This window comes from Bufo bufo, chromosome 3 (assembly GCF_905171765.1).
Source record: "Bufo bufo chromosome 3, aBufBuf1.1, whole genome shotgun sequence".
Classification (NCBI taxonomy): Eukaryota; Metazoa; Chordata; class Amphibia; order Anura; family Bufonidae; genus Bufo; species Bufo bufo.
The window spans coordinates 86,693,664-86,765,752 of NC_053391.1; the positions used below are offsets into that span (position 1 = coordinate 86,693,664).

Genomic DNA, 72,089 nt, shown 5'->3' on the forward strand with positions numbered 1-72,089 from the left:
ACCCAGTGGCAAGTTTGGTTTCGCCACAATAACCCTAAGGAAGCTCCTGTCGTCATCATAGTGTCACATTCTGGGGGCCAGGCAGACCTCCGGAACATCTTGCAAACAGGAAACAGGCAGATTACAGAACAGAACCAACAGAATACTTTATTATACATGTAATAAATGAACATGACAGTAAAGGATAAGCAGGTTAGGCAATAGTGGTAGCACTACCACTGAACCAAATGCAGACCAGAGGCAAATCCCAGAGGGCGATGAGCCAGTGAGCTCTGTTCTTCACAGAGCCCCTGGTGGTGGGGATGAACTTGGCCGAGGGCTCACTGTTTCCACCTCCAAGATGGTCCGGTACACTTGGCCACTACCAGCAGAGAACCACGCTGGTGAAGCACCAGCGGTACAAACAGACAACAGATGGACTGGAACCCAAACAAACTCAGGACATGGATCAGACAAGACAAACGGGAACTAGCACACAAGCAGATGCCTGGACCCTATGCGGAACGGAAGCATGGCGGTCACAGGCAGAGCTGCACACAGACAAGATGTCCTCCCTCCGGAGAACCCAGGAGCCTTCTCACAAAGGCAGGACATACACTGACAGAAATAGCTGCATAACGAGGGCACCTGATAAGTTACACCCAGGAACAGACCAGGGAATGGTAACCCCACCAGAACCAGGAGTAACAAGAAGCATAAAACATAAAATACAAGTGTCACTTCGCACCAATCGCAGAATGCTGCAGCAAGCACGCCTAAAACGACAACCAGCATACAAAGGATAACTGTAGCCAGTACGAGGCTACAGGCAGCCAGCCCACACAACAAGGAGTGACAGAACCGCACTGTGACACAAACACAATGCATCCATACTCAGACCCTGTTCACACACAAGGCCGCAGCCAGCACGCACGCAGAACCAGCATACATGGGAACACCCACAGCCAGTACACAAAGCGCATGCAGCCAGCCTGCACGGCACAAATGACAGGAACCACAGGGATATGGATGTGGGGAGACACACACAGGGAACAGTTCACACACAACAACACAGCTAGCACGCAGCCCCCAAGCAACCAGCATACACAGGAACCAGCCTGCAGCCAGTACGTGAGAGAGCATGCAGCCAGCCTACACAGCAACAACTGTCACAGTGACCCGCACTGTGACAGTGCCTTCGCCAGAAAGGAGCAGGCAAAACATACAGACACCCTCTGCCGAAGACAAAGACCGGAAGCCAAAACACAAAACACAGACTTGGAACAGATTACAAAAACTCAGAACAGAGATCCAGAGAACAGACACTCGAAAATTCAAGACAAAGAAAGGAACCCCAAACACGGCACAGAACAGAGTGGTCTTGGTAAAGCATTGTTAGTGTTGTATCCTTGTCCATGCCTTGCCTGATTTTCTATACCTGTTCTGTGTCTGTTGTTGTGGTTTTCTGCAGGTAGCAGCCAAGTGTACCAGGACCATCCTGAAGGTGGGACCAGTGAGCCCTCGGCCAAGTTCATCCCCACCACCAGGGGCTTGCTGGCTCTCCGCCCTCTGGGTTTGGCCTCCTGCCTTTACGGTGCACCTGGTTCAGTGGCAGTGCTACCATTATTGCCTATCTGCTAGTCCTGTCTTGTCCTGTTTGCAAAAAGTTCAGTTGGTCTGCCCGGTCCTCCGGAATGTGACACATAGAAAGTGATTTACAATGTCCCTCCCCTATTCTTGAATGTTATATGTAAAGACTTGCTTTATTCATCTTAGTTATCTGTTTATTATTTCTTAAATATTCATTTTCTCTTATCTTAGGATGACATTTTGGGGCTTTGGAACCAATAATTGGTTTTCCATAGTTATGGACTCAAGTTACAATGGTTTCAACTTACAATGGTCATCCAGGAACCAATTAATACTGGAACTTGAGGGACCACTGTACAGTAAAGTAAGATTTTACAAACCCTATTTGTATATGAAAAATCAGTGCACATGATAACATACAGTATGCAGCATACCCTTAAAGGGGTTGTGCCAAGTAATTAAAAGGGTTATCCCATGACTAATGTAACAAATTAAAATCAGACATCATATAGTAAATGGCAACCTCTTTCTAACAAAGCCAGAACCAGCCCTGTACCTCATATAAATCCAGAGATCTCCCCATGCATTGCTCTGCTAGATTTATATCAAGCTGAAAGCTCAAGGGGAGTGTCTTTTCTGATGCACCAAAGGGGGCGTGTCTCAGCTGTTCCTATCACAGCACAGGAGGCAGTTGCGGGTTAAAACTGAGCATGTGCAGCCTTCTTAGTGAGCAGGTCAAAGAAATAAGAAAAAAAAACAGCAGGTGGCGCTATACAGATACATTTTATTAAATAACTCAGTGGCTTGGCAAAATGTTAAATTACATGCAATTACAAAAGTATTCAGATCACGGTACTGGTTTGAAAACTGTAGAATATTTTTTGTGGGACAACCACTTCAAGTTATCCCCCATCCACAGAATAGGGATACCTTGCTGATCACTGGGTCTGACCTCTGGGACCCCCACAATCACGGGAACAGGGAGTCCCGTTCCAATGGAGCCACAGGTCGTGCATGTGCACTGCCACTCCATTTATTCTCTACGGGAGAGAACTAGGAGTGTCCTGTCGCTCCTGGAATGGACTGTAGTTCTGCACCGAGCAGCAGTTCTCATAAGAGATCAACATCATTTAACTGTGTATTGGAGAACTAGACTTTGTAGTACATGGTAGACTACAGGGTTAATTGCTGGCTATCTATCCTAAGTGGGATTTTAGTAAAATATTAAATTGTAGGCTCATCTGCAACACTATAATAATACAGAGCAGTATATTAGAAAAGTTCTTGCCATGTACTTTTAACGCTATGCGGGCAAATGGTCAAGATAGCTGACATCTGGCTTAGATGCTGGCGTGATAGGCAGGCACAATAATTCATGAGCATAAGTCCTCATGCACACAAAGGGCCCGGGCCCGTGCTGCAGACTGCAAATTGCGGTCGACAATGCAATTGCACCGACCATAGGGAGCCTCTATTCTTTTGTTTATATGTTGTGCTATTCCTTTATTATTTCTACTAGAAGTTATGAATGAATTGCTATCAGTCTGCAGTAAGGGTACTTGCATTACCCTTGAGATAACAATTCAATTCTGGGACATATATTCTTATGGCTTTATGTTGTGGCATTCCTTTATTATTTCTACTAGAGATTATGAATGAATTGCTAGCAGTCTGCAGTAAGGGTACAGAGGGGAGGTAAGCAGTTGGGGGTGTGTAAGTGCACAATCTGAAAATGTCAGCACTGAACGGATAGAGTGAGTCTATGCAGGTACCCCCCCCCCCCCCCCAATGGTTACCAGCCCTCTGTACCCTTACTGCAGACTGCTAGCAATTCATTCATAACTTCTAGTAGAAATAATAAACGAATGGCACAACATAGAGCTATAAGAGTATATGTCCCAGAATTTTTATCACAGGGGGAATGTAAGTAGCTATTAAAACAGGCATGTCAGGAGTGGTGAAAGGTCCTCTTTAAAGGGGTTGTCAGAGTTGTTCCAAAATCTCCCCAAAGCTAGGCGTTGTCAAAATAGATAAAAGAAGGTATACTCACCAGTTTAATACTCTTCTGCTTCCAGTGATGCCCCTCTGATCCCACCACCCAGCTTTGTTTAGGTAAAATGTCTGCATACACCACGTGACCACTGCAGCCAATCAATGTCCTTAGCAGTTTAAAAGGCAACGCCACTGAAGCCAGCAGGGGCGTAGCTATAGGGGGTTCAGAGGTAGTAGTCACTACTGGGCTAAGGGGGGGCCCAAAAGTGATTCTGGTCAAGTTACACCTCTGTCTGAAAGGATGGGTCCAATCAAGAATTTGGCATGGGGGGTGCCTCCTTTTCAATTTTTGCCTTAGGCAGCATGAAGGCTATGTGCCCCCCTGCCCCTGGCCACAAAGCACTGAGGGAAGGGGGGCCCAAGCTGAACTCATGCACTAGGGCCCATAAGCCTTTAGCTACGCCCCTGGAAGCCAGTGATTGGCTACAGTCACCTGAGAGTACACAGGCAAGTCTCCGCTGCAGCCAAGTAATCAAAGCCCATGTGCGATTTCAGTCTTACAGATTTATACCTCACTACAGAAGACGAGTTTTGTTTCCTCTTCAGTGCTTTTTGGGGATTGCTAGAGGTTAAACCGATTGAGACCCTTCCCCTGATAGACTATAGCCGTTCTTTCAACATCAATCCCTGATGGAAATGTAATATAACCTATATAAAATACTACAGTCATTATTTTTAGGGCTCGGGCTACACCGTGACACTGGTCGGGTCCAGGATAGCAGAGTAGCGGTAATCCCATAGAAATGAATGGGATCGCTGCGCGAGTCATAGAAATGCAGTTTTGCTTTTTTTAGAGCCCATTAATTTCTATGGGATCACCGCTACTCTGCTATCCTGGCCTGACCAGTGTCACCATCCAGCCGTACCCTAGAGCCGCTGCAGCTCTTACAACCCCTGGCGGGTAGCTGATTTTGCTGGGGGTTGCCAGTCATATCTTCTGCAACAGCTGGAATATAATTCTTTTAATGGAGACTTAGTATTATGAAGCGGCCATGTATGTCTGTCCATGTAATATTTGGGTGGCCCAGGTTCACCAGAGTGGAAGATGCTTTTAACATATCAGTAAAAAACCTCAAATTGGCACTTTACTGGTAACAGTACAGACTGGTAATCTCAGAGAAACTGAATCCACCATAACATTTATATTGAGCACGATATTACAGTAAATGTGCCCACTGAATAACATTTATCACACAGGTATTAATAGTTAATAGTGTAGTAATGGGCTAGACGAAAGGTCAGAAGTCACAGAGGGGTGACATAGCAGCTATTATGACATCACCGAGTTCTAGACAAAAGGTGACTGCTCAGGAGACATAGGTGTGATTGTGAAGAGAGGAGAAGGCGCACACATCACTCCCCTGCGACTATAGTTTCCTTGCTAAAAAATTATGATTCTACTGCTGCTATTTATTTGGGCATCCTATGTATCCTGCCGTCCACTACCTCTACTTCGTCTGAAGAGTCAACTACTTTCAGGAATGGAGAAAAATCTGGAGGAGACACCCGGTAAGTGTCCTCCATGTGTAAAATATGGTGTTTATAAGATGAGAGTAATGCATGCATTATCAGCAATTGTGTGACTAAGACTAGGACTACACCTAGGGGGGATTTGGTAAAGGCTGTCCTCCAGTTTTCTAATATACAAAAGTATTTTTTCTGCAAGCCAAATTTTGCATAAAAATGTGCAACTTTTTGTAAGTTGTAGCCAGAAAGTGGAGTAAGTTATAAACGACATCTATCCCAGCTCACAGTACATTTACCTTCCTGGTACATGGACAACCTGAAAACACACCAAATGTATTATGAGGCCTTCACTTAAAATTTAGCACATCTTACTCCAGCACAATTCTTATTAAGACCAGCACAGGAACTGCCAGTCTTAAAAAATCTGCGGGGTATTTAAGATCTCACACTACAAAAAAATAAATAAATCCTGTGAAATTGCTACTCGTAGGAATACACCGAGTAAAATCGGTTAGGTGATATGCTGTAAGTCACCGAGAAGTGATGTAATAACTATTATGAAATCACCGGGTTCTAGACAAATGTTCAGGAGATGTAGATGTGATTGTGAGGGAAGGTGAAGGAGAACAAGTCGCTCCCCTGCGATTATAGTTTTCTTTCTAAAATAATAGAAGTTTTGTTGATTTTAATTTGCACATCATATAGAGCACAGATCACTCAGAAATCCCTCATTATGATGTCAGTTTCTACGCTGCTCGTGAAAAAGGAAGGTTGGTTTGGGCAGCAAAGGCAGTTTTTCTTTAAGACAATTTCATTAATTTGTCCTATTCTGCATCCCTAGTTATATGAATTATTGTTACTGTTATTCTTAGGAACAATGTGGATGTTAGATATTCACAGTACTGAATTGCTCCAGGACATGGATTTCGGACTGATCGCGGCAATTCCATTCATCGTCCTCCTCGTGTTCCTGGTTTTATTTGCCATCATCTTATACTGCATGTATGTAATATTTCACTTTACTTATAACACTAGGACATTAGAAATCCACTCCTTAGATCTAAGTCATTATTACAGATGTTGTGATAGATCTTACAATCTGAGATAAAACACATAATGTCACCTTCCTAGCTGCACATTCTGTCATCACACACTGCACATAACTGCTCTCTCTATATATGTATACTATAATAATGTCTTTGTGTTTATTACAGGTTTTGCCGCAAAAAGCCAGAGACCTAAATCCATCCCAGCCATGCTCAGGCTACAGTTATAATTATTTTAAGGGCCATTTGACCCAATTTTTAAACTGTATTTTCTGACTTTTCAGGAGGACCGTATTAATATGAATTTCCTGGTCTTCCTAACATCTACACCCCCCACCCCATCCATACCCCCCCCCCCCTCCTCTTGGTTTTGTTTGTTCAGTATTCATTTTCGAAAAATTCAATAAAAATGTTTGAAAACTAAAAAAGTCCCCACTGTCTCCTTGGTCAGATCCCTATAATATTGTAGATGCGGCGTGAGAGGTGGAGGCAGGAGAGAAGCTGAAGGAGTTGGTGAACACCACTACAGACACATAGGGGGAACTTATCACCACCATGCCAATCTTCTGGGTAAAAAAAAACCTCAAAACCCCGGGTTGTCGACTTTTTATACGCCAGTGTGCCTAAATCTAGGTGCAAGGGTTCTTTCTGCTCTCCCCACACCACTTTCTGAAAAAGGGGCATGACAGGAAGGAGTCTGGATGGGGCCATTGTCCCCAACACATTTATCATAATTTAAACCAGTTTTTTTGCATCAATCATGGCTGAAATCTATGGCAGATTTCAGTTTATGTGCATGTGCTGCTGGAGGACGCAACTAATTTAAGACTAGGCCTGCGCCTCGCCATAAATTAAACACATGCTCTTGCCGCCAAGGGGATAGCAAAGATCAGCAAAGAACCAGAGAACCTGAAATGTTCCCCATATTGAAGTGGCTAGCCTTGCATAGAGAACTGCACATAAGTGGATGGAATTAGATAGTAGGTCTTGTAGAACTAGCTCAGTTGAATGTAATAATACCTTTCACTTAGCGATCCATCACTTTATTCTGGACAAAAAGTACTTTTAACTCATATGCAAATTAGCAGTTAAGTGCAATAAGGGTGGACCCAAGGCACTCTGTGCACTCTTACTCCTTGTCTTCCTCTGCCAGCCAATCCCTCTCCTTTCTGATTGACAGGGACAGATAAGGTCACTGTGCAGAAATCTGGCCCTATCAACCAAAAAGCAGTGAGAGCAGCTGTCAGGAGGAGTAAGGGAGCACAGGGTGGCTCGGGCCTGATGTGAATGGTGACAATAAACGCACAGTGCAGTTCAGTATAACCAAAAGGAAATAAATACACAAATAAAACTAAGAATTAGTGGGCAATAAGGGGCAACAGGGAGCAATTATATGAACGATTACCTATCTACCACCAATCTAGATAAACAGCCCTGTATCTCGCATGGATCCAGAGATCTCTCAATTCATTGCCCTGCTAGATTTTCTTCAGGCTGGCAGCTCAGGGGTTGTGTTCTTTCTGCTGCAGCTCTCTCCCTGCAACTTTCACAGCATCTAGCAGCAGATATAGCTGGTGGCAGTTGAATGATGGAACGGAGCATGTGTGACCATCTCAACGATATTACTGAGGTGGACATAGAAATAAGGAAAAGAACAAACAGCAGGTGGCGCTATACAGATACATTTTATTGTATAACTGAGTGGCTGGACCCATTTTTAATAACATGAAATTACAAAAGTATTCAGATGCAGATGCTGGTTTAAAAATGTACAATGCTTCTGGTTGGACAACCACTTTAATTGGGCTAACTCCTTTTTAGCTAAAAAGGTCTGTGTTATCCATTGTAAAAGTCTCTATACAGCAGTGATGTCCATGAAGAAGAGCTGCTTTGCAATGCTCACAATGACCTCCCAAGAGTTTAATACATGGGGGTCAGAAGATAATTGTAAGTTCAAGTTCGAACACAAGCAGAACTTCCAGAAGCTTCAGATTTTACACAATTACTCAGTTCTGCCACTGCCCTCTTGGCTATAGTCAGACTACGACGCCATCCTCTGTGCCAGGTTTGTGGCCTACAGTATTGTAGACATTGTTTCCTATAGACTCAGTGATCGACAACAGCAAAGCATTTCACACCAGGCTGCAAACACTGAAATATGTCATGAATCTCCAGTTTAACCCTTTAGGGACACAGCCTTATTTCACTTTAAGGACCAGGCCATTTTTTGCAAATCTGACCAGTGTTACTTTAAGTGCTGATAACTTTAAAATGCTTTTACTTATCCAGGCCATTCTGAGATTGTTTTTACGTCACATATTGTACTTCATGACACTAGTAAAATGAAGTCAAAAAAATTAATTTTTTTTGCATAAAAAAATACCTAATTTAACAAAAATTTAGAAAAATTTGCAACTTTTAAAGTTTCAGTTTCTCTACTTCTGTAATACATAGTAATACCCCCAAAAATTTGGATGACTTTACATTCCCCATATGTCTACTTCATGTTTGAATTATTTTGGGAATGATATTTTATTTTTTGGGGATGTTACAAGACTTTCAGAAATTTACAAAAAAACTATTTTTAGGGACCACTACAGGTCTGAAGTCACTTTGCAAGGCTTACATAATAGAAACCGCCAAAAAATGACCCCATTCTATAAACTACACCCCTCAAGGTATTCAAAACAGATTTTACAAACTTCGTTAACCCTTTAGGTGTTGCACAAGAGTTATTGGCAAATGGGGATGAAATTTGAGAATTTCATTGTTTTGCCTAATTTTCCATTTTAACCCATTTTTTTCTACTAACAAAGCAAGGGTTAACAGCCAAACAAGACTGTATCTTTATTGCCCTGACTCTGCTGTTTACAGAAACACCCCATATGTGGCCGTAAACTACGGTACGGCCACACAGCGGGGCGTAGAGTGAAAGGTGCGCCGTTTGGTTTTTGGAGGGCTGATTTTGCTGGACAGTTTTTTTGACACCATGTCCCATTTGAAGCCCCCCTGATGCACCCCTGGAGTAGAAACTCCATAAAAGTGACCCCATCTAAGAAACTACACCCCTCAAGGTATTTAAAACTGATTTTACACACTTTAGGTGTTGCACAAGATTTAATGGAAAATAGAGATACAATTTCAAAATTTCACTTTTTTGGCAGATTTCCCATTTTATTATTTTTTTTCCATTTACAAAGCAAGGGTTAACAGCCAAACAAAAATCATTATTTATGGTCCTGATTCTGTAGTTTACAGAAACACCCCATATGTGGTCGTAAACCTCTGTACGGGCACACGGCAGGGCGCAGAAGGAAAGGAATGCCATACGGTTTTTGGAAGGCAGATTTTGCTGGACTGTTTTTTTTTACACCATGTCCCATTTGAAGCCCCCCCGATGCACCCCTAGAGTAGAAACTCCAAAAAAGTGACCCCATTTTAGAAACTACGGGATAGGTTGGCAGTTTTGTTGGTACTAGTTTAGGGTACATATGATTTTTGGTTGCTCTTTATTACACTTTTTGTGCGGCAAGGTAACAAGAAATAGCTTTTTTGGCACCGTTTTTTTTTTTTGTTATTTACAACATTCATCTGACAGGTTAGATCATGTGGTAATTTTATAGAGCAGGTTGTCACGGACGCGGCGATACCTAATATGTATACAATTTTTTTTATTTATGTAAGTTTTACACAATGATTTCATTTTTAAAACAAAAAAAATGTTTTAGTGTCTCCATAGTCTAAGAGCCATAGTTTTTTCAGTTTTTGGGCGATTATCTTGGGTAGGGTATGATTTTTGCGGGATGAGATGATGGTTTGATTGGCTCTATTTTGGCATACATGCGACTTTTTTGATCACTTTTATTACCTTTTTTGGGAAGAAAGGTGGGCAAAATTTCAATTTCATCATAGTTTTTTATTTTTTATTTTTATGGCGTTCACTGTTCGGGTAAAGTAACATGACCGTTTTATAGATCAGGTCGTTACGGACGCGGCGATACCAAACATGTGTAGGGAATTTTTTTTTTTTTCATTTTTAATCAGTGATAAATTTGCTTTTTTCTTTTTACTTTTTTTTCACTTTTTTTTTCTTTTTTTTTTACCCAGACCCACTTGGTTCTTGAAGATCCAGTGGGTCTGATGTCTGTATAATACAGTACAGTACACTATATAGTTTTTTGTACTGTATTTTACTTACACTTTGTCTGAACAGATCTATGCCTTTAGACAGATCTGTTCAGCACCATGGACAGCAGGATGCCTGAGAAGGCGTCCTGTTGCCATGGGAACCTTCCCCGTCTGCTCGGTTGTGGCCACAACTGCGCAGACGGGGAAGGGTAAGGAGGGGGGCTGTCTGGGGGCTCTCTCCCTCTCCATCCGGGGGCTGCAAAGGCACAGCAGCCCCCCGATGGGAGAGGGAGGGAGCTCCCTGAGCTGTTAACCTTTTCCATACAGCGGTCCGTACGGACCGCGGTATGGAAAGGGTTAAACGGCTGACATCGCATCACAGATGTCAGCCGTTTATACCAGGATGTCAGCAATGTATACCAGGATGGCCACCAATGATTATTCAAGAGGAGGCGGGCGGGGGATCGTGATCCCGCCTGCCGCACGGCCCGCCTCCCGCACCGTCCGCAACCCCCCCCCCCTGCACCTCCCGCCACCATCAAATCATTAAATCATTCAGGAGTGCAGGGGGGGGGGTGAAACATATATAGTTTAGGCATACTAAAGTTTCTGATCCCCGCGGATCAGAAACTGCAGAAAGCGCAGCAAACCGCAGGTCTGAATTGACCTGCGGTTTGTTGCGATCGCTGACATGGGGGGTCACGGGACCCCCCCGGGCATTTAGCCGAGGTGCCTGTTCAATGATTTGAGCAGGCACCTGCTTCCGATCACTGCCGGCCAGGCGGCAGTGATCAGAAATACACAGGGGGTGGGGGCGGAGCCTAGCGGCGCATGGAGTAGGACGCACGCCGCACCAGCTCCGACAAGAATCCTGTCTTTTATAACTACTGCGGTGGCGATTTACCTTAAAATTAACTGGAGGAGCGGGGGACATACCCAGGCAGCGATCCGGTGCAGTAATCCGTCATCATGCCAGCGAAGAGAGGCAAAACGCCTAGCCGCCAGGAGAGAGAGAGCCGTTCTCAAGATGGCGCTGAGGAGGAGGAATGGCCTGACCTGAGGGCGGCGGTGAGTCAGGGAGCTGCAGCGCGGCTAGAGCGATTCACTCACAAGTCCCATCAGTCCCCCAGCCATGTATGGGGAGAAAGAGATGACACCCTGGCACCATTGGAGGAAGGCTTAGGGGAGCAGGATGGCCCCTGTACTGATGATCAGCAACCCCCTGTTCAGCAAGACGAGGGGGCGAGTACTAGCCTGTGCAGCATTGAAAAAGGTCTGCCAATGTTCACTGCCCCTGAGCCTACTTTGAAAGATGTGATGGCAGCTATTGCTAGTTGTAATGTCACCCTCCAGTCTATGAATATTAACATTGGAAGCCTAAAAGCGGATATATCCATTATCCGTCATGACCTGCATAAGGTGGCCGAACGCACCTCAGAAGTAGAGAGGAGGGTCTCGGATCTGGAAGATGGGGCTGTTACCCTACAGAGAGAGAGCCGGGCTGCGTCAAAGAATATAGCGGCGCTTTATGCAAAAACTGACGACCTTGAAAACCGCTCCCGCCGCAATAATATTAGGCTGGTGGGAATAACTGAGAAGCCTGAATTCCCAGAGGCCACTGAATTTATTGAAAAATGGCTTGCCGAAAAATTCCGTGATAGAGGACTCTCTGCACTTTATGCGGTTGAACGAGCACATCGGGTCCCCACTAGGCCCTTACCACCAGGGCGTCCGCCACGCCCAATACTTGCTAAAATCCTGCATTATCGAGACAGGGACACTATACTGAGGGCTGCGAGATCTCATCCTGATTTGAAAATTAACGGGGTTCAGGTGTCTCTGTTCCCAGATTATTTGTCAGATGTACAAAAGAAGAGAGCTCGCTTTGTGGAGATTAAACGGAGGCTGAGAGACTTGCAAGTACAGTATTCCATGATGTTCCCGGCAAGGCTCAGGGTGGTGGCGTTTGGAACCGCTGTGTTCTTCGAGGATTCGGATGCTGCGGTCATGTGGCTGGATCAAAATGAGCGTCGCCTTAGGATCCCATCAACTGACACCTGAGACTGATGGACATTCCTGGTCCTGAATGGAGTTTTGATGTCCCCTGGACTGTCCACCCACCGTTGTGGACATTTTACTTCTGTCTTTAGCCGGTTGCTGGAGACACTCTGTGGGTAGAGCATACGCCCTCGGTTGCTTCCCACTTTCTCAATGTGCCTGCGTATGGTATCTTGTTGGGTGCTGTGCTGCTTCAGGCGTTGTTGGGCCAGGTTCGCAATGTTGGCCCCAGGTTCACTAACGAATCTAATTATGCTGCATATGTTTATTGTGTGGGTTGGGATAGTTGTGTGGGGGGAGGGAGGGGGGAAGGGGTCAGTGGGGGCTAATACTGTCAAAGGTGCTATCGATAGCAATTTTAAAATGTTAAAACGTACAGTCCTTTTATACCTTGATGGGGGAAATGGAGAAAGGATGGGAGACTGTATTTTGGAGATTAATTTTGCTTTTCCTTGCAGCTGCTGGGAGATGGAGTTGTGTGGAGCCCTAAACTACTTTTATTTTTCTATGCATTCTTATGGGACCTGTTACGAGAATACTTAGCTGGAATGTGAGGGGAATGGCGGATGCTACGAAGAGACATGGTCTGTTCCGTTACCTATCTAGATATCAGCCGGCAATAATATGCTTGCAAGAAACGCATATGACCAAACAATCTATACATGTTCTGCAAAAGCCGTGGTTGGGTTATTTGGTGCATTCCGTCTTCTCCTCGCATTCCAGAGGGGTTAGCATCCTAGTTCATAAGAATATCATATTTGAATGTCTCAGGGTATGTGTGGATGAAGAGGGTAGGTTTATAGGAGTGCATTGTGTGGTCCAAGGGATGAGAATGGTGTTGGCAACAATCTATATATCCCCTCCATTTTCCTCGGTGCCTTTAAGGAAGCTTATGGAGTTTATGACAGAATTTTCTGAACTTCCAATGTTAATAGTGGGAGATTTCAATAATGTACTTGACAGCTCGCTTGATAGATGCCAGATCACATCTAGCGGTAGTAATACGGGTGAAACCCCGTTTGCGAGACTACTGAGGGAAGTAGGAATGATGGACGTATGGAGAGAGACCCACCCCCTGGACAAGAAGTACTCGTGTTGCTCCTCGACTTATGGTTCCCTGTCGCGCATAGATCTGGGTCTGGTGAATGCTCATATGTTTCCACTTGTACAGAACTCAGAGTATCTGGCCAGGACCTTATCAGACCACTCCATATTTAGTATCGCCCTTGACATTCCTGAGACAGCCAGGCCGGGGGTTAGATACTGGCGATTAAACGCCTTTTGGTTAACACTGATGGGTGACCCGTCCTATACGCTTCAATCCCTTAGGGAATATTTTTGTATAAATGAAGGGACTGCGTCTCCGATAGTTGTTTGGGAGGCGATGAAGGCATTCCTCAGGGGCTCCCTTATCAAAACAGTCAGTCGGATTAAATCTAAATCTAGAGAGCTTGATCTGCAGAAACATGATAATATGAAGCTAGCAGAGGAAGCCTTTGTGTTGAATCCATCTAACCTAACAAGTATGGCCTTAAAGACTAGGCAGGAGGAGTTGAGGTGCCACCTCTTGGAGGTAGCAGAGAGGAAACGACTGTTTTACAAGCAGCAGTTTTTTACTGAAGGGGAGAGTGTAGGTCATATGCTCTTGGTTTTTGCGAAAGCTCAGCAAGGGTCACAATGTATTTCTGGCCTGTTAGATTCTGGTGGTGTCCTGAGGCGTGATACTGGAAACATTTTAAATATACTGAATAATTTTTATTCCTCTCTGTATACTTCTAAGGTGACATGTTCAGATGAGGAGATCGACGCCTTTTTGACTACATTGAATCTCCCTAAGCTCTCTAGGGAAGATGGTATGTGGTTAGAGGAGCCGATTGAGTTAGAAGAATTGAGGGCGGCACTAGCTGCTATGGCTAACGACAAGCCACCAGGTTTAGATGGGCTCCCAGCGGAAGTATATAAGACCTTTGCGGAAGTGTTGCTCCCGGAACTCCTGAAGGTATTCAATTATTCCAAAGAGGAGGGGGTGCTGCCTCCGTCTATGCAGGAGGCGCTAATAGTAGTCATTCCTAAGCCAGATAAGGATCACTCTCTCCCTGACTCATATAGACCGATATCGTTACTCTCCACTGATGTTAAGTTGCTTGCAAAGGTATTGGCCATGCGTCTGTCTAAAGTGATTCTGTCTATCATACACTCTGACCAGACTGGCTTCATGCCTCAGAAATCAACGTCAATTAATATTAGAAGAGTGTTTGCCAGTATTCAACTTCCAGCTGAAAATGTTGGAGATAGAGCTATCCTTTCTTTAGACGCGGCCAAGGCCTTTGACAGCATTGAGTGGCGATTCCTGCGGAGTCTTATGGCATATATGGGGTTTGGAGATGAGTACATATCCTGGGTGTAGCATGTGTCAGGGCGCATGGAGGGGTGTCCCCCAAGTTCTGTTTGGGCCGGGGCACTAGACAGGGGTGCCCGCTGTCGCCTCTGTTATTTGCAGTTGCGATTGAGCCATTAGCCGCAGCGATTCGTAGGTCATTGGACATTCGGGGGTTCCAGTATGGAACAGTGGAAAGTGGCGATGTATGCGGACGACACTTTACTTTTCCTGGGGGACACTGGTCCATCTTTGGAAGCAGCTATGAAAATCATTGACTGCTTCGGTGCCCTGTGGGGTCTGACTATTAACTGGGGTAAATCGGCAATTATGCTGCTTGACGGGCAAGTGCAGTCACAGACAGTGCGAGAAAGAAATATTCCATGTGTAGCGACCTTTAAGTATTTGGGTATCCATATATCCCCTAGAATCCGGGACTTTGAGTGCCTTAACTTTGACCCGCTGGTTATTAAATTTCGAAATAAAGCTAAGGCATGGTGTAAACTTTACCTGTCGGTGGCGGGAAGAGCAAATCTCATTAAAATGGTGTTGATGCCCCAGCTACTCTATATTCTACATAATTCCCCGGTCTGGCTGTCGAAGTCCAAATTTGATCCAATTAATGCCACTTTTAGGGAGCTCATATGGCGGAAGGGGCAACCGAGAATTAAACTTGAAACGCTACAATATCCTAAAACGGAAGGGGGCCTTCCAGTGCCAAACCCCTGGGTGTATTTCCTGGCTGCACAATGCCAACATTTTAAAGGGTGGATAGAACTGGAGTCGAGTGAGGTGACGTGTCAGCTGTTTACTCATTGCTTGTCATCTAGTGACCTATTGCTGATCCTTGAGACTAGAGGGGCCGGGAAGAGTGGTCCAATGGGGGATTTGTGATACTTGATGCAGTCCGTGTGGAACAGGGTTAAGCTCCTGAGGGGGGTTGTCGGCAGTACGGAATACACTCCTTTGTGGGATAATCCCATGCTGCCGGAATTCCTCTCTTTGTCTGATTTTGGGGCATGGAAAAGGAAGGGTATTCTGAGGTTGGGCCACCTTCTGGAAGATAAGAAATTCATGTCCTTTGCCAGACTTCAGGAGATATATGAACTGCCTAGAACTCACTTCTATAAATATCTTCAGGTGAGACACGCATACAACTCCACATTTAGAGGTCCGACTGTGGTGGCAGGGAGAGATGCTGCATTGCACCAGATTCTGTCCAGAGGGGCGAGGAGAGGTATGATCTCCTGTATATACAAGCTGTTGCTTGACAAGTTTCTATTGTTGCATCCGCTTGCGGCTAAAGGTAAATGGGAGAAAGATGTTGGCGAGCTAACAGATGACCAATGGTCTGACATACTGGAGGCGATGCCTCTCTCTTCCTTGAGTGAAGGGCGTAAACTCTCGCAGCTGTTCATTGTCCATAGGGTATACAAGACACCGTTTTTTTTGTTTCGCATAGGGTTTAGACCCACGGCTGAATGTCCAAGGTGCTCTATGGATTCTGCAGATTTGTTGCATATGATGTGGACGTGCGAGAGGCTAGGGAGATATTGGGAGATGGTATCTAAGACTGTACAGGACGTTTACAAAGTACGAATACCGCCTGACCCTAGAGTGTGTGTGTTGGGATATGTCTCTGAACTGGCCTCTAGCCAGGTGCATAAAATAGCTATAGGTAGAGTGTTATATGTTGCTAGAAAGTTAATCGCCCTACATTGGATACAGACAGCGCCGCCAACCCTAGGCGAATTCTTGAGTACTGTTGACACGATGTTAAGCTATGAGTGGATGGTGTTTCAGAAGCGTGGCTGCCCAGCAAAATTTGAGAAATTATGGGAACCGTGGCTGTCGTTTCGACGTTTGAATAGAAATGTTTAACAGTGTGCCTTTGTAATGTGCAGGTTAGTGTGGGGTGGGAGGGGAGGGGTTGGGAGGATGGGCTGAAATTTGAGTATTACACATGGTCTGGTATCCTGATTGATATCTGCCTTCCGGAAATTATGTCTCTATGTCATCTTTGTTCGTGATATGTTAAAATGTGTATTTACATTGTAAAATGTTCAATAAAAAAGATCTGATTAAAAAAAAAAAAGAAATACACAGTACGTACAGGTACGCCCTGTGACCTTAAGTACCAGGTCATAAGGGCGTACCTGTAAGCCCTATGTCCTGAAGAGGTTAAGGCATAAAAAAGGGCACAATATAACAGACGTCACTCCATTTCTACTAGATTCTCTACAAGTGGTAGGTAGCAATGCTGCGCTCATACAATATTACACCAGGTATTACACTGGTAAGAACAGGGGACATTGTGCTGGTAACAGTGGTAATACTACTGATACAAAGCCAGAATTTTTGGCTGTGACCTTTTTAATGACAAGTAAACGGCCTATTACGAGCACTGATCAAGGATGGGTTGCATGAACTTATACGGGAAACATTTTTAGTGTATAAAAAAAGCATTCCATAACCAATAACTATACCCATTGTCACCCATTATTGCTCACTTCTGCAGTGTTCCCTGCTCCTAGAGGCTCAGAAATATTTTTCCATGGGCTAATGACTGGAACAAACATTTGTAATCGTATGAATACTGGTTCCCATAAATGTTCCTCAAAAAAGGTGCCTGATCACTTCATTAGCAAGCAAACCCATAGCATAATTTGCCAGCAGAACATCAATGAATCAGTAGGGGATGAACGGCCTTGGTAACGAAATACCCGTACAGAGGGTATGATTGCCACATGTAAACGCAGCTCTCCCCTCTGCTCAACAATAGGAAATAATTGGAATGAACGGATCCTTCAAATAATTGCCTGTGCATCAGCCCATGTAGTAATGACCAAAGGCCAGGTATAAACCACCTTTGGTGATTGTGTTCCATGAGACAGTATGATTCAGTCACGTCAAATATATGCCTCAGATGTAATATGCAATTATTTGCCTGTTTTTGCTGGCTTTTAGCAAGAAGGAAGTCCGTCAGAGCAAATACATGACTAAAACCACGTGTACATCCCATTCTACAAGATCAAAAAAGCCTTCCTACATGCCCCAGGATGGGATCTGACCCTGTCCTTCATAATTAATATGTGGCTTGTGCACAGAGCCGCAAGGCCACATTCAAACATGGAAGATTTAGCAGAAAATATGCTACAAAATACAGTGGTCCCTCAAGATACAATGACCTCAATATATACTATTTTCAACAAAAAATTGTCTCTTTGTTCAACGTATTTTGAAACTAGACTCAACATACAGTGCCTCAACCTCAGATCAAACAATCTACATGGCCTTATCTCTGGTCAAATACCAGTATTGACTGTCTAGTGGTTCCTGTTACAGTACAGTGTGGTACTACATGCCCTGTACCGCTCTTTACCTGTCTCAGAATGAGTTCCTCCTGTGTACACTAGGGCAGGGCAGTTTCTTGCTATTTTTCTGGTACACTGTGTGCTATACATAACCCTAAGGAAGCTCCTGTCGTCATCATAGCAGTGGCGGATCCAGAGCCTGGTCTCTGGAGGGGCACTTTCAGATTATTTTCTGTCCGCCGCCACAAAACAATGGTGCTTATAGAACAGACTACACAGTGTAGCGGTATACTGTATATTGTGTGGCACAGTGTAGGCTATGTGTGTATAACAAACATATTTCACATGAAAACTTACAATTACTTGACTTGGCCCTTGGGGATCTCGGACGCCACTTCCACACTTTGGCCGGGGGGCTTGGTGGAGCTGATGTTGTGTTTTATCCTAATGAGAAAGATTTCATAATAAGGATTTGGAGAAGGGGCAGAGGGATAGCAGAGCAGGGAGAGGCTGGTGCTGCTACTAGGGGGTCATACCATGAGGGAGTAATAAAGCCCACTATAATGCCCCCCCAGTAGAAATAATTCTCCTTATACTGTGACAGTGCAAAAAATACCCCCTTGTAATGCCCCCAGGTGAGCTAATGTCCCCATAGTGCCCCCATAATGTGCCAGTATAAAATACCCCTATATAGTGCCCCCAGTAAATGCCCCCATAGTGCTCCACACCCTCCTTCCTCCTAGTGCCCCCCATAATGTACCAGTATAAAATGCTCCAGTAGATGCCCTCAGTGTCCCCCATAATTTGCAAGTATAAAATACCCCTTCTTAGTGCCCCCCGTAGATGACCCCATAGTACTCCTCTCCCCCCTTCCCCATAGAACCCACCATATTGTGTCCCAGTATAAAATTGTACTGTACAGTGCACCCCATATAAAATACCCCTTCTTTGTGGCCTCAGTAGATGCCCCTATAGTGCCCCCAATCATGTTCCAGTATTAATAACAGCGCCCCCTGTGCCAGAAATAACAGCGCCCCCTGTGCCAGTAAATACATCTCCCCCTGTGCCAGTAATAACAGCGCCCCCTGTGCCAGTAATAACAGCCCCCCCGTGCCAGTAATAACAGCCCCCCCTGTGCCAGTAATAACAGCCCCCCCATGTGCCAGTAATAACAGCACCTCCCCCCCAGTGGCAGTAATAACAGCCCCCCTGTGCCAGTAAAAGTATTGTGTATATAAAAAAAAAATGAGGCCTTATATACATATCGTGGACCTTGGTCTATATCAAGGAATTCTAATTTATTACCGTAGCCCAGGCCAGCTATTCCATCTTAAATCTTGATATAGAGATGTAATTTTGCCGCTTGCCTTATATGTACACTTCAATATCCGTCCTTCCTATGTATGTTTTCTATATTTGTTTTGTTTTTGGCTCAATTAACCATTGGATTGCAATCTTACCTGTTGTTTTGCATGTATTTTTATCACGTCACATCCGTGGGAGTGAGATACTTGCTGACGGCGTCGGCCGTCCCCCTACCCACTTCGTATAAAGCGCATGTATGCGCAATGACGTAATCAGTGGCCTGAGGAAGCGCGTCTTAGTGCGCGAAACGGCCGTCGCTGCTTGCAACTATGTGTCCGCCCCGGATCCTTTCTGCTACCCGCTGAGGAAGCCACAATAAAAGACACTTTTGATACATTTCGGTGAGTGCCGCAACTTTATTCCTATTCCTCCCTTCAAGTTGCCATTTGTCTACTACATATCATTTTCTGCTGAGCACCACGTTGAGAAGTGTTTTCCACTGCATGTGGCCCGGTCTAAATACGGCGTGATCAGTGTATGCAGTGCCGCCTGATTATAATCTACGTCTCCCTGTTCAACATTACCTGTATCATGATGGCAGAGCACGCTATATCGAACACTGAAGCCACTACTTCTGACATAGAAACCGCACCTGAAACCACATGCAGTTTAATTCAGGGTCGTCAAGGGGCGGACACATTTTTTGTTACCTGCAATCAACAGGATTATGTGCAGACTTCCAGTACTAAAAGTTTGGAAGCAAAAATATTTCAACTGGCTGATAAAGAAGTCAGATTATTTTGGACTATTGAGTCATTGAAGTCCTACAAGGAAAGTGGGCGTGTTCCTAGAGGCCTACGCCTCTTCAAAGAGATCGTGCAGTATGAGGATGATCCCCTATTCACAGGGGAATGGAAAGCGGCACACCAGAGATTCTCTTTAGAGATCATGGAATTGGTATTGACACGGGACCAGCAAGAGTACACCAATGTCATAGAGGAACTAACTAAGGCAAAGGGGGAGTTACAAAAACGACTCATGGAGTCGCAATTCCTTGGATTTGAGAAAAGGCTGAACAAAAAATTACTTGCCACACAGGCGTTCATTAAAGATCGAAAGAGGGACAAATTTATCAGAGATAAAAATGATTATGAGGCTGATCGTGTCTTTGACTGGGGTAAAAAGCGAAACCGCCCCAAACGAGCCCCACGGAGAGGACGCCATAATTTCTGGGCTACTGATTCGGAATCAAGTGCCTCCGAGGGGAACGGAGCCAATCCAACTGAAGATATGACAACCCCTTTAGAAAAGGCACGAGAAGGGGGCGTGGTAGACGTGGAACAGCAAGCAAGAGGAACCAGAAAATCGACAAGAAGAAGACGTCAGGTCTCCTGGCGACAGTAGTTCCTGACGAACTCTACATCCAAGCATCCCCTGAAAATGTGGTTCTGAATCTCACAGGCTCTGAACTGCCCCAGGGCTGTATCCCACTCCTCAATCGGGGGCTGGGATACAGCCTACCTGGACAGTTCAACCTAGTTGACTTTGAGATAGATCTGTTTTTGTCTATCCGCAAGTTATACCTCAAGAGATTATTCTCTGAAACTGCCTCTCAGGCCCTCGACCCCTTACAGGGGGAGGTTCCTGCCACTATGTCCATCACTGATTTTCATCTGTCTGGTAAATTCAGTGATGAAGAAATTTCCTGCATCCATTTCCTTTCCAGCACTGAACCTGATGAATCCACAGAGGGAGTAGAACATTTTAGTAGATATACAGGGGGCATCAGGTCCGCCTTCCTTCCTCCCATGCCGGCCGGCTCACCAATTGACCTGTTCCACAAGCAAGTTTTGAAAGAAATACGTGCGCTGGTGTATCCAGCAGCACCTTCCAACCTTACGGTGGAAGAATCTCATGCTTTATTGTGGTTAGGGAAGCAGAAAAATATGGTGATTAAGCCGGCCGACAAGGGAGGGAACGTGGTCCTGATGTCGAGGGATTATTACATGGAGGAGGCCAATAGACAGCTGGGAGACAGTACAGTCTATAAGAAGCTAAGGGGGAATCCGATACCCGAAATATCTTCCAAACTCTGCCGGTTTATTGATCAGCACATACATAACGGGTTTTTACCTAAAAATTTTAGGGACAAACTCGTGCCAGCCTTCCCAAAAATCCCCACTTGGTATTTCGTACCAAAAATCCATAAATCCCTCACCCGACCTCCGGGACGTCCCATTGTGGCAGGCATCGGTTCAGCGCTGGAACCTTTATCCGGCTATATTGATTGGCTCCTTAGACCATTACTAAGGAGCACTCCGACATACCTCAAGGACACGGGAGACTTCCTCCGGGCACTCCGTGCCTTGGAGTGGCGGGAGGAATTCAGTCTCATGTCCTTGGATGTCGAGAGCCTTTATACTAGAATACCCCATGACCTTGGGTTGAGGGCTGTTGACACAGTCCTGAGTAGAAGCAATAAGAGTGCGGTTTTCATTGACTTTGTCCACAAGGCATTAGACCTTGTTTTGTCTAATAATGTCTTCCAATTTGATGGACAGTGGTACCGCCAGGTACTAGGCACGGCTATGGGCACGCCTGTCTCGTGCACATTTGCCAACCTGTACCTGGCGGTATTTGAGGAGACCTACATTTTCGCGGTGGATAACCCCTATGTGAGCCACATCAGCCTATTCTTAAGATATGTGGACGATATTTTTCTGGTCTGGTCGGGGAGCGAGGAGTCGTGTCGTGCATTTATCGACCACCTTAATGCATGCAATCGCATGAACATGAAGTTCACCATCAATTTTGGTGGTGAGGTTTTGGATTTTCTAGATGTACATGTTACGGTAAAAGATGGAGCGATACACACTTGTGGCTACCGTAAGCCGACAGCGACAAACTCGCTCCTCCACCAGACCAGCTTCCACCCAGCTTCAGTCATACGCGCAGTTCCATACGGGCAGTTCGTCCGTCTGCGAAGAATTAATGACACGGACGAAGGTTTTCTTCGCCAAGCTGGAGAACTTAGAGCTAGACTCATTAGGAGGGGCTATCCACCGCGAGAAGTCTCCGCAGCTTTATCAAAAGCGTCTGCACTTGACCGCAATTCTTTGCTCACTGAACAGAGCAACAGTATTAAACCCTCACGTTTTGCTTTTACTTTTCAATATAGTCCGGTCGCTGAAATGGTCCGGCAGACCATCAATCGAAACTGGGACCTTCTCAAGGGAGACCCCACTCTCAACAGCTTCACTGAAAACAGACCATTGGTCACATTTAAAAGGTGCCCCACAATTAAAGACAAGTTAGTCAGAAGCGTCTTTTCTTCACCTAGAGATGAAATTTGGTTGAAAAAACCGACGGGCAATTTTAGATGTGGCCATTGTTCCTTCTGCGCACTAAATGTCTGCTCTAGGCATCTACAAATAGGCAGTGTATCGCACACAGTACGGGACTTTATTAATTGCCGTACGTCCTATGTAGTATATGTGTTTTTTTGTCCTTGTAGACGCTTCTACATTGGAAAGACAATTCGCCCCCTTTTTGAGCGCATTCGCGAACACATTGGTTCTATTCGATCAGGTAGAGGCAGTCCACGCCTCATTGAACATATTCGCACGGCCCACGACGCGTATCCGCGTTGCCTCTCCTTTGCGGGCATAGAGCATGTCCGCCCCATCCCTCGGGGTGGTGACCGGCATCGCCTGCTCCTGCAGAGGGAGGCAAGGTGGATTATGCGCACGGAGGCCATGCACGCGGTAGGAATGAATGATAGAAATGACATGTCTGTATTTTTGTGAAATTCCATGCGCTCATGTTTGGAAAGGGTTTTTTTGCGACTTGTCTTTCCCATGTAGAAGCAGATCCTTTCCCTCTGTCTTTTCCAAATAACATTTTGCCTATTTAATGAGGCCTTATATACATATTGTGGACCTTGGTCTATATCAAGGAATTCTAATTTATTACCGTAGCCCAGGCCAGCTATTCCATCTTAAATCTTGATATAGAGATGTAATTTTGCCGCTTGCCTTATATGTACACTTCAATATCCGTCCTTCCTATGTATGTTTTCTATATTTGTTTTGTTTTTGGCTCAATTAACCATTGGATTGCAATCTTACCTGTTGTTTTGCATGTATTTTTATCACGTCACATCCGTGGGAGTGAGATACTTGCTGACGGCGTCGGCCGTCCCCCTACCCACTTCGTATAAAGCGCATGTATGCGCAATGACGTAATCAGTGGCCTGAGGAAGCGCGTCTTAGTGCGCGAAACGGCCGTCGCTGCTTGCAACTATGTGTCCGCCCCGGATCCTTTCTGCTACCCGCTGAGGAAGCCACAATAAAAGACACTTTTGATACATTTCGGTGAGTGCCGCAACTTTATTCCTATTCCTCCCTTCAAGTTGCCAGTAATAACAGCCCCCCATGTGCCAGTAATAACAGCCCCCCCTGTGCCAGTAATAACAGCCCCCCCTAGTGCCAGTAATAACAGCACCCCCCAGTGCCAGTAATAACAGCCCCCCCCCTGTGCCAATAATAACAGCCCCCCCATGTGCCAGTAATAACAGCACCTCCCCCCCAGTGGCAGTAATAACAGCCCCCCTGTGCCAGTAAAAGTATTGTGTATATAAAAAAAAAAAAAACACATACTTACCTCCATGTCCGCGATGCGATGCAGGCCTCTTCCGGCCTGTGTCCCGCTCTGTACGGCTCAGGCGGCGGCGCGATGACGTCATCTGATAGGCTGCCGGCCTCGTGTCTGCAGCCTATCAGAGGAAGGGAAAGGGACACGCCTCTCCCTCCCTTGCCTTAGCACAGCTATCTGTATCGCTGTCCTGAGGACGGTGATACAGATGACTATGGAGATGAACGCTTCCACAATAGAAGCGTTCATCTCCCTGTGCCCGCCGCCGCCAGCTCGAGGGGGGGGCAATTGCCCCGTTGCCCCCCCCTGGATCCGCCACTGCATCATAGTGTCACATTCTGGGGGCCGGTCAGACCTCCGGAACGTCTTGCAAACAGGACACAGGCAGATTACAGAACAGAACCAACAGAATACTTTATTATACATGTAATAAATGAACATGACAGTAAAGGATAAGCAGGTTAGGCAATAGTGGTAGCACTACCACTGAACCAAATGCAGACCAGAGGCAAATCCCAGAGGGCGATGAGCCAGTGAGCTCTGTTCTTCACAGAGCCCCTGGTGGTGGGGATGAACTTGGCCGAGGGCTCACTGTTTGCACCTCCAAGATGGTCCGGTACACTTGGCCACTACCTGCAGAGAACCACGCTGGTGAAAGCACCAGCGGTACAAACAGACAACAGATGGACTGGAACCCAAACAAACTCAGGACATGGTTCAGACAAACGGGAACTAGCACACAAGCAGATGCCTGGACCCCATGCTGAACGGAAGCATGGCGGTCACAGGCAGAGCTGCACACAGACTAGATGTTCTCCCTCCGGAGAACCCAGGAGCTTTCTCACGAAGGCAGGACATACACTGATAGAAATAGCTGCATAACGAGGGCACCTGATAAGCTACACCCAGGAACAGACCAGGGAATGTTAACCCCACCAGAACCAGAAGTAACAAGAAGCATAAAACATAAAATACAAGTGTCAGTTTGCACCAATCGCAGAATGCTGCAGCAAGCACGCCCAAAACGACAACCAGCATACAAAGGATAACTGTAGCCAGTATGAGGCTACAGGCAGCCAGCCCACACAACAAGGAGCGACAGAACCGCACTGTGACACAAACACAATGCATCCATACTCAGACCCTGTTCACACACAAGGCTGCAGCCAGCACGCACGCAGAACCAGCATACATGGGAACACCCACAGCCAGTACACACAGCGCATGCAGCCAGCCTGCACGGCACAAATGACAGGAACCACAGGGATATGGATGTGGGGAGACACACACAGGGAACACTTCACACACAACAACGCAGCCAGCACGCAGCCCCCAAGCAACCAGCATACACAGAAACCAGCCTGCAGCCAGTACGCGAGAGAGCATGCAGCCAGCCTACACAGCAACAACTGTCACAGTGAACCGCACTGTGACAGTGCCTTCGCAGAAAAGAGCAGGCAAAACATACAGACACCCTCTGAAGAAGACAAAGACCGGAAGCCAAAAACACAGAACACAGACTTGGAACAGATTACAAAAACTCAAAATACAGATCCAGAGAACAGACACTCGAAAATTCAAGACAAAGAAAGGAACGCCAAACACGGCACAGAACAGAGTGGTCTTGGTAAAGCATTGTTAGTGTTGTATCCTTGTCCATGCCTTGCCTGATTTTCTGTACCTGTTCTGTGTCTGTTGTTGTGGTTTTCTGCAGGTAGCAGCCAAGTGTACCAGGACCATCCTGGAGGTGGGACCAGTGAGCCCTCGGCCAAGTTCATCCCCACCACCAGGGGCTCTGTGAAGAACGGGGCTTGCTGGCTCTCCGCCCTCTGGGTTTGGCCTCCTGCCTTTACGGTGCACCTGGTTCAGTGGCAGTGCTACCATTATTGCCTACCTGCTAGTCCTGTCTTGTCCTGTTTGCAAAAAGTTCAGTTTTCCATAGTTATGGACTCAAGTTACAATGGTTTCAACTTACAGTGGTCATCCAGGAACCAATTAATACTGGAACTTGAGGGACCACTGTACAGTAAAGTAAGATTTTACAAACCCTATTTGTATATTAAAAATCAGTGCATATGATAACATACAGTATGCAGCATACCCTTAAAGGGGTTGTGCCAAGTAATTAAAAGGGTTATCCCATGACTAATGTAACAAATTAAAATCAGACATCATATAGTAAATGGCAACCTCTTTCTAACAAAGCCAGAACCAGCCCTGTACCTCATATGGATCCAGAGATCTCCCCATTCATTGCCCTGCTAGATTTATATCAAGCTGAAAGCTCAAGGGGAGTGTCTTTTCTGATGCACCAAAGGGGGCGTGTCTCAGCTGTTCCTATCACAGCACAGGAGGCAGTTGCGGGTTAAAACTGAGCATGTGCAGCTTTTTTAGTGAGCAGGTCAAAAAAAAAAAGAAAAAAAAACAGCAGGTGGCGCTATACAGATAAATTTTATTAAATAACTCAGTGGCTTGGCAAAATATTAAATTACATGCAATTACAAAAGTATTCAGATCACGGTACTGGTTTGAAAACTGTAGAATATTTTTTGTGGGACAACCACTTCAAGTTATCCCCTATCCACAGAATAGGGATACCTTGCTGATCACTGGGTCTGACCTCTGGGACCCCCACAATCACGGGAACAGGGAGTCCCGTTCCAATGGAGCCACAGGTCGTGCATGTGCACTGCCACTCCATTTATTCTCTACGGGAGAGAACTAGGAGTGTCCTGTCGCTCCTGGAATGGACTGTAGTTCTGCACCGAGCAGCAGTTCTCATAAGAGATCAACATCATTTAACTGTGTATTGGAAAACTAGACTTTGTAGTACAGGGTAGACTACAGGGTTAATTTCTGGCTATCTATCCTAAGTGGGATTTTAGTAAAATATTAAATTGTAGACTCATCTGTTGCTCAACAGTATAATAATACAGAGCAGTATATTAGAAAAGTTCTTGCCATGTACTTTTTTTTTTAATAGTATCTTTTTATTTATTAAATTAGCAAAAAGCATAACAAACACATCAAATACAGACAATCATCAATTGAGTCCAGTACAAATCAAATACATGGGATCAATCATAACAGCTCCTCATGACCCAAGTTCGGGACAGAAGAAAAAGATATCACGTTCAGGATGAACAGTACCCAACATATCAATCCTAAGGAAGATTAAAAGTACTGCACACGCACACACACATTCACACACGCCTTCATTGGTCAGAACAGTCTTTCAGTCATCTATGGTACTAGAGTCTGGGCTCCAATCCAGGGGTCCCATATCTTCATGAAGCGATCAGGGGTCCCTCTTATCTCATACACAAACTTATATAATTCAAGATCAGCATTAACTAGATGTACCCATTGTTGCACAGTAGGATTCTTCGGAGGTTTCTAGTTGAGAAGGATAGTTTTCCTAGCATAATATAAGAGTATTCTATACAGCTTCCTGCCAAATTTGGTTGGAACAATCTCGTTGGCTACTCCCAACAGACTAGTGAGCTCAGTACAGACGTTAGGAAAGCCTAGTTTATTATTAAAATATTTATGGATCCCTTCCCAGAAGCCATGAATAATCGGACACTGCCAAACCATGTGTATAAGGCAACCGTTTTCATGTCCACATCTTGTGCAATGAGGATACGGCAATTTACCCATTTTAAATAGCCTCACAGGAGTATAATAAATCCTATGAAGCCATTTAACTTGAATCAACTGATCCCTAGCACTTACCACTGTAGATCTCCATGTACAGCTAGATTCTTTAACATGAACATCTTCCAAACCTTCAATGTCCCTTTTCCACCTAACAAATGCCCTGTCTAGGGGGGAGTCCTGCAACGCCATCAACGACGCATACAGGTTCGACACTGGTTTGACCAAAGGAACCCTCCTAATCGCTGCCTCAACTGTACCACACTCCAGTTTTAAAGGTTCTCTACCAAACTGAGCCTGACAGGCATGCCTGAGTTGAAGATATCTATATAAACACCGCTGGAGCAAATTAAATTCCTGTTTCAAACTATTAAAGGTTCTAAATAGGCCCTTATCATATAGTTGGGTAAGGTAGCGCACCCCCCTCTGAGGCCAAAATTCAAACTCCAGTAATGAGAACAGCTCCGGAAGCACTCTGTTTCTCCACAAAGGCAAATATGGCGACCAAGTAATATCATTCTCATCAGGGTTACATTTCTGACCCCATTTGACCCACATCTGTACTGCAGCAGCCATCGATTGGGTGTAGTGTACTGTAGACCTAGCCCCCCTCCTATATGCCAAGTTCGTAAGTGCCTCATAGGACCCCAATAAAGCTGCCTCCAACACTACCGCCGGGTTACCTGAGTCAGCCCGTACCCACCACGCCACATAGCTCAGCTGTACCGCTACATAGTACATGTACAGGTTTGGCAAGGCAAGACCCCCCGCAGGTAAGACGCCTGGAGGGTGGATCTCGCTATTCTGGGAGAAGACTTATTCCATAGAAAGGGAGCAATTATTCTATCCAAAGTAGTAAAATGTCTCTTGGGGATTAGCACTGGGGCAGCCCTATATAAGTATAGCAATTTTGGGAGAAGAATCATTTTTACCACATTGATACGCCCAATCAGAGTTAAAGGAAGGTTTTCCCAAGCCTCTAGCTTTCGAGTAATGGATTGCATTGTAGGAGCAACATTCAAATCATAAAATTTTGCCACTTCTTTATGAACAATAATCCCCAAATATGTAAATTGCTCCACAATCTGAAGCTTATTGTTCACCGAAATGCGAGCTGGGTCAACATCATCAACCAGACAGAGACTAGACTTAGCCCAGTTCACACGGAGACCCGAGAAACCCCCAAATTGATCAACAACACCTAAAAGGGTATCCAAGGATTTCCCTGAATCTGCTAGGTATACCAGCATGTCATCAGCATATAATGAAAGCTTTTCTGATATTCCAGCTATTTCCCAGCCTTCTATACCTGAGTTAGAGGATATGAGTATCGACAAAGGTTCCATGATTAATGCAAATAACAGGGGGGAGAGAGGGCAGCTAGTGCCTCTACCCAAGGGGAAGGAGTCCGATGTGTACCCATTCACCCTGACTCTCGCCGAAGGGGATCTATAAAGCATTTGTAACCAGCACAAAAATTTCTCCGGAAAGCCCATTTGAGTCAGCACTGCCCACATAAATTCCCATTCTACTGAATCAAATGCTTTTTCATTGTCTAAGGACGCAAGAGCCCTCATACCTCTGTTATCATGTTTGACCCGAAGGTTAGTGAACAATCGCCTTAAATTAATATCTGTGGTTTTCCCTGGCATAAAACCCGATTGAACTACCCCAACCAAGGAGAGAATTACCCCCCGCAATCTTAACGCCAGTACCTTCGCAAAGATTTTGACGTCAAGATTCAGAAGTGAGATAGGTCGGTAAGAGCTACACTGGTCAGATGGCTTCCCCGACTTGTGAATCACTACTATCGTTGACTCCAGAAAGGACGGTGGCAACGAACCACTTTCCAGTGCATACCTCAACAGCTTCCCAAATCTACTAACCAGGTCTTTAGAAAATCGCTTATACCATTCAGCAGGAAATCCATCGGGTCCCGGGGTTTTCTTGGTTGCTAAGGAACTAATGGCCGTTTCAATCTCCAGGTCAGATATGTCTGCCGCCAGGGCTCCCCTGTCATCTCTGTCCAAAGAAGGAATATTAATACCTGCTAAGAAATTGACAATTTCCTCCGAAGTACACGTGATCTTGGGGGCATACAATGACTCATAATAGGAGGCAAACTGTCGGCAGACATCTCTGGGCTCCCTTAATAAGAGCCCCTGATCGTTCAGAATTCCCGCCACCACCGTTTGTTGAGTCTCAGATCTAGTCAAGTACGCCAAGGCCCTGCCACACTTATCACCATCTGAAAAAATTGTTTGCCTCTGATTTAAAAGTTTCTTCTCAGTATATTCAGTTAAATGCAAAGTGAACCTACGCTGCGCCTCAAGCCACAAAGTCTGATTCTCAGGGCACGGATCTAGTATATATAACCTCTCCTTATCAGCTAGTTCCGTCTCTAGTTTTATCCGTTTGATATTCAGTTCCTTTCTATGAGTTGCAATAGCAGCAATCAATGCCCCTCTCATTACTGACTTGAAAGCATCCCATTCTACCAGAGGATTCGTAGACCCTTCATTTTCTGCCCAGTAATTCCCCATTGCATCTAGACTCTCGCTCACCACGGGTAATACCTCGAGCCACATAGGGTTTAACCGCCACTGCTTATCAGTCGAAGCCAGCGGCTGTGACAGTATCAGAAGGAGGGGGGCATGGTCTGAAACTCCTCTCGGTAGATAATCACTAGACTTGATATAGGGGGATAAATCTCTGCTGACAAAGGCCAGATCTATACGAGAGAGTGAGCCAGTAGAAGCCGAATAGCAAGAGAATTGTGCATCTGTGGGGTGGAAATAGCGCCACGTCTCTACTAAGTCATAAGTATTAGCCCAATGTGATAGGACATTGCTGTGTGAGGCCTGGGGAACCCTTCTGTCCCGTATAGGATCTAAAGTGGCATTGTAGTCACCCATAATAATATAAGGCATTGCTGGAAATCCTGCTATTTTAGCTGTAATTAAGTCTAGGACCTCTCTGCGGAATGGCGGATGAATATATAGTCCCACAAATAGGTACTGCAGGCCTCTGACACAAGCATGTAAAATCACATACCTACCATAAGGGTCTAGCTGCACAGATAGTATTTGAAACGGAAGACTTTTAGCAATTAAAATAGACACGCCTCTAGCGTGGTTTGAGTAAACCGCATGATATGTGGGGCCTATCCATGGGCGCCGCAAAGCTAGTACTTTCTGGCCCTGCAGGTGCGTTTCTTGCAATAACATTATGTCAGAGTTATACCTCTTCAGATAATTGAACACTAAAGACCGTTTAATCTTATCATTCAGACCCCGAACATTCCACGAAAGTAGCTTAATTACCGCCATTTATTCTTCCAAAGATAACATCTCCATAATTTCCGACCAATGAAGGCACATTCATGCACACACACAATCCACATCAAAGAACCCCTCAACAGAGAAACCCTCTTCAACCCACCCATTCCCAACCTCCCTAACCCACCCTGCCCAAACCTTCCTAATATGGTTGAGCCTGACACCCCAAACTAGCAACTCCTGGGTACGATAACCTACCCTAACTCATTAGAACATATATACCATATAGGTACTTTGGTGATAGGAAGCAAGTATATACGTCTACCCACAACAGTGCATAGTCATACAGGGTGTTGCCACCCAGCATACCAATATGGGGTTAAACATCTGATCAATAGACAAAGTCAAAGAACAGGGATTCTAACAGGAGTAATAATGGTGCATTTAAACCAGATACTCCCCCCCTCCCCCAACCATCTTGTCAGCAAAACAATTTAACATTTAATCAAGTATTATTTGCTCCAGCTGCCAACACTATAGTATAAACCATCAGCGGTGAGGCCTTGCATTTAGATTTCTCTCAATCCATTCAGTAGCCTCTTCAGGAGCTATAGCTTTCATAATTTGAGAGGCTTCAGCAGAGGCACCAGGGACAGGAGACCCCTCACTTTCCTGCTCTGTCTGACTCATGGCGTCCATGAATCGTTTAACAGATGATGGAGCCACAGAAGAAGTTTTGCGGCCCATAGAAATAGTCCACAGACACTTTAAAGATCTGCTGGGGTTTGTCACTCATGCAGCAAATCAAGATAAGGCTTTATTAAATTCAAGTCATGCCACTCAGCCAAGTAGACTGCCAGATATCTTTACATTCCTCAGGGGGAGGGGGATAAGTACACCAGCACCACCATTAAACTTTCATATAAACTGCGGTGAACTCTGCAACTTTCATATATAAGGGCACCTAACAGGATTACCGCTGCAGGACTTCAGGATAATAGTGGAAGTAGGGAGATACAGAGCATTTCACCGATCCACTCCGTTTGCTGGGGCAGAGAGGAGCGCCGCTGCACATACACTTAACGGCAAGATGGCGCCCACCGCGCGGCTTCTTCCCGCCTCGGCCGTCGGGCTCAAGACTCCAGCAGGTATCGGCAGCAGTCCAAGGTAAGTTGTTAGCAACTTTCAGCAAGCCGTACTTGCGCTGTGTACCTTGCGGCGGATCGTGCCCCGGCCTCACTCTGCACTCTCCTCAGTTTGCGTCCCTCCGCTCCTCTCCCTCAATCCGTCGGCATCCACAGCGCCACAGCCAAAACTCAGCACTCCAGCACCGGGCAGAGTGTCCCCAAGTATGAAGGGATCCAACATATAATGAATGAGCTCAAGAAACCTGATTATGCCAGGTGTATAAAGGATATTTCACAGGATTTTGTAGGAGCACTGCAATCCTGCTTCCTCACTCCATGCTGGCTCGGCCACGCCTTTTGCCATGTACTTTTAACGCTATGCGTGCAAATGGTCAGGATAGCTGACATCTGGTTTAGATGCTGGCGTGATAGGCAGGCACAATAATTCATGAGCATAAGGCTTCATGCACACAAAGGGCCCGGGCCCGTGCTGCAGACTGCAAATTGCGGTCGACAATGCACGGGCACCGACCATAGGGAGCCTCTATTCTTATGTTTATATGTTGTTCTATTCCTTTATCATTTCTACTAGAAGTTATAAATGGGGGGGCGTGACCTGGACGTCTGCAGAGATGGCGGCGTGATCCCTGAGCTCCGCTGCTCTTGCTCCTAAATCGGGCCGAATCTGCTGACAGCGGCGCACAGGGGAGGGCTGGCAGCCTTAGTCCTGGGGGGCAAATCCAGTCAAGTGGCCCATTTTTTAGCCCCGCCCATTATTAAAAGCCCCTCCTACATTTAATAAGCCACTCCCAACACACACTGTACAGCTGACATTCTATAGTTCAGGCCTGTCTACACATCATACGAAGAGGGGAGGACCTGTCCCGGCTGCACTGCCTGCTTATATAACAAGCTACAGCCAGGAAACTCCTCCACTCTCCTCCCTCCCCTGATCCTGCTTAAGGCTTGTGGTTCCCCCCACCATCTGCCACCCCCTTTCGTCATCCTCACCCAGCTCTGAATCATCCTTCTGCAAATGGCAGGGGGAGGAGCCGGAGCATCTCCTCTCCTACATAGGGCCCCATACCTCTTACATCCAATGTCACCTTTGTTGTAGACGTTCTTTTTCCTCATCTTCTCCATTCAGACCAGACCGCCATGATGATTTTTCAGCCATCTCCCGTCTCTGCAGAGATTAACAAACAGACATTAGTTTCCTGCCACCCCCAATACTATACTGCAGAAACAGTACCCCTGGGAATACTACTACCACACAGATAGTGCCCCCAATACTGTACCCGCTATGCCCCCAATACTATACTGCAGAAACAGTACCCCTGGGAATACTACTACCACACAGATAGTGCCCCCAATACTGTGCCCGCTATGCCCCCAATACTATACTGCAGAAACAGTCCCCCTGGGAATACTACTACCACACAGATAGTGCCCCCTTAAACAATTATTGGCACACAGTGCTCTAAAAAATAACTGCGCCCAGACACTAATAGTATAAAGATAATGTCCCCCAAAAATAATAGTGCTAAGCTGATACTGTGCTAGGGTGCCCCCAAAGTAACAGTGCCCCCCAAAATCCCACCAATAGAAATAATTCTCTGCCAGAGCTCACTTAGTAGTAATAATGCCCCTATAGTGCCCTAGTAATCATGTTCCTCATAGCCCCCCAGTAGTAGTAAAGCTCCCTATAATACCATAGTACTAATTTTCCCTATAATATGACAGTACATGAAATACCCCCGCTTAGTGCCCGCAGTTGAGCTAATGTCCCCATAATGTATGCCAGTATAAAATACCCCTATATAGTGCCCCAGTAAATGCACTCATACTGCTCCTCTCCCCCTTCCCCATAGTGTCCCCCATAATATGCCAGTAAAAAAATGCCCCTTAGTACCCCCAGCAGATGCCCCTATAGTGCTCCTCTCCCCCACAATGTGCCAGTAAAAAAATTCCCCTTCTTAGTGCCACCATATGCCCCAATAGTGCTTCACTCCCCCATAGTGCCCCCAAATAATGCCCCATAGTGCCGCTCTCCCCTATAGTGCCTGCCATAATGTGCCAGTAAAAAATGCCCCCTTAGTGCTACCAAATGCCATAGTGCCCCCCATAATGTTCCAATACAAAAGGCCCCTTTAGAGCCCCCACTTCCCCATAGTGCCCCCAAATAATGCCCCTATAGTAACTCCAGATGCCCCATAGTGCTGCTCTCCCCTATAGTGCCCCCCAGAATGTGCCAATAATTAAAAAAAAAAGCCCCTTTAGAGCCCCCAGATACCCCCATAGTGATCCTCTCCCCCATGGTGCCCCCTCATAATGTGCCAGCAAGAAATGCCCCCATAGTGCCAGCTCCCCCCCCATAGTACAAGCCCCCCATAGTGCCAAGCCCCCCATAGTGGCAGCCCCCCCATAGTGCCACTTCGCCCATAGTGCCAGCCCCCTTACAGTGCCAGCTCCCCCATAATGCCAGCCCCCCCCCCGTAGTGCCAGCTCCCCCCATAGTGCCAGCTCCCCCCATAGTGCCAGCTCCTACCCCATAGTGCCAGCCCCCCCCATAGTGCCAGCCCCCTTATAGTGTCAGCCCCCCCCATAGTGTCAGCCCCCCCATAGTGTCAGCCCCCCCATAGTGCCAGCTCCCCCTATAGTTCCAGCCCCCCATAGTGCCAGCCCCCTCCATAGTGCCAGCTCCCCCATAGTTCCAGCCCCCTCTATACTAGTGCCAGCTCCCCCTATAGTGCCCCCCCATAGTGCTAGCTCCCCCAAAGTGCCAGATTCCCCCCCATAGTGCCAAATCCCCCCATAGTGCCAGATCCCCCCCATAGTGCCAGATCCCCCCCATAGTGCCAGATCCCCCCCATAGTGCCAGCTCCTCCCCATAGTGCCAGATCCCCCCATAGTGCCAAATCCCCCCCATAGTGCCAGATCCCCCCCATAGTGCCAGCTCCTCCCCCATAGTGCCAGCCCCCCCATAGTGCCAGCTCCCCCTATAGTGCCAGCCCCCCATAGTGCCAGCCCCCATAGTGCCAGCTCCCCCATAGTTCCAGCTCCCCCATAGTTCCAGCCCCCCCTATAGTGCCAGCTCCCCCTATAGTGCCCCCCCATAGTGCTAGCTCCCCCAAAGTGCCAGATCCCCCCCCCATAGTGTCAGATCCCCCCCCCCATAGTGCCAGCCCCCCTTATAGTGCCAGATCCCCCCCCCATAGTGCCAGGTCCCCCATAGTTCCAGCCCCCTCTATACTAGTGCCAGCTCCCCCTATAGTGCCCCCCCCCCCCATAGTGCTAGCTCCCCCAAAGTGCCAGATTCCCCCCCATAGTGCCAAATCCCCCCATAGTGCCAGATCCCCCCCATAGTGCCAGATCCCCCCCATAGTGCCAGCCCCCCCATAGTGCCAGCTCCTCCCCCATAGTGCCAGCCCCCCCATAGTGCCAGCTCCCCCTATAGTGCCAGCCCCCCATAGTGCCAGCCCCCCATAGTGCCAGCTCCCCCATAGTTCCAGCTCCCCCATAGTTCCAGCCCCCCCTATAGTGCCAGCTCCCCCTATAGTGGCAGCTCCCCCAAAGTGCCAGATCCCCCCCCCATAGTGTCAGATCCCCCCCCCATAGTGCCAGCCCCCTTATAGTGCCAGACCCCCCCCCCATAGTGCCAGATCCCCCCCCCCCATAGTGCCAGATCCCCCCCCCATAGTGCCAGATCCCCCCCCCCCCCCATAGTGCCAGCCCCCCGCAAAGAAGAAAAAAAAAACAACACTAATACTTACCTCCATCAGCAGCGATGCAGCCTATTCTGGCCTGTGTCCCTGCTGTGTGCTGCCCGACTCAGGTGTCGCAATGATAATGACGTCATTGCTGAGCCGGCCTCTGATAGGCTGCAGGCATTAGTGCCTGCGGCCTATCAGAAGAACAGGGGAGGGACACGCCTCTCCCTCCCCTGCCCCACAGCACACAGCACGGCTGCAATGACATCCAGGGCCGCGCCGCCTGTGGTGATGATCGGCGGTGCGGCCCTGAAGAATAAAAAAAAATTTTTTTTTAAGACGCGCGGCCCAGTGGCCGTTTATTTCGGGCGGCCTGGGGGGCAATTGCCTCCCTGCCCATCGGCCCAGCCCGCCCCTGGCGGCGCGTCACATGGGGAAAAAGTTACCCCTAAAGAAGCCCATTACCCACCCGTTCTCCCGAGGGGAAAGAACCCTGGGCACCTACCTTACCTGGGGCTCCCAGCTTCCGTCCTCCCAGAGCGGCCTTCTCCAACGGTCAGTCACAGGCTCCATTACAGTGCAGACGGCCCCTGCATTTTCTGTCACGGCAGGTGAGCTCAGCAACACGATAGCAGGGGAACCTTCTCTTTGCCCCCTGGCTGTGGATTTTGTACCGGAGCGGCCCATAGACGCCCCTGACCTGGGCCTGGAGTCCCCTGGCTGGTTACAGGGCTCCCAGTGTACATACACCAACATGCCGCCTAAAACGGCACCTAAGCAGGCCAGGCAGCCCGCGGCAACACCGGCACGCCGCCGTGAGTGGGGAGACAGCCCTGATATTGACTGGGGATGAGAATGGGGATGAGCCCCCTTGTGCCTCCCAAGATATGAAATCCCTGTAGCAAGCATTACAACAGATGCCCACAAAAGAAGATTTTAAAGTAATGGTGGCCGGGGTACATGATGCCTTTAAAGCCGAAATTTCCTCTCTAAGAGTGGACTTTCAGCAAGTGTCTGCTCGTGTAGATCAGATTGAATCGGAGCATGATGACACCAGAAGATATGTGTCCAAATTACAGTCTATTATAGCCACTCAATCCCAAGCTATTAAAGAAAATACTAATCATCTGGAAGATCTGGACAACAGAGGACGCCGTAATAATATACGGGTTAGGGGTCTGCTAGAATCGGAGTCTGATGAGGACTTGGACATTATATTGAACGAACTGTTTAATCTGATTTTGGCGCCCCAAACACCGCTGGCCATCAAACTTGATAGGGCCCACAGAGCGCTTAGGCCGAAAAATACTACGTCACAACCACGAGATGTGATTTGTTGCCTACATGACTTCCGCCTGAAGGAATCCATTATGGCCAAGGTGCGCACCTTACGTACGATCTCTTTTAAAGGCTCAAGTGTCCACCTATACCAGGACTTATCTTGGCTGACCCTACAGAAAAGGAGAAGCCTTCAACCTCTATTAGCATGTTTGAAGGATCTCAAAATCCCATATCGTTGGGGCTTCCCCTTTGCCTTGATTGCTACGAAGAATGGCAAGTCCTCTGTATTGCGCACACACGCGGACTTATCCCGTTTTTGTTCCTCTTTGGGCCTTAACACTCCGGCCCTTGATAATTGGGAGATCCCAGACCCTCCCTCAGCTCCTGCTCCATCATGGCACACAGTCCAGCGGAAAAGAAACCGACCTCCATCTCAACCAGGAGCATATGCATCTCCCCTACGTGACGCGCCTCCTTGAAAGTTTATTTTTGAGGGATTGAATCCCTCTGAGGCCTTCAGATAATTATTTTTTGAGCAGCAGCTCTTAGAATTAGTGCAATTGTTTTCATTGCATTGTTTCTCACTTTTTTATTTGATCTCTTTTGTCTCAGATATTCCCTGAGTTACCATTCTGGCCTCGCCTGCTATGGCGTCCAGTCAGGTCCCTACCAACAGGACTCTATTTGTTGCCCTCTCTCTTTCCCTCACTCTAGATCTTGAGGTGGGACAGACGTGGGCTTTATTTTCATTTTTGCTCACGTTATATTGAGTCTTGACTGGGTGATCACACCCATTGTTCAGAATTGTATATCATGTTCTTTGTCGTATATGTTGTCCTTTGTCTTTCCCTTTTCCCTTATGTCTCTTCCTCCTAGGTTCCTTATTGATGTTGCACTGGGACGAATTTCAGTATATGGAGACGGATGCTCATTAGGGGGTACCTCTCTGGTTATTGGCAAGTACTGTTACACCACATACACTCATGATTAAGTGCCTTTCCTTGAACGTTAAAGGTCTCAACTCTAACGCAAAGCGACGTCTTGCTCTCACTGAATGTAAATCTCAAAGGGAAGACGTTGTTTTCCTGCAGGAGACACATTTTGACAGAGAGGGCTCCTTTAAGTTTGCGGCCAGATCCTATCCACGAATATATTCAGCCAGTGCTGACACAAAAACTGCTGGGGTTGCTATTCTTTTATCTACTACATGTCATATACAAGTTGAATCCGCACAGATTGACGATCATGGTAGATATGTAATACTCCAGGCCTCCCTCCACGGTGCTCCACTTATTTTATGCAATATTTATGCCCCAAATTCAAACCAGATTCCATTCCTGAGGAGGGTTTTTCGGGAACTGGAAAAATATTTTCCGGCAGAGCTTGTTATAGGCGGAGATTTTAATGTCGCTTTTTCAGAATATTGGGATAGATTGACCCTCGGAGACGCACCACCGTCTAGAGCCCAGCGAAAATGATCACGTCTCTTTAGAAAGCTCATTAGACAATATGCCCTGTATGATCTGTGGAGGGTCAATAATCCTTCGGCTAGGACATATTCGTTTGATTCCCACCCTCACAGAACTCATACTCGTATAGATTATTTATTTGGGAATACACCTGCCCTTAGGATGCTGACAGATGCTGAATTAGGAAATATCACGTGGTCAGACCACGCGCCAATATCGGTCATGTTTAATCCAAGGGGTGCTCGTCCTAGGATATGTCACTGGAGACTTAATGAATCTTTATTAACTAAATTGCCGACTAGACAGGAATTGGGAAGTTCCTTGGAGGAATATTTTACCTTTAATCAACCCTCGGCCCCGTCTGTAGCTATACTGTGGGAAGCGCATAAGGCCGTTTTCAGAGGCAAATGTATTAGTGTTAGCACTAGATTGAAAAGGGATTACAATCTCTGGTATAATAACACCCTTGCCCAATTAAAACAATTAGAAACCCGTTTAGGGACTCATCGCTCCTGTCACTTGCTACGGCGTATAGTACTTCTCCGTGCTCGATTACGTGAAATGGCTTTTGAAAAAACTGGTAAACTCCTATTGTACTCGCGCCAACGGTTTTATATGTGGGGGAATAAATCACATACTATCTTAGCTCGTCAATTGCGGGAGTCAACCACGACTACTGCTCCAATGTCTCTGAGAACGAGCAGTGGAGACATGGTATATGACCCCAAAGCGATACTTGACCAATTTCAGCAATACTATGCTTCCTTATACCCCCTTACACCACAGACACCCTCTGACCCAGTTGATCGCCACTATTTGACTCTTTTTTGGCTCAAAGTAATATACCCAAATTATCATCAGAAGCAGGGTCTGCGCTTAATGCCCAGATCACGACTGAGGAGATTCAAGGTGTAATTTCCCAGTTACCTAATGGCAAGTCACCTGGGCTGGATGGGTTATCTTATTCTTACTACAAGACTTTTTCATCTCTTCTCACACCTCATTTATGTAAGCTTTTTAACTCATTTCTACAAGGTTCAGCTATACCAGAAACCATGCTTCATTCCCATATAACTCTCATTTCCGGGAAAAGATCCCCTAGATTGCGCAAATTACCGCCCTATTGCTCTTCTAAATTCTGATTTGAAAATATTCACCAAGATATTGGCGGATAGGTTGGCGTATTGGCTCTCGCGATTGATACATTCGGATCAGGTTGGCTTTGTGAGGGGCCGGCAGGGTGGGGATAACACGAGAAGACTTATTAATCTGATAGATATTGTCAATAGGAAACATCAACAGGCACTACTATTGAGTTTAGACGCTGAAAAAGCGTTTGATCGCTTAAGCTGGCCGTTTATGTTTTCCACCCTGCGGGCCTTTGGATTCTCTGGTCCCTTTATCTCAGCCCTCCACTCATTATATAGCCATCCTACAGCGACAATTAAATTACCATATGCAAACTCAGCTCCTTTCCCGATTAAAAACGGCACCAGGCAGGGATGTCCGCTTTCCCCTCTCCTGTTTGTGCTTTGCATTGAACCCTTAGCCGCAGCAATTAGGTCCCACCCGGATATTCATGGAATCATGGTTAACCAAGTTGAATATAAGATATCATTATTTGCGGATGATGTTCTGCTTACCTTATCAGACCTGCATATTACTCTGCCCAACTTATTTGACATGTTAACACTGTATAGTCGACTTTCCGGATATAAGATTAATTCCTCAAAAACAGAAGCCCTTCCCTTAAACTTACCAGTGGCTGTATTAGCTCCGTTACGGTCTAACTATCGCTTTCGTTGGCAAGATGCTGCCTTGCGTTATTTTGGTGTGAATTTAGCAGCAACGTATTCTTCTACATATTCCCATAATTTCCCCGCCCTTTTTCTAGAGCTTAAGCGTCTGATGGCTAAATGGATGTCTCTTCCCATATCCATGTTTGGCCGCATAGCGGCAGTTAAAATGTCCATTTTGCCAAAACTACTCTACCTATTTGAGACCCTCCCGGTACATGTACCAAGGACGGAACTACGGGCACTGCAGGCTGCTATATTTAAATTCATATGGAATGGGAAGAGGCATAGGATAGCTAGTAGTACCCTTATGGCCCTGAAATCTCAAGGGGGGTTGGCAGTTCCAGACATTACCAAATATTATTGGGCCACGCATCTTAGACAGATACCAGCATGGTCTAAACTCTATGCCTATTCTAGGTGGATGGAAATTAATAAAATTGTGGATTGCTCCGATACATCCTAACTCTTTGTTATGGTCCCCAATTCCACACGCTCAATTGCCAGAATTATTAGGACCAATGTTACATACGTACAAAATATGGCAACATTGTAAACACCGTTTCTCCCTGGTTTCCGAGAAATCCTCCATGACATCTTTTCTGTTTACACCGCTTTTCGATGCTGGATTAAAAGTCTCCTTTTTTAAACCTTGGTTTTCAAAGAAGATGTTTAGGTTTGCGGATATGATTGATTATAGAACACTACAATTACTTTCATTTGATGAGCTTAGAAGTTCTAGGTCACTTACGGAAGTCACTAGATATCAATACTTGCAAATCCAGCATTTGTTCACTACATTGTTTCACTCAAAACAGGTATATGTCCCCACGTCTTTTGAGAAGACATGTAAACTTTCGGAGTCTACTAAGGGTCTCATATCTGAAATATATGTGCTTCTCTCCTCCTCGGCCTCTCCAGCATCTATCCGTCATTCATATATGTCTAAGTGGGAATCGCTCTTGCACTGTTCTATTTCAGTGGATGATTGGAGGATAATTTGGCAGAGAGCCGCGATGACATCAACGTGTGCTATTCATAGAGAAAACACTTACAAAATAATGATGTTTTGGTACCACACCCCCCAGTTATTACATAAGTTTAACCCTGAGCCCACTGAATAAATGACCTCTCACTAAATCATGAATAATCTACCACAAGCACACAAAATAATAAACTAGTGTAAACCAAAAAGGATAAACCCAGTGTAAGAAAAAAAAAATATATACACACCATTACCGCATTTGCCAAGTTAATGGTATAAACAATGATACAGTATTATATATGGTATTGGTGTAGCAATAGCAAATTCTCGTCGTCCCTTTTTCAGGTCCAACGCATTTCGCACAACTTAGGGTCCATTCACAGGACAGGAGTACTCCCCTGTGTAACGTCAATGTCAGACAGTGGCAGCTCATGTGTGACACCTGCCATTTGCTCTGGCCCTTTGAGGAGGCCACGTTATTTGTCAGTCGCCAGGAATACGGGATGAACAACGTCATTCCACTGCTTCATGTCCTGGAACAGATGCTGGTAAATCTGGCTGGTCAGGGGACTGGAGACGTGGCGCCTAGATCTGACGGCCACATGAGCCTTGTGGGGGCTGAACTGGAGGAGGAGGACATTGAAGCACAAGCAATGTGTAGCGAAATAGGTGGTTGTTACACACAGGTGACAGGAGAGGAGGAGAAGGAGCAGCCAGAGGAGCTACAGGGCGATGAGGAAGACGAGGCAGAGGACCCAGAAACACTGTGGCAGTATGCAGTGGAGATGGAGGCAGGGAGTCCCTCCGAGTCACTTGCACAAATGGCAAGATGCATGCTCACTTGCTTGCATATTGACAGCCAAATTGTCACCATTTGACAGAGGGATGACTTCTGGCTACCGGTCCAAAAGGGGGGCCTTTTTTACACCCGCTAAGAGGGAGGACAAACTAAACTACTATAGAGATATCCTATGTAGTGAGTTGGCCACTGCCTATCTGCGCCATCCTCCATCCTATCGCAGGTCTGACTGGGGGGGGGGGCTCTCTGCGCTTACGTTCCTTTGCCATGGCAGATGTGGCAGGGTGGGGGGTAGGAGCAGTTCCAGCTCCATCACAGAAACTTAAGTCTAGAGTTGCTGATGAGCAGCTTTCTTTACCCGCCTAGTGAAGAAACTACTCACCAGCAGCAGCAGCAGCTAAACCTGGAGCAGGACCTAAACCAGCAGGTGGTGGCATACTTGGACAGTACCCTGCCACACCACATTGAAGATCCACTGGACTACTGGGCAGCCAAACTGGATTTGTGGCCGCAACTAGCAGAGTTTTCCCTGGAAAAGCTGTCCTGCCCGGCCAGTAGTGTGGCATCAGAGCGGGTGTTTAGTTCAGCGGGGTCCATAGTTACCCCAAGAATAACTTGCCTGTCCACCCAAAATGTGGAGAGACTGACCTTTGTCAAGATGAATCAGGCATGGATCAGCAAGGATTTCCACCCACCAATGCCTGATACATCAGACTAGATTATCCATGGTGCCATACCAACACTTTGACAAAAGACACTGGTTTCTTCGGGCTACCTGCCTCAGCTACTATTCTGATGCTGCCACCCGCCTGACACTCTGTGGTCTCCTGATGTTAATGTCACCTCCCCACTCTGTCACTGGGTCACTCTGTGGTCTCCTGATGCTGCTGTCACCTCCACACTATGTCACCTAGCCACTCTGTGGTCTCCTGATGCTGCCACCACCTCCACACTCTGTCATTGTGCCACTCTGTCGCCTCCTGATGCTGCCGCCACCTCCACACTGTCATTGTGCCACTCTGTGGCCTCCTATTGATGCTACCGTCACCTCCAGATTCTGTCATTGGGCCACTCTGTGGTCTCCTCATGCTGCTTTCACCTCACCACTATGTCATAGGGCCACTCTGTGGACTTCTCATGCTGTTCCCACCCTCCCCTCTTCATGACTGGGCCACTATTTTGCCTTTCGGCCTGGCTAACATTATCATTTATTTGACCCTTCTTCTGATCTGTCAGAAGGAAGGAAAAATGAGACGCACAACCGACCCTGTCTATGTAACATCTGTAAGGCCTGCATGACATGGTCCCTATTTTGCATCAGTATTGGTTTATAATTTGGCAGCCAAAAGCAGGCATGGGTACAAAACACAAAAGACATGCAAATATTCCATTCACGTGTCATCTCTGTTTGGGATCCACTCCTGTTTTTTGGACTTTAGCAATACTGATGGATTACTTACAAATGCCGACTGAGTGAATGTGGATGCTCCACAGACAGGATCCATTTTTTGGGGGTTATTGTTCTGACGGATCAGAGGAAGGGCAAAATAATCAGTGACATCAACACAAACTTTCTGCTGACACCCTCTCCACTCTGTCGGGGGGCTCTACTTGTATAAACGTTTAATAGAACAGTTTCTGTCGACATCTATGTGGAATCAGCTGCCGATGGTGTAAAAGCAGTGTGCTTCTTCTTGCTGCTAACAAGGCTGTGTTCATACTTGAGTTATTTGGTCAGTTTTGGCCCGGTGACTGCCCAAATAAGTGAAGTGTGCAGTGATTCAAAGAGCAACGCCTGTCATCAGCATGTCATATTGACTCGCAGTATTATTTCACTACCAAAGCAGACTTTATGTAGATTTGGAAGATTTTATTCTTCCTTCTTATCCTTTTACTGTATCTAATGCCAAAGAAAAACTGAAAATTCAGTTTTAAGCCTCCCTTATGGAGCGCTACTTTCCCTCAAAGTTGAGTTAACCTCAACTAGTCTGTTCTAAACATTCCTTGCAGTCTTTTAGTAGGCTGTAGACTAGTTCAAGTCTGAGGTGGGGATATTCAACACAATACCAGCTCTGATTGATAACCTAGATACATTTTTTACTTGAAGTACAACTCTGAAGCCTCACCAACTTTTTCCAGCACAAGGCTATAGTATGTACTGGAAAAAAAAGTGCCATAAGGGGCTTCAATCCAGACCTCCTGGTCCACCGATACAGGAATTCATTAACTCAATTGGACAAACCCTCTCTTTATGCCCTATCCCCTGAAGGGGTCCTCCATCCATTAGCCAGAGTTGAGAGCTTCTTACACAACCTTACATCTCAACTGAACTTGATCGTTGGACAAGGTTTAATTCATTCAACTGCTGGAGGGAAGCATATATCAGGACACACATGAGAGATAAGTGCACAGCAGTAGAGAACGTTCCCTAAGCAGGAAACAAAATGTACTTGAACAGAATAAATATTCTTTCACAATTACTGACAGAAATGACCTGCCGGAGAAATGCATATAAGAATTTCATATATATAAAAAAAGAAAAATGTTTAACTTAATTTTGTTTAATTCAACCCAGAACAATGTATTAAGTTTTTAGTGAATTTAGCTTTTTGGAGCTGGTTCGGCAGTAACTTTTTCGGCATTTCTCAGATAATCTTTCTCTAATAATGCAGGGATCGAAGGGGATATTATTACATTATTACTCACAAACGTTTGGCCATCACTTGCCAGTTTACCTAATTTTCCAACTATACCTTGCGGATGTGTTTTAAAAAATAAAATGTGTCAGTCTACATACACGTAGGCAAGATGTGCATCAAAAACTGAAGTAACCGGGCAACTTGACTCATGATGATAACTATTCCAGAATAGGACGGCGTAATGGCAGGGTGAATAACCCTTAAGACATATCTACAGTATTGTCATGTAGCCCCACTGCCATCCTCAAAAATTATAACATTTCACTGCAACTGTAGAGATTTGCACTTTGAATGGCTTCAGATAACATTACGATATCCAGATGCAGGCCAGCCAGTTGCTTTCATTTCACCTTCTAATCCAGCAAATTGTGCTTTGGATGATTTTTTTAGACTGTGCTAGTCTCCAACAGGAGTGTGCACAGCACCAGAACAAACACTGCTGTTCCAACAGTTCCTGTGTAAACCTTAGACGAGGGTCTTTCTTTATGGAAGTGTTCCACTGTTACCACAGCATTATATTCTTTCATGTTTTTTCTTGGCACGGTGTCCATATGGACACAGCTGGCAACCACGGTGGGTGTGCACTTGCAGTTAAGCTCCAATCAGTGGGGCTTAACCGCAGGAGGGTTTGTGCTTGTTATGGATCAGTGAGCGTTATTCCAGCGCTCCCCTGGTATTCACCCTTTAAACCCTGTATAGGGATGTGGTCTTCACTGCAGTGAAGCAACCAGAACCCTGCCTCCTAGGATAGTTCCGGTGTAGTTGGCAGCTATTCCCCTGAAGTCAGGGACTCCGGTGCAAGCACTAGCAAGCTCAGTATACAGAAAACTCACCAAAACTGCAGGCAAACCACAGGAGCAGTCTGAACAGTCACTAAGGCTTGAATGGCAGGGTGGTAGTGAAGACACAGGCGAGACAGGCAGGCGGGATGATTGGCAGGAATACAGACAAGCAGATGGACAGGGTTAAACTTAAACATGAACCGAACTAAAACTGGAGGTTTAGGAACTAGACTTTACCTTTGCTGGTCACTAGGGAACCATCAAGCTCAGGCACTCCCTGACTCATGCGACAGCCATAAAGGGGTTGTGCAGCGATATATATTGATGACTTATCCTCAAGATAGGTCATCAATATCTGATCAGAGGGGGTCCAACACCCGGCACCCCGTCGATCATCTGTTTGAAGAGTAAGTGGTGCTCCATGCAAGTGCCACTTCCTGTGGACCGGTGGCATAGTGTAATTACAAGTACTCGTTCCATTTAAGTGAATGAAGAGAGTACTTGTTATTACACTGCACTTCTGAGGATAGGTTATCAATATATATCACTGCACAACCCTTTTAAATACTCAGGGACCCCTAGCTATTGGCTAGGTAAGAAATTGGAAGTGCCCATGCTAATGTCTGGCCTCTTAAAGGCAGATACTAGCAGTCTGGAAAGAAGCATGCAGGTTGCAACCTGCAGAGGATGAGGCCGAGCAGCATGGAGAGTAGAGTGGTGGGCACGGAACGCTGACCTAACACTGTAGCAGAAACCAGAGAGGTTTGTGTCACAGAGAACATGGTTTTCAACATATTTTAAAAAGTATTCTGATTTATATATACTGTGTATTTGAGAAAAAAAGAAAGGGATGCAAATTAGCTCTGCCTCTAACACCACCAGATGTAAGGCAGCCAATGAATAGATTCTGCATATACTACTGCTTAAAGAGGACCTTTCACCGATCCTGACATTGTGAACTAAGTATACAGACATGTAGAGCGGCGCCCAGGGATCTCACTGCACTTACTATTATCCCTGGGTGCCGCTCCGTTCTCCCGTTATGTCCTCTGGTATGTTCGGGGACTTGGTTATGTAGTGTCCCACTAGATGAATGTGGGCACTACACAAGGGTCAATTGGGCCACGTGGTACTCCTACTCCTGAGGGACAGTGGCAGTATATTTTACTGTCCATTTTAATGTATTTTCTATATGTTTTTATGTGTATTGTTCCCCTGTGACATGTACAGCAGGCCTATTGGGGTGTAGTGTAGCATCCTAGACACTAGAGGGAGATAGGGAGCCCCTAGTATATATAGGTAGGCCCAGACAGGGAAGAGTCAGTGTAGTCCAGGTGGCTAGAAGTGCAACCTAGTCAGCCTGAAGTTCCTGAGTCTAAGCTTAGCTCAGAAGAAGTCACCCCAGTAGAAGAGAATTTGCCTCCTGGGAAAAACCTGCTGTACCCTCAAGCCAAGCAGGGCCAGTGTATCCAGCTAAGACAAGTAAGCTGATGGGCAGAAGAATTATAAAGTTAGTGCAAGGATAAATACGGGAGGAAGATCATTTGCCAAGGATAAAAGCCAGCATTTAGGCATACGGGCCTTGGGATACAGCCAGACAGAATATCTGTGAAGTAGTGCAGCCTGGTCTGAGAAGCATTGGTCGTTTATCCTCTGAGTATCTTGCCAAGATTATACCTGCCAGTATTGAAATAAGCCTGCTTGTGAAGCACTTGATGCAAGGGACTGTATTATCATCTTATTGTACAAAGTTGAACTGTTTTCAAGTAAACCAAAGTTTGGTTCTCTATACCATCTGCGTACCTCACTTATTGCTACTATAAATCGGTGTGCCACCGTTACAGGCACTGGCGTCACGATTCTTAAAGGGACCTTGCCTCAGGCACTCAAAACACCTGCAACATCCAGGGCATCTCATCCACCATCAGGCCTGGTCTCTACATACAGAGTGTGCCCCAGAGGAACTTTGTGTCAGCCTCTCCTTCACTGTCGCATGCCTGCCCAGGGTCCTCCTATGAACAGTGAGTAACCGTGACCTCACTTCGCTATACCCTGCAGGTCTGGCGTGCTGCAGTTATAGTAGGCGGAGACTTTGGGGACTTGGTTATAGTAGGCAGGTTCTGCTGGGCGTCTCCTTCTCCTAGGCTGTAGCGCTGGCCAATCACAGCGCAGAGCTCACAGCCTGGGAGTTTTTTTTCTCCCAGGCTGTGAGCTCTGCGATGCGATTGGCCAGAGCTACAGCCTAGGAGAAGGAGACGCCCAGCAGAACCCGCCTACTATAACCAAGTCCCCCGAACATACCGGAGGACATAACGGGAGAACGGAGCGGCGCCCAGGGATAATAGTAAGTGCAGTGAGATCCCCGGGCGCCGCTCTACATGTCTGTATACTTAGTTCACAATGTCAGGATCGGTGAAAGGTCCTCTTTAATATGTGCAATATTGTGCAAATAATGGAAAATAAGAGCATGATTTAAATATATTTGTACAATCTTGTACCTTTGACTGTTACCTTTTGTCTGTGTCACTGATCTCCAGGGCTGAATTCATGCCATTTATACATACTGCAGATTTTACTAGGAAAAAAGCAAAAAGTATTCTAAAATGTTAAGTGGAAAATGATTTTACCATACCGAGGAATGGAAGCTTATAGAGGTTTAGCTAACAAACTCCAGTTACCTGTAATAAAATCTTTTTATAATGCCATGAATAAATATTTGAAGTGAGTTGTACCGCACAAGATACCCCAAATCTATGTATACACCCTGACATAAACCTGCCATTCATTCTCCACAACCAAAATACACTCATTTTAGCAACATTTTCTAATCTTACATTATGCGTAGCTTTCCCAGCAATGCAGGATTATCCAGACACAAGGGTAGGACTTGCTTTTTCAGTTAATTATGCTACTTTGTCTCCATACCACCAAATCAAGTAAGTTTTGCAGTAAACTACTGCAATTATCTTTAACCACACCTGCATTTCAAAGAATTCCATAAAGGGATTGTCTTGGGTGTTTTGTTTTAGTTTCATTAATGAAATGTAAATTTGGAAAATAGAAATAATGTGCTACTTATTTTTTTATTTTTTTTATTTCTTGGTGTGGGTATGTTGAAGATACACACTTCCGCTATGTACAGACAGTTCAGAAGGATGTGAGTGCTTTATGTCAGAATCAACAAAATGTGAATCAATGGAAAGAAAAATGTCAGAGATTTTTAAGAAGTGATGGTAGATACTGCAGGATTATGAAGAAGGATTAGGAAATGTCAGAAAAAATGCATGCATAGCCTTATCGGTGTGTATAGTGTTTCGATCTTGCCTTATCTAGGCTTTCAGTGATCATTAACTGGTCAGCCTCTAATGATGATTAGGTGACTCTGCTCCCTCTGCCCCAGTCTATGCAGCAAAGATGAACAATAAACCTGAGATAACTGTCAGCCAACACATTCTCCCAATCCACCCATACCTATGCATGTTTTGCTAGGGCGGGCTTGCCTATTCAGTGGATGTGTAATACTTCGGAGTAGTATTACCATTTCTCTCCACTACTGTCTCTGATGGTTAACATGAATGTCATTTTTGTAATTACTTCCAGGTCCTTCACCATTGTGCATTAATATTACTGTTATGCAACTGTTTTGTTCATGTACTAAGCCTGGTTCACCAGCAGGTGGCAGCGTATATGGCAGAGCTATCCTTAGTCAGGATGGAACTTACCATTCCATTCTACCACCTTTGGGTAGAAGTAGTCCAGTCCTGCTTCCTACCAGAAGGGAGGAGTTGCAGTTCGAGATGATTCCACTTTAGACTCTATATTGGAGCTGAGAAGACCTGAAAGATATAGCAGCCAGGAAATTGTTCTTCGGCTGGAGAAGGAGGCACCAAGGGGAAGTAGCTTGTATTGTAGAGCACCCGGACTCCATGATAATTTACTTTACTGAGTGTCAGGAGGGGGATAACAGTCCAAAGCACCCCAATTCAAGGATACCAGAACTGACCAAAAGTCCAGTAACCAGACCCAAGCAGAGTTTAGCACCACAGAGCGAAATAAAGCTGAGTTATTAAGCAAGCCTGTCAGCCCAGCAGCGAAAGCAGAGTCATCAAGTTTGCCTGCCAGTTTATGCCAAAGCCTGCTGGAACCATAGAAAGCCTGAATGTAAGAAAAGCCTGAATATTGTCTGGAATCAAGTTTACCCAAGTAAAGCTGCTGTTAAAGTTTATCAAAGTCTGGACTCAAGTTATTCTTCATCCCCTAACTCAACTATTCCCCTTTATTTGCTTCAGAGCCTAAGCCTGAGGTCCCGCTGTATCCAGGTAGGAGCACCTTGACACATAGAGACTATTAATGGCCGCTCCACACCACTCGACATTTCACCAAACGGGACGCGATAGGGCACTGGGGGGGGCGCATTGCAGATGTCATACCATTGCACTCCTTTCTGCTGCCTCAAGGGAACCATGAAACTACCGAATACCAAGGACTCTCCAACTGCTATCAGGCAGGAGACCTAAAACCAGGGTGTTCCCCGAGGGGAAGAAGGGTTGTGCCCCTCCTGTCCTTGTACACCCAGCCTGGGGGAGTGCCGGAGCATGGTTAGCCACTGTGAAGACTACAACCACCCTCATTACCCCACTACCACTCCCATCCTCTCCATTACTCCCTACGCACTCCCAATGTGGGTCGGCAGCCTACAGATCCTGTTATGCCATTTTTTTGGTGATTTTGTTGTTTTAAATTTAGTATTTTATGGATTTTGTGATTTTGCATCCTTTATTAATCAAACACTGAAAAGATGATACAGATTACGTTTCACATGTATAATATGGTCACAGTTGGTAGAAATGTTGTGAATGAATTTGTTTCCGTTTTTGTTTCCGTGTGTCTTCCTTTATTTCTGGATGACCAGAAAGACAAACAACGGTCGTGTGCATGAGGCCTTAGGCATACATATTCCCATCTTTCAGATCCATATAAGTACTGCCGGGAACGCATGACTGGTGCTGCGACCATGATGCTTCCGCTCCGTCTCCAAGTAAAAGGGACGCCGTGAATGTCAATCCGCATCTGGTTATGACGCCCTCCCCGGCGTGACGCTCAGGGGACGGGCGGAAGTGACGTTTAGGATGGCCGGCTCATCTTATCAGGTCACATGTGCTCCTAACGGCCCCCAGATTGGTCAGATCTATCTTTAAGACATTCTCCCTTTACCCAGACTAGCCTCTCCTCTTGTCGAAGCAGATGCGTGAAACGAGCGTAGAGGGGTAGCCGCCACTTACATCTCTACCATTCCTAAAAGATAATGTCAGTTTTGGTTCTTATTGTGTTTCATGTTCTGCATTCCAATGTCATTCAATCTATAGGCTACCGCTCGTTGCTTTTAGACAATAAGAGGACGCACTTTTGTACGCCACTTAGTTATACTTATACTGGCAGATTAGCCTTTGTGGTTACACGCCTATAATCATATTGATATTGCTGGACATCTATTTACCTAGCTCATTGTCAGTTTTTTGTAGAGATCAAGTGGCACCTTATTATTGACTCCCTACTATATGTATTTGATTAATTTCATGATGATTTAAATAAAGTGATATTTTTAAAGGGATATAACGTTACTCACTTGTTTTTCTTGGTAATATAATGCTTCTGCAATTTGCCTTCATTTATCCTGCATTATTCCTGCCTGTGTTCCTGCCATGTTCCAGTACCATGTTCCAGTACCTGTCTGTGTGCAGTTAATTGGCACAGTGGGTCCACACTTTTTTTTTTTTTTTTTTGGCATAAAATAGTGTATCAATTACAAACATCATTATAAATGAATTATGTACGTCAACTTAAGTTCACATCTAAGATAATAGAAAATCTGCATATATATATATCCCACCCCACCCTCCCCATTGGCTGTCGACCATGGCATATTAAAATTTAAATGTCATACATATCGCTACGTAGTTATGCGTGTACCTCTCCGCTTTCTTTCAATATCCTCAAAAATTCTAATTTGTTGAAGGGATAAAACCCATTCCCTAATCGAGGGTGGGGAGACAGAGCCCCAATACTTAACCAATATAGCCCTAGCCACCATCAATCCCCTCATCCAGAGCTGTCTAACCTGGCGTGAGACCTCAATTTCAGGCAAGTCATACCCCAAAATCACTGTCATAATCCCCGGATTATGGTTCGTTAAAGACTCCTTTTGTAAGGTACAGAAAACCTCATCCCAATATTTTTTTATTTTGCTGCAGCTCCAAATCAGATGGACATAGTCCGCATTAACATAACCACATTTAGGGCAGCAACACTCCCGGTCCCTATTTTGGGGAAATTTTCCTTGGATTTTAGGGGTATAGTACAGTCGATGAAGGATCTTAAATTGAATTAGTCTATGAGCACTAGAAACTGTCGCCTTTCTCACATTCCTATAAATAGTGGACCATTGCAGTGGAGAACAATTCAACTCTTGCTCCCACTTACTTGGGCTTTTAAAAGGTGTTACAGTTGCCAATGCTGTTCGGAGTTTAGCATATAATCTAGATAACTTCGCATTCTCGTACTTCTGGGCGTCACAGTAATCAAAAAATATATTCTCTTGTGGGTGAATACGGCCCCTATTCCTAGCGGCTTCGAAAATGTGTTTTAATCGTGTATACATAAATAAGTCTAATGGTGAACTATCTGTAGAACCAAATTCTGAAAATGACTTAAAATGGCCCAAATAAAAAAGGTGAGAGACCCTATTAATACCCTTATGTGCCCAGTAACCAAAGTCTGTAATTTTAAAGAATTCCTCTAGCCCCCTATTCTCCCACAGGGGGGTGAAAGCAAACGGATCCGAGACTTTGAGGATCTCCTTCAGCTTGTTCCACACCCTCTGTAGTGAGTAAGGGATCAGCAAGGACTTCCTCACTCCCATATACCCAGTCTCCAAACATAAAAAAAACATTCTCTATTGGTTTATCCATTACTTTAATCAAATAGGGTGACAGTAAATTCCCTTTCCAATAACAGCAACGCTGAATCTGTGAACATAAAAAATAACCTTGAAAAAAAGGAAGTGACAGCCCACCATCTGCCTCTGACAACCATAAGTATCTCTGCTTTATCCGCACCCTCTTCCTTCCCCAAATTAAATCGTTAATCAGGGACTCCAGTCTATGAAAGAAGATGTCATCGATCCAAATGGGGGAAGCACACATCGGGAATAAGACTATAGGTAATATAATCATCTTAATCAGTGCTATTCGATCTGTCTGTGCCAGTATCAGTTTCCGCCAGGCGCTTATTTTAGTCTTAACTTTATTCAGAACCGGGGCCAAGTTAAGCTCGTAAAATCTATTTATAGGGAGCCCTATCTTAACCCCCAAATAATCCAAGGTATCATTAGGGATCAATACCCGTACTCGCTTCCCCTCATCTACAGCTTTCCGGTTCAGTGGGAGAAGCGATGACTTTGACCAGTTAATCATATAGCCTGAAAATTTACCATAGTGCTCTAATACCTCCATCACATATGGGAGAACTTTCCAACCCTGGTCCAAGAACAGAATCACATCATCAGCATATAGGCTTATTTTGTCATTCACTCCCTCCACCCCAAAGCCTTCTATACAATTATCTGATCGAATCCGACAAGCCAGAGGTTCAATAAAAAGGGCGAAGAGGAGCGGTGACAGGGGGCAACCCTGCCTCATCCCCCTCCACATCATAACAGGTGGAGAACTAACACCATTAATATTAATGCGTGCGACCGGCTGTTCATATAGCATTTGGGTCATTTCCAAAAATATATTCCCGAGGCCAAAGTGGGACATCGTGGCCCACAAAAAGGGCCACTCCATCCTGTCAAACGCTTTTGCAGCGTTCAGAGACAGGATGGAGTGGTCTATACTACCCCCAAAAGACAAATTCAGTGGGTCCACACTTACTGCCCTGTTACAGCACACAGTCAATAGTGATAGACAAACATCGGCCGGGACGGTTCGTGAACGCGATTGCGTATACGCGATCAAATGTTCGCGAACCGCAACTTCGCGGCGGGCCCCAGTCACTTTGTTGGCAGGCGAACCTGAAAAACCTTCAGCTCATATTTGCAGCCAGCAAACACTTACTAGAAGTACACAGATAGTCCACAACATGGACAGTGATATACCAGAGGGGGATCATTGGCAAATCTGCCCACAAAAAATATGTATTTTAATCAGGGGCCATTTTTATGGTCTTAAAAGGAAACTCTCACAAATGTGCCCTGCTGGAGCCTAGAAATTTTTTATTTCCTATCGGTTTGATGTATACAAATGCGCAGCACTCCACGTTTTTGTATCCTGCAGAGTCTATAAAAAAAATGCATACGTTAACGTAAATTTTTTTTCTATCATGGAACTGTATGGTGAACGGACGCCACTGTACGGCATCAGTCTGAGGCATCTGTTAACACATACATTTTTGGTATGCATTAAATGGATGGCAAAAATAGGATGTGAACCCAGCCCTAGTGTCAAAATAAGCACCAGTAGACAGCGGAGCAGCGTGGCGGAGAGGAGAGGCTGCCATGTACTGACAGAGCGCTACCTGATCCCGGTGGTCAGGGATGAGGATTGTGTTTCCCAAGGATCATTTTCTACTGGGAAATACAAGGCACAGTATAATACACTAGAATCTATATAATATAAAGATATTAGCCCTACCCTCGAATGATAATACAATTAGGTGATCATTCATTATATAGAAATACGTCTATGTTAGGCATATTTCTGACACAGATTGTGGCGCAAAGGTCCTTAGCACTGCAATCTGCATATTTTTCCCGCTCATGCCAGGTCTAAAAAAGGATGACGTGGGCAGGGAAAGATATACAGTTATGGCCATCCAGATATTGGATACCACCGCCATACATTGACCGGATAACACCTCTGTACAGTGACCGGATAACACCGCCATACCGTGACCGGATAAAAGAGTATAAGAGGGCACAGTACAGGGAATGACTAGGGGCACTGCACAGGGTGTGGTAAGAGGGCACAATGCAGGGTATAAGGGGGCACAGTACAGGGTGAGGGACACAGTACAGGGTGGAGGGCACAGTCACATGACCCTGTGACATTAGAAGGTCCTTATGGTGAATGCGGTTCATACGCCACCATAATGAGAGGCAGAGGAGTGAGACAAGGGTGTGATTATGTGGCTAGAGATAAAAAAATTTAACTGTCAGCCAGTACAGGCCCCAAAAATTAGGCAATAGACATTCACCTGACAGCAAAGAACTTTGGATTCTGTGGCTGGAGGTACATTAGGCGGTCACAGGATAAAAATGTAACTGTCGGCCAAAAATTAGCCAATAGGTATTCACCTGACAGCAAAGAACTTTGAATTCTGTGGCTGGAGGTACATTAGGCGGTCACATGATATATATGTAACTGTCGGCCAGTACAGGCCCCAAAAATTAGGCATTCAACGGACATAAAAGGCCTTTTATGCCGCTGTATTTACCTAAGACAGGGACCATGATTTGTTCTGGGTGGTGGCGGATATTTGTAGGCTGTCATGAGGAAATTCAATCAAAGGTGGTTGACTCGTCACATGTGTTCAATTCCTCCGAGATCCATGCCTCATTCATTTTTAAAAATGTGAGGTAGTCCACACTGTCGTGAGCTAGCTAGGTGGGTGTACTTATCGGTCACAATCTCCCCTGCTGCGCTGAAAGTCCTTTCGGACAGGACACTGGACGAGGGGCAAGCCAACAGTTCCATGGCAAATTGTGCCAGCTCTGGCCACAGGTCAAGCCTGCACACCCAGTAGTCCAGGGGTTCATTTCTTCTCAGAGCCTATGTAGTCTGACACCTGTCGGTCTAGGCGTTCCCTGAGGCTGGATCCTGAGGACGGCTGTCAATGGGTTGGCTGCAAGAATGATCTTGTTGAGGAAGGGTGGCAGGTATACATAAATATATATGCATGCCTACTGGGCATGCATATATATATGTATATGTTAGCCCCTCAGAGGACGATGTGCGCAGATGTGCCCAGCACCTGCGCCCATCTGCCTCTGATATTCCCCAGGGGCTAATTCATGCCCCTGTGGGAATTCATATAATGTGATATATGCATGTGCCCCCTTAATAGATATGTCTGTATATGTTAGCCCCTCAGAGGGCGATGTGCGCAGATGTGCCCAGCACCTGCGCCCATCTGCCTCTGATATTCCCCAGGGGCTCATTCATGCCCCTGTGGGAATTCATATATGTATGTGCCCCCTTTAATAGATATATATATATATATATATATATACAGTGGGGGAAATAATTATTTGACCCCTCACTGATTTTGTAAGTTTGTCCAATGACAAAGAAATGAAAAGTCTCAGAACAGTATCATTTCAATGGTAGGTTTATTGTAACAGTGGCAGATAGCACATCAAAAGGAAAATCGAAAAAATAACTTTAAATAAAAGATAGCAACTGATTTGCATTTCATTGAGTGAAATAAGTATTTGAACCCTCTAACAAAAAAAGACTTAATACTTGGTGGAAAAACCCTTGTTTGCAAGCACAGAGGTCAAACGTTTCTTGTAATTGATGACCAAGTTTGCGCACATTTTAGGAGGAATGTTGGTCCACTCCTCTTTGCAGATCATCTCTAAATCCCTAAGGTTTCGAGGCTGTCTCTGTGCAACTCTGAGCTTGAGCTCCCTCCATAGGTTTTCGATTGGATTAAGGTCCGGAGACTGACTAGGCCACTCCATGACCTTAATGTGCTTCTTCTTGAGCCACTCCTTTGTTGCCTTTGCTGTATGTTTTGGGTCATTGTCGTGCTGGAACACCCATCCACGACCCATTTTCAGTTTCCTGGCAGAGGGAAGGAGGTTGTCGCTCAGGATTTCACGATACATGGCTCCGTCCATTTTCCCGTTTATGCGAATAAGTTGTCCTGTGCCCTTAGCAGAAAAACACCCCCAAAGCAAAATGTTTCCACCCCCATGCTTGACGGTGGGGACGGTGTTTTGGGGGTCATAGGCAGCATTTTTCTTCCTCCAAACACAGCGAGTTGAGTTAATGCCAAAGAGCTCTATTTTGGTCTCATCAGACCACAGCACCTTCTCCCAGTCACTCTCTGAATCATTCAGGTGTTCATTGGCAAACTTCAGACGGGCCTGCACATGTGCCTTCCTGAGCAGGGGGACCTTGCGAGCCCTGCAGGATTTTAATCCATTGCGGTGTAATGTGTTTCCAATGGTTTTCTTGGTGACTGTGGTCCCTGCTAATTTGAGGTCATTAACTAACTCCTCCCGTGTAGTTCTAGGATGCTTTTTCACCTTTCTCAGAACCATTGACACCCCACGAGGTGAGATCTTGCGTGGAGCCCCAGAGCGAGGTCGATTGATGTTCATTTTGTGCTCCTTCCATTTTCGAACAATCGCACCAACAGTTGTCACCTTCTCTCCCAGCTTCTTGCTAATGGTTTTGTAGCCCATTCCAGCCTTGTGCAGGTCTACAATTTTGTCTCTGACATCCTTGGACAGCTCTTTGGTCTTTCCCATGTTGGAGAGTTTGGAGTCTGCTTGATTGATTGATTCTGTGGACAGGTGTCTTTTATACAGGTGACTAGTTAAGACAGGTGTCCTTAATGAGGGTGACTAATTGAGTAGAAGTGTCTAACCACTCTGTGGGAGCCAGAACTCTTAATGGTTGGTAGGGGTTCAAATACTTATTTCACTCAATGAAATGCAAATCAGTTGCTATCTTTTATTTAAAGTTATTTTTTCGATTTTCCTTTTGATGTGCTATCTGCCACTGTTACAATAAACCTACCATTGAAATGATACTGTTCTGAGACTTTTCATTTCTTTGTCATTGGACAAACTTACAAAATCAGTGAGGGGTCAAATAATTATTTCCCCCACTGTATATATATATATATCTATAATGCCCCCTGTATCCTATAATGCCCCCTGTATATCATATATATATATATATCCCCATACCATATAAATCCCCCCCCCCCCTACATGGACACAGATGCATCAATGTAAATGTGCCCCAAGCATTTACATTGATGTAATCTGGGTGAAGGCGCCAGAATGACCGAACAAGGTCCGGTCATTCTGGTGACCTCAAAAGGATTCAAATTCAATAGAATTTGAATCCTTTTGTTCTAATTATCTGCAGCCCTGCTGAAGATAATTAAGCATAATAGAGGGAGAGGAGATACCTCCGCTCACTCTATTATGCGCATTCTGGCATCGCAATTACCATTGCGATGTCCAGAATGCTAAGAGCTACAGACGGGAGATCAAAGGATCTCCCGCCTGTCAGCAAGTGCACGCGGCCCTGCGGTGCGCGTGCAGGGACGCGCGGGCAGGCGCGGTGACGTCATGTCACCGCGCCGGCCCACGTGCCCTGCACTGTGGTGCGCGCTCGCGCGCCGCTGTGTGGGCGGTACGGCAGTGCGGGCGGCCGGACATATAAGTCCGGCAGGCCTGCACTAGTGAGAAGAGAGCCGGCCGCCCACCCACCCTGAAGGAAGGAGACTCCCTTGGACTAACGTGCACCCCTAGACGAACGAGCGACCCCTGGACAACGAGCATTAACCCTAAGTATCGCTATATACCCCCCCTGCACTATCTATATACCCTCCGGAGCCCCCCCTGCTCTATCTATATACCCTCCGGACCCCCCTGCACTATCTATATACCCTCCGGACCCCCCCTACACTATCTATATACCCTCTATATACCCTCCGGACCCCCCTGCACTATCTATATACCCTCCGGTCCCCCCTGCACTATCTATATACCCCCCAGACCCCCCCTGTACTATCTCACTCCCCTGGTAACCCTCACTATATACCCTCCTGCTATCCCCTGGTATATATCCCCTGGACACTATAACCCTACCCCACATACCCCTGGTAACCCTCTGTATCCCTACCCCTTTACCCCTATTACCCCTGATCCTGGTAACCCTTTACACCCCTTGTTGCCCTGATTCCTGATACTCTAATCCCCTCCCGTGGTATATTTGTGCTTGGTGGTCGGCTTGTAAGACCACCGTCTACCTTCGTCTGCCCCGTAGGGATAGTATACAGGACTAGGTGGGTGGGCTGTTAATATTGAATGTGTGTATCGTATAGTTAGTTTATGGGTGGAATTGGGAACGTGTAGTGTAGTTGAGTACTGTATAATTAGTGCTGTAATGTTAGTGTATTGCGTAGTGTATTGTTAATAAATACTGTTATATTTGTATCTGTGTAACGTGTAATTATTGGCGATAGTTAGTTAGTAAGGCGCATGCAGCTAGCATAGTGATTAGTGTAAAGCATAGCAAAGGTATTGTTATTATTATATAAAGGTATAAATAGGCGGAGTTATCAATAGACGGTTCCTCCTATTTATGAATATTAATTACCGATAATTGCATAAATATTGGTGATTAATATTCCCCCTTTACATTGGCGAGCCAGGCCCACTGCGTGGATTTTGCGCTTATTTTTGGTCTTAAGGCTGAGGGTCGCTAGTACTGTGAATTAGCGGGCAGGAGAGACGCGGTCAGCGGAGTGTCTGAGCGTCTAGGACCCGATAATTCGGACAGGAGAAGCGATACTTCCCTTAAGAGCACCAGAAATAAAACAAAATCTTTTGCAGAGAATCTATAATTGTTCTGTGAATTCATATTTTTGTATTTGCTTTACACGGTCACCGTCGCTGGGGTAAGAGAAGAAGGATACGTCACGGAAAGAGATCCATCTTCGTTGGAGGTACATAAAAGTCCAGCTGGTCGGAAAGAAGCGATCCGGAAGAAAAGGACTTCTTTCAAGCAGCTGCAAGGGACAAGAAAGTACAGAACCAACAAGAAGATGGACGCTCAGCAAACGGTGAGTATGAACTTCTTCACACTCCAACACTTAGCCAAAAACAGCACTTTTAATCCCATTGTTCCTACTACATATAAATCCGCTGAGCTGCTGTGGTCCGCTTTACTGGACCAGGTGTACGCTCATGACCGGGTTTGTATTAGTAGGAGTGTCTTTAACAAGACCACCAAACGCCTCCAAATGCTAGCCAAATTGGTTCTTTCCTATGAGGATACCATTTGGAGGGCGGAACACACAGAGATACTTGCCAGCACAAGAAAGGCAGGGGAGGCTGCGGACAAAGCAAACTTCCACTGCAATTGTTGTGTTGATAACTATAGAAGAATTCACACACTAGAGGTTCAATTGCAAGACGAAGCCCAGTGTACAGTCGAGAGGGGCAGAGAAATCTGTGTGTTAGAGTCGAGACTCTCGGATAAGGACAGTCTCTACTCTGACATGGACAGAGAGCTACTCCGGCTGTACACTGAGATTAATCAGTTCAGGAACAATACGGTATCTACGGATTCCCTGATTGTTCAGATGAGGGAGGACCTGGCTGCAAAGACGCAAACCATTGCAGACTTGCAGCGGGCAATCTCCAATTTGTCCAGGCCTAGTACCAACGGCATGGTGCCCACGAAACAAGTTTGTGTTTCGGAAATGGCACAGGGGGAGACAGCGGCGGCAGCGCCAGGGTCTTCAATGGATAATACATCCGCATTGGTAGACACTAGGGGACAGGTGGAACGGTCTCTACAATTCACCCCGTCATTCAGGGAGAATAGGGGTAGCAACCGTTACCAGGACAACGGTTGGGGAGAGGAAAGTGGAGGGGTATATTCCGCTTCCAATCCGCCAACACGTCCGGAGAAACAGGAAGAGGTGTATCCTAACCATTCCAGTATGGAAAGGATAAACTTCCTGTTACGGATCTGCAAGGAGATCCCGAAATATGATCCCCATGTAGATCCGTTCGCTTCATGCGATATTTTCGAAGGTCACTGTAACAAATATTCAGTGGCTCCGGAATATCGCATGGAGCTGTTCAGATTATGGTTACCAACACACCTTAATCAAAGGTATGAGGTAACGGGGAGGATGCGACCCACGAATGGCCAGTTTCATGATAAGGAGGAGCGCCTCTCCATACTCACGAGACTGGCCACGGGTCATTGGGATGTCACTCCAGAGGTCCTGTCAAAGTTCAAGCCTACTATACATGATGAACCCTTGTCATTGTGTAGTCGGTTTGAAGCGATGTACAGGAGGGTTACCAAAGATCAGGGTATTGGGATTCCACAAGGCATGGTGCGCATGTTTGTGGAAAAATTCCCATATCTTGATACTGCAATCCGGCTGAGTGCAGCTAGGGAGCCATCCCTCACGGACTCAGCCATGATTATTGAGCAGTGTAGACAAGACATACTGTTCAGTAAGAAGTCTGTGAAAGTGAGGGAGCGTGTGCCTGTATACGGTAGGTCGCAAGACGACCGGGTACAACACACCAGGTATGCATCAACTGTCCGTCCCACGGCCCCACCGCTGGAAAGGGCAGGAAACTTTTGTTGTTTCCTGTGCTTACAAGAGGGGCACATAAAAAGAAATTGTCCACAGTGGTTAAAGATTAACCGGACAAATTTGGAGAAAAACGGCAATAATAACGGTTTCAGGATGAAGCCTAATTATGCCAGACCTGTGGGGGAACAGGTTGATATGAATCTGGGACATTCATCAGGACAAGCACCAAAATGCGTGGTGGTCATGAATGTCCCAGGGGGCGTGGAATCAAGAGATTCCACACCTAAGGATCAGGAACAGAGCACAAGAGTGGCAGTATGTACCACACAAATACCTACTGGGAGTCTGGTGGATATCGATTGAAGATTAGGGGTCCCTAAAGAATTGGCACCAGTATGTCCAATCATACTGGATCCTTCAGGGAGACCCCATATAAAAGCCACGATAAAAGATAAAGAAACGGAAATCATGCTTGATACTGGGGCGGAAATATCCATTACCAATATCAAACATGATCTACTCCCCAACAGCCCCCAGTGTGTGGTGATCGGATTTGATCACCAACAAGGGGGGGTGAAGGCCCACAGAATTGATGAGGTAATCGTTCAGATTACCAGGTGCACTAACCTCAGGATACCCATGTGGTATTACCCCGGTTCTGATAACATTATCGGAACCGATGTAATGACACAAAATGGGTGGATCCTGGATCTGGCAAATTGCATTGTGTGGAAGGGTCCCAGACGAGCCAAGGTGTTTGTCATTCAACGCCAGTGTCTGGGACCCCCTTTGCCAGCAGTAGATAACTCTACTGATGTGCTGGAACACAAGTGGCCTGAGGTCTCGCACAATCCAGACCTTGAGCCTATTGTGTACGAGCACCCTGATCCGTGGGCCCAAAATAAGAATGACTGTGGCAGATTGATTGGCGTTTTGGTGGACATACAGGGTCCTGACCCTCCACCTCAACGCCAATATCGATTTCCACCAGAGGCCACCCATTCAATTATGGACACTGTCCTTGAATTGAAGACTAGGGGTGTGGTCATTGAGGGCAACTCGAAGTGCAACAATGCCCTCTGGCCAGTTAAGAAAAAGGACACAAACGCATGGAGGCTGACCATAGACCTCCGTGTCCTTAATAAATACACCCCAATGTCAGCCCCAGTGGTGGCCCAAACTCCCGACATCATGGCCAGAATAAGTGGCGAAAGCCGCGTATTCCCGACCATCGATGTTGCCAACGGGTTCTTCTCCATCGAACTCACGGAGTCGTGTCGGTACAAATTCGCTTTTACGGTGGGGGACAAACAGTACATGTTTGCTGTACTGCCCCAGGGGTTCCATAGCAGCCCCACGTATTTCCATCAGGCATTGGCGGCTGTGCTGAGTGTGTTCTCACGGCCGGAATGCCTCCTGCAATACGTGGATGACCTGCTTTTGCATACAAAAACCTTGGAGGAACACTTGGTTCTGTTGAAAGAGCTGCTGGGACTCCTGGCAAAGTCAGGACTCAAACTGAGTCCCCATAAGGCAAATTTGGCTAAAGCGAAGGTAACTTTCCTTGGGGTCCAAATTTCCTGTGGAACCAAAGGAATCATGACATCCCGGGTGGAAGCCATGGTAAAGTTACCCAGGCCTGGCACCCTTCAGGATTTGAGAAAATTCCTGGGGGTTGCCAACTTCATGAGGGAGTTCATAGAGGATTTTGCGGCCAAAGCGAACCCTCTCTACGAACTCCTTCGAGGAGAGGAACCCTCAATCAAAGGGTGGTCCGATGCGCAGGAGGAGGCCTTTTCAACCCTGAAAAGGGACCTCTCCTCGGCGCCTGTGTTGGCCACTCCACATTTAGATGGGGAAATGGCCATACAGGCGCATGCAGGGATGGAGTCTATCTCAGCTGTCCTTGTACAGAAAGTAGGTTACGAGACCAGACCGCTGGATATTTCTCCAGGCTGCTTTCGCCCGTCGAACGAGGGTTCGATGAATGCGCCAAGCAATTGGCAGCCATACACTATGCTGTTAAGACCACAGAGCATATTGTTGGCTTCCGGCCCCTCACTTTGCAGAATCCACATTCACCGCTGACCCTTTTGCTCCGTGATACTCTCCCTGGAGTCTCCCAACAGAGATTCGGGAGATGGATCATGGATCTCAGCGGCTGGAATCTGCAGGTGGACCACAAGGCCAAGTATGTTTTGTCCCAGTTGCTGAACCTGACTGGAACTGAACATGACTGTGGCCCTCCAGTAATGGATGACTCTCCACAGATGTTCAGGACTGACAAGCATCCAGATGACAGAGTCATCTTTGTTGATGGCTCTCGGTTCTATCTGGATGGGGAATATGTCACAGGTTTTGCTGTGCTGGATGAGACCACTGGTACCCAGAGTCTTGTCCGGTTACCAGGTCACATGTCAGCACAGCGGGCAGAGCTGGAGGCTGTTAAAGAGGCCCTGCTTCTTCACCCTCCAGGGAAACGAGTTATATATAGCGACAGCGCATATGTAGTTCGCTCCCTCACATTGCACCTGGACGTTTGGAAGAGAAGAGGATTTGTGGACAGCCAAAACAAACCTCTGGCTCATGTGTCAGTCCTGAAGGAGCTGTGGGAATGGGGTATGGCACACGTGGCGGAAGCAGCAATCATAAAAATCCCGGCACATCAAAAAGGGGACGAACCTTTGACAGCAGGTAACAACCAGACAGACGAACTGGCAAAACTAGCAGCAGTGTCTGGGACCTTTAGGGAACCAGGCACTGAGCCACTGCCCGCATACCGGATTGCAGCGCATACCCATCTGAGTGACAGCCCGGTGTCATTCGAGGAGGAACAAGCTAAGGATCCTCTTCTAATGACACACATCCAAGTACCACAGCATCCCTGGTCCTTACAACAGGGGATCCTGTGTTACGACACCGGTACTCAGTCGCTTCCTCTCCAGGTGGTTCCACAGCATCTGCAAACAGAGCTGACGCGGTTGAACCACCAAATGTTTGGACATCTTGGCCGGAATAAGCTCTTGCCTCTCCTGAGAGACAAATTGTACTGGCCTGGAATGTCCAACACAGTAGAGGACGTTACGCAACAGTGCCTGGTGTGCGCTCAGGTTAACCCAAGGGTGTCAGCCCTGAAGCCGGTGTTACAGCGGGTTCCTCCTGCTGATGGTCCATGGTCCTCTATCCAAATTGATTTCATCGGACCTTTGCCAACTGGGAGTCGTAACTGTCGTTACGCCCTGGTGGTAGTGGATGTCTTCTCGAAGTGGGTAGAAGCCATCCCTACGGTCAATGATACGGCCTCCACCACTGCCCGTGTTCTCTGGGAACAAGTTCTGTCACGATGGGGGATCCCCAGATTGATAGAATCCGACAGAGGGACTCATTTCACGGGTAAGGTCATGAAAGCGCTTTGTGGTCTCCTAGACATAAAGCAAAGGTTTCATGTCCCTTACCACCCTCAGTCGGCGGGCATCGTGGAGCGGATGAACCGGACCATCAAAACCCGGCTTTCCAAGGCACTGCTGGAGAAAGGTTCCTCTTGGGTAATCTCCCTTCCAGCTGTGCTAATGGGTATCCGAGCCACAGAGGCCTCTAGTACCGGTATCTCCCCATTTGAACTCATGACCGGACGTAAAATGCCCCTATGTCTACCAAACGAACCCCAAGTGTCGGAGCCCACGAAGAACGCCATCGCCAGAGACTTGTTTCTTCAACAGGTTCAGCAGAACCTGAAGAAGTTACTGCCTCATGCAGCTATACGGTTACACAAACCGTATCTACAGGGGGAAACGCCTATGCCCTCTGTAGGAGAAATGGTAATGGTGAAAGTCTTTCGTCGGGTCGGCCCATGGGACGCAAACTGGGAGGGACCGTACAAGGTCCTTGAAGCAATGGGGGACACCATGCTGAAGGTACAAAGGCCTATCACGAGCAAGAAGAAATCCCGTAGACGCCAGGAAGTTTTTTGGATTCACATCGACCAGGCCAAAGCCACCCGAGCCTCCCCAACTCAATAACGCATACCGTTCCGAGTTGGGTGAGGGGGGGAGAAAGGGCTTGGTGGGTCGAGTGTGAATCCAATCCACTTAACACATTCCATCTCATTTCAGAACACAAGAGGGAGACACTCCATGGGACCACACTGCCAGGGAAGAGCTAGGCATCCTCTGAATGAGATACGTACCCAGCTTGTGACACTAGTGGTAAGCATGTTGATGGCGGGCTCAGCCTCTTCAGGGGAGGACCTGGGGACTAATATTGGTATGGCCAGCATATCACTTGATGGACCCGGTCTTTTAATGGTGGAATGTTTGGATGGCAAAATCCTGGAACCATACAAGAACGTTACCTTTACACCAGGTCAATGGTATCTGTATGGTTTCCAGAGAGAGGGTTTTGCCAATGGTGTAATTCAGCATTATACCCCAGTGGAGAATGTGTCTGCCATACAACATGACTTGCACTCCCTCTGTCTCAAGGAATACAGGCATTTTCAGGACTTGGACCCTGTACCTAGCAAATCCTTAAGATGGGTGTCTAGGAATCCACACTTGCACCCTTACCAGCAAGTGAGAGCCAACACTACCACAGTGTTGTGTACCATGGAGGGTTTGCTGAGTCCTGAAGATGTCACTGGGGCAGAGTACAGCGGTTGGTATATCCTGAAAGCTACCTTCCTAGGGAAGGATAGCAGAGACGGGTTGAGGGTTAGGACATATTTTGATAGGCCCATTCCGGTAAAAGGCACCCTGAAGGCTTATTGTATGTTGAGGGATTCCCAGATGATTATCACCAGGGAATCCAGTTATGTACAGGGCCATGTATCCACAGATTACGTGCGAACCAGCATAATGATGTTAAAGTTAAACTGCAGTGACTCTGATCAGGCCATTTGGAATGATCAGGGTGGTCCGGTAAAACTGGAGGGTTTGTATCGAGCCACAGTTTTAAAAGTACAGACCGATGCCAAGGACCCAAGGTATGCGCAGTTAAAGGGGTCTCCATCCATACGGTCTTTCATGATCACGATCATGAGAGACAACTGCGTTCCTGAGGTGACGGGATACTATTTCGTCACCTATGCCCACTGGGAACAGGATACCCAGATGGTGATGTTGGACACTAATCCCTGGAGGTGGAATTTAGTGTGCAATGGGGTGGACACCCCTACAGTGGATGTATGGATGGATGGTACCCCTATGACTGAGGATTGGACAGACCCCAGGGGCAGGGACATTAACTTTGACATCAATATAGATGGTTCATTCAAGTGGCCTTTTTGCGAGGCAGCCGACGAAGGGTGCTGGACCTTTACTCAATGGGTCTATCTGTCTCAAACCAAACCCGTAGGGAAACTAGTGTTACAGGCTGTAAGACGATCAATGGTATCCATTCAAAGTACGGGGACGGGTCTGTGTTACTATAGTAAGGGTCCCCTACGAAACAGAAGGTCTCCAACCAGTAAGACCACATTCAGACTCTTGCACCACCCCTATCCATCAATTGGCAGACCCTGTAGCTCCTCAACTGTCATCCCCCTGGAAGATCATCACGGATGCAAAATTCATCCTGTTTACCTGGAGAATTTCCGTAGATGACTTCCGAGTTGATCACTGGGATCACAGGTGTGAGGAGTTCGTTAGGAACCAAATTGACATGGTAAGAGGTTGGATAGAGGCGGGGCAAGAGGTCAGGAAAGACGACTCTCGACTCAGGAAGAACAGGGGGAGGAGAGACCTGGTGGCTATGGGACTGGGCGGAGGTGCTTTGGGAGTGGGTGCCCTGAACACTATGGACATGGAAGTCTTGAGAAGTAAGCTTGGGGAGGTTGCGCGACACGCCGGGGAAGGATTCAAGACCCAGATTGATGTAGACCACGTCTTAGAGGGTTTACAACACTCACACATTGATGCCACTACCTCTCTATCTTCTGCTATACGTGAGAAGTTTAGGAGGTTAGTTGTGGGTCTTTTGGAGGAGCAGGATCGGGCTCAGCTTGCTCTGGCGTGTACGCAGGTCCAGAGCAAACTCTCGGACAACCTTAAACATATTGTCACGGCACTTCACAACGGCCACTTCCCATTCAACCTCATTCAGCGAATAAGTCCACTGATTTCTCATTTTGCTATTAATCACACCAACTGGTGGGTGGTTCAGTGGCATGGATGTCAAAATTTAACCTGCACTGCTTCGTCCCTGGCACCTGTATCCGGTCGCATCAGACAAGGATACAGTGTCATCAATCTAGGAACGATGATTAACAACCAGACGGTGCTTCATCCCCAGCTCCCCTCGGGCGTTCTAACCTATGAGGAGGGCCATCCCTCTTTGTTTGATACAGAGGGATGTGGGATAAGGGAGAATGCCATCCTCTGTCAGGGTAGTCGGGAGCGGATGCTCAGACACCAGTGTTGGAACACCGAGGGGTCCTGTGAGATGAAGGCCAACCCAATGCCCTCATCCTCTTTGAAATATTTGGGGCAGGGGTATTGGTGTTGGTACCAAGGGAGTGACCCATCGTATGCAATTTTTGGGCTTAACTGTACCGAACGAGGAACACTCCGCCCCGGAGCGTACTGCACCCTTAGTCCCGTTTTAGGTTTGAACGTCGCAGAGCAGCAGGGAAGAACCCCGATTACCCCAGAGAAAAGACTTGACATCCGCCCCGATGTTCCTGTAAGACTTCAGAAGATTCCTCTTGGCTTCGGCAAAGAACTTAGACATCTCCTGATGGATTTCGGCCAAGAGGAAGAGATCATACAACGTCTTCGGGAGACGGAAGAGCAAGCCACCATTCAACTCACCCATGACCGAACAAAGATTATCGCGGTTGCCACCGCATTGGACAAGGACTCAAAGGTTTTGTGGTGGGAGAATCTTTTCGGATACAGTCCAAAGGCAACGTCATTTTTCAATTTATTGATTCACCCGGTGATAGTGCTTCTGGTTCTGGTTGGACTCATGTACCTTGGACTATGGTGGATGTATCGGAGAGTCAAGAGACTAACGGACCAACTAAACCAGAACCAGACGGCACTTCACGAAAACAACCGCCGAAGGCTCAGGACTTGACGTCACAAAAAGTCCTGAGGCCTAATCGCCCAAAGAACAAGACAATTGGACTGAACTCTTGGATTTAGGGGGGGTTGGGGGTTATTGTGTAAATAGGTGGTGTGAATGGGGATAAGATTAGGGCACGATAGGGACAGACCCCCTCTGGTTTCCATTTGCCACTTTGACCCCTGAACGGTAAGGATCATAAGGGAATAACCTGGATGTGTAGTGTAACGGAGGTATTCCCGTTGTTAGAATTTAGGTACCGTGACATCACCTCTATTTGAAAGAAAAACATATATATATATCTGACCTGCCTTGTAAAGACCGATACAGCTGTCCATGGGAGAACCGCACCCATCCTTCGATCAAGATGGAACAAGACAGGCTTAAGAAGAGTTGGCGCAGAATAGAGACTGAGACTGTAAGGGTGGACCCACTCCAGATTCCTTGGGCGTGGACGACACCTGAAGATCGACAGCAATGCCGAGACAGCGAGGGTGTGGTCATTCTAAACTTATCAGGAGTGAACGACACCGGAAGAGTGAGAGAAAGACAAGTCAAAGACAGCGAGGGTGTGGTCATTCTAAACTATCAGGAGTGACCGACACCGGAAGAGTGAGAGAAAGACAAGTCAAAGACTGCGAGGATCAAGCCACTCCGAAAGTCCAGAAAGAAATGACAATAGGAGGGGCTAACACCGTAACAGTCAAGGCAGAAGAGAGTTCCTGGGAAACAAAGACGACGGGGTATCCTGTGGATGGAGGAGTCGGTTACGGTGAAGGGCAGGTCGGAGGAAGTCGTTGGGTTAGATGATGTCTAGGTACCTAAGAGACAGGGTGCACTCCGGTTTTCCTGGACCATCACCGAGGATGGGGTTGAGGGGGGGCAAAAGATGCCTCCACCCTTCCCCCAAGATATTGTCGTATCACCGACAACAGGGGGATTGTTGAGGAAGGGTGGCAGGTATACATAAATATATATGCATGCCTACTGGGCATGCATATATATATGTATATGTTAGCCCCTCAGAGGACGATGTGCGCAGATGTGCCCAGCACCTGCGCCCATCTGCCTCTGGTATTCCCCAGGGGCTCATTCATGCCCCTGTGGGAATTCATATAATGTGATATATGCATGTGCCCCCTTAATAGATATGTATGTATATGTTAGCCCCTCAGAGGGCGATGTGCGCAGATGTGCCCAGCACCTGCGCCCATCTGCCTCTGATATTCCCCAGGGGCTCATTCATGCCCCTGTGGGAATTCATATATGTATGTGCCCCCTTTAATAGATATATATATATATATATATATATATAATGCCCCCTGTATCCTATAATGCCCCCTGTATATCATATATATATATATCCCCATACCATATAAATCCCCCCCCCTACATGGACACAGATGCATCAATGTAAATGTGCCCCAAGCATTTACATTGATGTAATCTGGGTGAAGGCGCCAGAATGACCGAACAAGGTCCGGTCATTCTGGTGACCTCAAAAGGATTCAAATTCAATAGAATTTGAATCCTTTTGTTCTAATTATCTGCAGCCCTGCTGAAGATAATTAAGCATAATAGAGGGAGAGGAGATTCCTCCGCTCACTCTATTATGCGCATTCTGGCATCGCAATTACTATTGCGATGTCCAGAATGCTAAGAGCTACAGACGGGAGATCAAAGGATCTCCCGCCTGTCAGCAAGTGCACGCGGCCCTGCGGTGCGCGTGCAGGGACGCGCGGGCAGGTGCGGTGACGTCATCTCACCGCGCCGGCCCACGTGCCCTGCACTGTGGTGCGCGCTTGCGCGCCGCCGTGTGGGCGGTACGGCAGTGCGGGCGGCCGGACATATAAGTCCGGCAGGCCTGCACTAGTGAGAAGAGAGCTGGCCGCCCACCCACCCTGAAGGAAGGAGACCCCCTTGGACTAACGAGCACCCCTAGACGAACGAGCGACCCCTGGACAACGAGCATTAACCCTAAGTATCGCTATATACCCCCCCTGCACTATCTATATACCCTCCGGAGCCCCCCCTGCACTATCTATATACCCTCCGGACCCCCCTGCACTATCTATATACCCTCCGGACCCCCCCCTGCACTATCTATATACCCTCTATATACCCTCCGGACCCCCCTGCAATATCTATATACCCTCCGGTCCCCCCTGCACTATCTATATACCCCCCGGACCCCCCCTGTACTATCTCACTCCCCTGGTAACCCTCACTATATACCCTCCTGCTATCCCCTGGTATATATCCCCTGGACACTATAACCCTACCCCACATACCCCTGGTAACCCTCTGTATCCCTACCCCTTTACCCCTATTACCCCTGATCCTGGTAACACTTTACACCCCTTGTTGCCCTGATTCCTGATACTCTAATCCCCTCCCGTGGTATATTTGTGCTTGGTGGTCGGCTTGTAAGACCACCGTCTACCTTCGTCTGCCCCGTAGGGATAGTATACAGTACTAGGTGGGTGGGCTGTTAATATTGAATGTGTGTATAGTTAGTTTATGGGTGGAATTGGGAACGTGTAGTGTAGTTGAGTACTGTATAATTAGTGCTGTAATGTTAGTGTATTGCGTAGTGTATTGTTAATAAATACTGTTATATTTGTATCTGTGTAACGTGTAATTATTGGCGATAGTTAGTTAGTAAGGCGCATGCAGCTAGCATAGTGATTAGTGTAAAGCATAGCAAAGGTATTGTTATTATTATATAAAGGTATAAATAGGCGGAGTTATCAATAGACGGTTCCTCCTATTTATGAATATTAATTACCGATATTTGCATAAATATTGGTGATTAATATTCCCCCTTTACAGATCTCATATCCGAAGTAATCAACACATCTTCAAACCGCCCTCTTCATGCATGCGCTGTTGGATTGGTACCCGCAACTGTTTCTCTGTGAGTGGAAATTCCTCTGCAGCGCCCGCAAAAGCAGAATGCAGCATTTCTCGAAGCAAGGCCTGGAAGTGCTGCATTCTGACAGAGCTCTGTGATGGCAGTAACATTTCTGCCATTTTGTGTTTGTACCAGAGGTCTAAGTACGTTGCCACTCAGTACTGGTCCTTGCCCTTTACGCTTTTTATACAGGGGTCCCTCTTCAAACACTGGAGCATGAAGGCCCCCATTTGCACTAAACTGGAAGCGGTGGAGTGGCCTGGCTTCTGCTCATCATCCAGGATAATGTCGTCCTCGTTCTCCTCCCCCCGGCCACGGACAACACCCGGGATCTTAAAAACATTTAAAGCATGCTCTTCTTGCTCCGCCTCCGCCCTGGCACCATCCTCCTCTGACTCCTCTTCAGACTCCTGTTGTTGACTTGTCTCAGATGGAGTAGTCCCCCCTGGGAATTTATCCAGCATTGCGACTTCCTCATCTTCGTGCTCCTGCTCCTCGACGGCTTGATCTATGACATGACGCAATGCACGCTATAGAAAGAAGGCATAAGGTACGATGTCACTGATGGCGCCCTGGCTGTGACTGACCAGTTTGGTGATCTCATCAAATGGCCGCAGAAGTCTGCATGTGTCGCGAATAAGCAGCCACTGGCACGGTGAAAAAAAAATCTCCCCAGAACCTGTCTTGCCGCAGAGTTCGTACAGGTAGTCGTTAAAGGGTTTCTATCACTTGGTATGACATAATTAGCTGTCAGACACTAGCGATCTGCTAGTGTCTGCTCTGGCCAACCATCCTACTATAATCACTTGTGGGGCAGCGGTTTTGCTAAAAAACTAACTTTTATAAATATGCTAATGAGCCTCTAGGTGCTATGTGGGCGTCATTAGCACCTAGAGGCTCCGTCTACCTTCATACACAGCCGCCGCCCAGCGCGTCCCTCCAGCCCGCCCATGTCCTCCTCCGTGTGACGCAGCGGACGAGTTCTCGCGCATGTGCCGTGCGCGGCTGTATTCGGCGCATTTGAGATGTCTGAGCTCGGAGCGGTCAGACATTCAATGCGCATGCGCCGAATACATCCGCGCATGCGCATTGAATGTCTGACCGCTCCGAGCTCAGACATCTCAAATGCGCCGAATACAGCCGCGCACGGCGCATGCGCGAGAATTCGGCCGCTGCGTCACACGGAGGAGGA

The 72,089-nt window shown here is 46.6% G+C and overlaps 1 long non-coding RNA gene across 1 annotated transcript; it reads right to left on the reverse strand.

Moving 5' to 3' along the window:
• Window positions 1-29,235: 29,235 nt before the first annotated feature.
• On the reverse strand, window positions 29,236-59,380 carry LOC120994605. Its single transcript, XR_005777442.1, has 4 exons — window positions 59,241-59,380; window positions 42,982-42,997; window positions 38,286-38,292; window positions 29,236-29,246 (listed from the first exon to the last, which is right to left on the reverse strand). It is a non-coding gene; the product is annotated as an uncharacterized LOC120994605 (long non-coding RNA).
• Between the last annotated feature and the right edge of the window lie 12,709 nt (window positions 59,381-72,089).